This window comes from Anser anser, assembly GCF_964211835.1.
Source record: "Anser anser genome assembly, chromosome: 2".
Classification (NCBI taxonomy): Eukaryota; Metazoa; Chordata; class Aves; order Anseriformes; family Anatidae; genus Anser; species Anser anser.
Window position 1 is genome coordinate 85,293,706 of NC_139721.1, and position 72,089 is coordinate 85,365,794.

Genomic DNA, 72,089 nt, shown 5'->3' on the forward strand with positions numbered 1-72,089 from the left:
CTAAGAAAGTACTTTGATTATTAACTGTAACATGGTAGTATTGCAGTCTTCAGGCAATTCAACATTTAGAAAGACTATTTCCCATTGTATTTTCCTTCCGTATATATTCAGAAAAGTACTGTGCTGTTGAAGAATTTACATATAAGAGAGGCAATCCGTCTTCCTCGGGATGGACTGATAAAAGCATTTCGCTAATTTAATTAGAACTAATTTGGCTAAAACTGAATTGTTATAGTGACCACCAACATTTTTGATGACAAAGCATGATCTGCCTCCACATCTACTGAGCTAACGTTAAGTGTATTTTAATTGAAATAGACTGATTCACATCTTACCCTAAGTCTTTTACATAATGAAAGGATGAGTGTAAAGGAAACAATGCTGCCATTTGGAAGAAGTTTGTAGATCTTTTTTCCTTGCTTATCATATTGTTCCAGGCATGCAGAAGATCATTTACACTGTCCTCAGGAAAAAAAGGTAGAAAACGGGAGAGGTAGGGAATGGCTGTTTCTAGCCTGGCCCAATCTTATTCCTGATCCTCCAGATGGGGAGATGTATGGGAAAACCCAATGGTTTCCTCTCTGCCCATACACTTTTTCTCCAAAAAGGATGGGAGCTGCACTAGCTTATTCCAATTCCAGCATTCAGTTCAAATAAATCCAGGAGCCAGGAAGTGTTCTCAAGTCTTCTGCAGAAGTAACTGGTGTTTTTTGGGGCTGGAATGTTTTCCAAGTTACTGAAAAATCTTGGTCACATAGTTAGCTGTCTTTTTTTTTTTTTTCTCCATTGTGTAGATGTGAGCTACTGGGATAAACTTAGAACAATTCTTTTTTTATGCAACTGCTAATTGATTCTATTGTATATTCAGATGCTAAGGCTGTAGAAACTGGTATGAAACAAGCTAATTTTAAATGCAGTCATTTCTTGCACCTAGTGCACATACTTTAATCCCTTTTTAGGTACAATAAGAAGGACTAAAATCTCCTTTCTTACTATTGCTGAAAGCACAAAGACCTACAGCTGTTCATATTCAGGTACTTATTACGCATTAAAAAGCTCTTATGTTACACAGATATTTGAATATTTTACCTATTGACTTTAAATGAAAGAATGTACAATTTGAAATAGTTTCTAGAGTAATCCGTACCCAGATGCTTATATGGAGTTCAGTTTCAAAGTGATGCACACGTGGGAAAGTAATTTCTGTCTTAGAATCTCTTCGGTCACTCAGGTGCAAGTTTTATTGCTTAAATGAAGGTATTAAAATAATAATATTTTGTGTTCTTTGCCAAAAGTCATTTCTAAAATGCATCATAACAAACATCATTACATTTTTGTACATTCATACATAATGAAGTACCTTTGCAAGTTTCTGCGCCAGACTGATATATAGAGAGCTAAATTTCACCCTTGAGTAAGTGAATCAGAAGGGAGAGATGAACATAAGTGAGGTAAACAAAGAGTATGAATAGACTATTAAGAAAAAACATGAAATTGGGTTACTGAATCTAATTTTACAGAAAGTGAAGTTAGGTAGGCAAAATTCCAAGCACACGCCAGGAGCATTGCAAGTGTGGAGGTTATGAGGTGAAGGCACACGTGCATGCTGAAATGCTTATTTCTTGCCAGTGGGTGCAAGAAACAGAAGAGAACCATTTTCCATATCTTATGTTCAGGTGCTAGGCATTCCAGTGGTTGATTAGAATATGTAGGGCCTATATTTTTCTGCCCTGACATAGTCCTTGTTTTGCATATGTCCCGTCGTCAGTTGTGACAATACAAGACAAAAGAGTGGCAACATCTGTTTTTTCCCTAATAATAATTATTAATCCCCATGGGCAAATTTGCCAACCCTTGTAAGCTTTAAATCTTGTACTTCTTGGAAAACACAGTTTGATTAGAAGCTGCTGAAGAACCTTCTTAAAAAAATGTTTTCAGTGCCTAAGAGCTATAACATGGAAGTGTGACAATGTCCTTCTAACACTACAGTCGCCTCCCACCATTCGTTGAAGCGTGACAGGTGAAATTCTTAGCAAACTGAAGTTAATAGTAGTTTTGCCATTAACTTCAAAGGAGTCAAGATCTCATTTTTTTTTGTTTCTACCACCAGCTAAATGTTGCTTGTTGTCTTGCTGCTGAGATTCCATTGAATATTTTAGGCACAAGCAAACAACAAGCATGAATTCATTAGTGTTGTTCCTCTGACTCTTCATTTTAATCATCTGTTCCTGCATGTTTCATTGAATGCGATGAAATGTCTTTGATATTCCTATGGCAGTAACAACTTTGTGGGACATTAATGCTAGAATATAATACAATTCCTGGTACAGCAAATGTATATGTGAAAGACTTCTGTACTAGAATGATTTTGTTGGTAAGGTAAACAGTACATTTTAAATGTACTTAGAGTGACAGTCCCGTAATATATTACTTACAGTTTTGTAGTGAGTGTGTGAATGCTCACTACTGTGCAGAGGTTCAGTCATACTATGAAATAAACCTTGCTTTAAAGAGAGAAACATTTTTCAAAGACTTTTCAGCTAGATAAATAGAAAGTTATGTGAGCTGTCTCCAAACTAGGCTGCTTTCTTACTTCTTTATGGAAAGAGCCAGGAAAGACTTTAGTAATCAAATAGGAGTGTTTTGTTTAAGTGGCAGTTAAACAATTAACTCTTCCCTAAAGAAGTCTTTTCATCCTTCTTTGGGGAATGCTTTCCATAGCCAGTTGTGTACGACGTTTTAGGCCACTGCATGTTTATGTTTTTTTTTGGCTCTGGCTGCCAAAAATAATCCTTCAAAGGTGAATATTGAAATTTTGTTCTCCTCTGGCTACTGTACACAGAGATGAGCATCCTGCTAGTGACAAGGGGAGTTATCTACACAGGGGGGCAGAGAAAAGCTTTCTGAGACGGGAACTGCTCAGATATTTTTAGCTATAGCTGCATGAATACACCACAGGAGTAATTAAATTTTAGTACCAGCCTGCTCTGCCTTCACTGAACACGTAATTCCCAGCAACTGCAGAAGAAACAAATTTATTTAGATAAATAAGGGGGATATTTATTTGGATAAATACAAGGGGGAATGACTCCCCTTGCATCCTTTATGGCAGCGTTTATGCTGCTGTCAGAGATTAAGATGAAGTGTCTGTCCCTCCATGACATCTGTGTGTTCAGGCTTTATTGCAAGAAATGTGTGACTGTAGTAAGAAGGTAGACTTCTGCTGATCCACTGCTACACTCTTAAGATAAGCGTGCTGTGAAGGGACATCCAGGAGTTCAATACTTGCAATTCCCATGTGATTTAATAAATAACATCATCAGCCTTTAGGTCCAGTACAATGCACTATTAAGTAGTGGATGTAAGTGCAGTAAGCCTTTTGCTGGAATTCTGCAGAATTTAACACAATGTAAAGGAGATTGTCATTACTCCTCCTTAAGATTTACATAGAAATTTCACTGTTGCAGCTTTTGCATAATGAAAAATCTCACCCAGGCTTATTCAAAATATGTAGTATAGATGCCCAGAGAAGCAGGCCTTATATGTAATTATATAAAAATGATATAACATTTTATCTTGGATAGTATGACAAATTATTTTTTTATATCTAAGTTTACTGTGATTTTTGTAACTCATGAGTCACAGGTTTTTGATTTTTTTTTGTTTTTGAGAATCCATGTGTTTCTTTTCACAATCAAGATAGTGCCTGTGATTACAGTCTCAGCATGATGGTCTCTCTTCCATCCAGAATGAAAAAACCTGCTCTAGTAACCCTCATTCATTTATTAATCAATGTTCTTTTGTGATATGCCTTAGTTTAGTATGATTGAAAATGTGATAATATTAAATTATAAGATATTAAAAATCAAAGGTATAAAATGCTCTGCTAGCTGCCAATTACATAAAAAATCCATTGTAGACTTTATGAGAAAGTTGAAAAAAACAGAAGGAACATGACAACTGTTATGGGAGATTGCATGATGAAAGAAAAAAAGGAAAAAACACCTTTATGTAGCCTGTTTACCTTGGATCAAATTGTCTTCAAGGCTTTTTTTTTTTTTTGCCTTTTTTTTTTTCTGAAAATGGCTCTCAGTTGTAAATTGTAATTTCTTATTTTACAGTTGTAAAATGTAATTTCAGATAGTCTGGTGGCTAAGACAAAATCAAGAAGTGATTATTTGGAAACTACATACTTAAGAACCTAAATAGGTATAAAAATACATAAGTTTAAGATAGATATTAGATACTAAATATCCATGACTATTTAGATTTGCAGCTTTGGGTCTCAGTTTCAAAATTGGGTGGGCACGTGTTTTTCTGATGTTGTCATTACTGTACATTCACAGAAAGATGGAATGCTTTAAGAACAAATCCTTGACAAGATGCTAGGAATTACTAGGTGTTAAGCTTCCCATGGAAAGCTATTCAGACTCTTGGTGCCCTTTTCTTCATATCTATACATGTTTTTACACGCAGGCGAGAGGTCAACTATTGCCATTTTTGCTTCCCCTCTTCTTTGGCTGGGCAAAGCTGAGCATTATCTAAAATGTGCTTATTACATGTTCTGTTTAATTAGGCTCTGAGTTGGTTGACATACCTTTCTATATTCAGCCTTGTAGTATCTCAGTTTCTTTATTTGAGTCAGGACACTGTGCTCTATAAACACAGGTATAGAAAATAGCAAATTCTGATTGCTACATCTTCCAGCATTCTGCAAGCATTGTCCTTCATACCCTTATTCTTTAAGACTCTAGGCTGGTTCTTAAGCTTTCTATCTGTCAAAATTGTCAAAGTACTCTACTTTTTGTTTTATTTGTTTGTTATTCCCTGAGAAATCCTCTCTCCTGCATTTCTTTTCTTGCTTAGTCTAAAATACTTGGTCTCATTTCTGCTACACAGCTTCCCAGTTTGTTTACCAAGCCTTCATTACTGAAAATTTCTTACAGCTATTACAGGTTCTAGAACTTTTTGGTGGTGCTGTTGGAAATTAAGCCATCATCTGAAAGTCTTCCTCTTTGCTAACACTTGATACTGGCAGGTACAGATGCATTTCTGATTTCCAGGCTTCCAGAGAGCTTCAGCTCTAGTCAGGCTTTTAGCTGCCCATGTTCTTCTTACATGGAAGGTATTCTGCTAATTTGTTTTATTCCTGATATTTTCCCAGTATTTTCTTCAGAAAATACCACTGGAAGCCAAGAAATCTGCCATTACTGTTTTATGTAGTGCCCAGATTTTAACAGCACAAGATCAGCCGTTTCCTTTACCAGGAATTTCAAATAGCTCATGACAAATTCTGCCGTGTGCTAGGGAACTGTTGACATTAATATTCCCTTTTGTATCTTTCACGTTTTCCGCTTTTTCCTTAAAAGTCCAAAGAGTTATTCTTCCTCTGTCCTCACATAGCCATGTAGCTCCTAGTCTTCTACCGGGGAAGAAATCAAAGTTTTGTTCAACGTTCAGTCTTGGTCCTTGGTCCTTTTCCTTTTCCTTTTCCTTTTTCCTTTTTCCTTTTTCCTTTTTCCTTTTTCCTTTTCCTTTTCCTTTTCCTGTTCCTTTTCCTGTTCCTTTTCCTGTTCCTTTTCCTTTTCCCTTTTCCTTTTCCCTTTCCTTTTCCCTTTCCTTTTCCCTTTCCTTTTCCCTTTCCTTTTCCCTTTCCTTTTCCCTTTCCTTTTCCCTTTCCTTTTCCCTTTCCTTTTCCCTTTCCTTTTCCCTTTCCTTTTCCTTTTCCTTTTTTATTTTTTTTTCTTTCCTGGCCAAGCAGTAATACTCTGGTTTCAAAGCTGGGGGTCTCACTGCTGTTGTGGAAGTTGGAGTAGTTATATATCCGTAGCGCAGATTGTGCTTTTGTTTGCATATTTTGTGCCTAGGAGTCATATTAAGCGAATAGCTATTAAATAGTCAAAAAAATCCTGGAGCAGTGTTTGGTGAAAGAGCCTGCTGCTTTTTAAAAGAGGTTAAAAACCTAAGGGATATAGAGACCCTAATTAAAACCCAGGAGAATTTTGGAGTCAGGAAGACACAAAGCAGCAATAAAAGGCTACTGTGAAGTTCGTAGTCTTAAAGTCTAACATTAACCATATCATGCAGACGTGGAACATAAAATGGGAAATTTCAGTGTCTGATTTTAACAGCGCTTGATTCTCAGGAGAGAATTGAAGCAGAACTCACCAAGGCACCTAAGAAATCTTGTGTGACAGTGACTGTTCATTTTTGTTATTTCTACTAATAAATTTCGGCTTAAGCTTTGTAACTCTTCAGAGAACTTCAGTTAACTGCTTAAAAGAGATACTGAATCAATTTTTGAAACAGCTTTTTTAGTAACACAGTGTCAAGAATAAACACATAAATCAATAGCTCTGAAGCAGTATTCAAATACTCCAGGGTCCAGCTGGGGGGGGGGGGGGGGATAAAAAAAGGTAATGAGGAATTATTGATGGAGCAGATGCATATGCAGGATTCTTTTACAAGACCATGGCCCAGATTTGGATTTCCGGAGTGCTGCCTTTACCAATGTAACCCCAGGGGAGATTCAGAATGGTGAACATGGTGCCATGTGTAAGCCAGCTAACAAATATTTACCTTTCAACAATGTATGATCAGCTAATTGGATATGAGCACCATCATATTCACTTCGACACAGCCTTTAAGGAAGGATCCTGAAACTAGAATTCTCATTTCAGTGGAAAATGAAAGTAGGGATATCTGAAGCAAGCTGGCATGGCCTAGGTGCTCTCTTGTTTTCTCTGATTACTTAGTGAAATAATAGTGATATTTTAACCATGCAGTGGTGGTACTTGTATATGTTGTTTCTTACTCTAATGTATCCGTCAGACTATGTTATTGTAACATACAGCACAAGAGATTTTTAATCTGACTGAAAATGGACACTAGTCTTCACATTTATTCTCATGTTATTTAACATCTCTTTTATATGAGCTAAATTACGATACATGCATACTATTTCTCAAATAGAATAAATCTCCTGCCTTTCCAGTTGATTGTAACATGTTAATGATACTGTCATTCATTCAAAGTCTGCTTTTAAAATTGAATAGTGAGAGCCATAGTGAGATGCTAAAATGAATAGCTGAGCCTTTAGTTTACTTAAAGCACATGGCACAAGTGATGGCCAACAACTAGATCATCAGAAACTTTTTCTTGCTGCTTTATGTATCTGATTATTTTTTTCTACAGTTCTTGCAGAATTTTCTCTGCCTTGTACTTATTGCCTTAACTTCTGTCATCTCCCTCCTTTATACTCAGCCTTTTCACTGTAGCTTCGTGCACACATTTTTTATGCTGCTTTTCTTTTTATATTGTCCTTCTCACCTGCTTCCTTCCATTATATGTATATGTATATATTTAGTTCATGATGAAGTAATGTCATAAAATCACAAGAAAATAAGAAATACTCCTTAAAAGTGCATCTGATCAGGTAGCATGTCTCTCACAGGCTTTCCAGGGGGAAAAAAAAAAAAAAAAAAAGCATCAACAGGCTTCTTCAAACTATTCCGGAAGCTGATATTCTGAATTCACTGATAGCTTGGTCATTTAGACTCACATTAGTGATTGTTTTTTCCCTCTTGCCTCCTTTCTAATCTGTTGAATTGAGATGTTGAGTAGTTATGGGAAAATACTAATAAAGATGATAAATTTGGCTCTAAAGGTTTACTAGAGTGAAACTTCAAACAAAACAAAACAAAAAAAAAGAGAAAAAGAAAAAATTAGACACCTGTGTGTGAAAGCATTATGTGTAATGATCAATATCTAATTATAACATAATTATGCTTTTTAAATGAATGTAGATAGTTTAAACCTAAAAGACGATCATAGAAGTAGATGTGGAGATGTTTTTAACATGTCCCATTGTAGCCATTACTCTAATATTACTTTTCATGTAAATGTGACTGGCTTTGTGCCGCTGCTACTCATGATAGACATATCGTTGTAATATTATAGTAACAAATGTCAAATTGCAACCAGAGGTAGTATTTTAATCTATTTGCTATTGCATTTTCAAACTATTTCCCCCACTTCTGTGATCATTACACGTTTAACTTAATTTGGTGCACTGTCTACACTTTGCATCCAGTTATTTCAAGAGCAGTGAACTCTGGCCTGGTGACAATATGGCCAATTTGTGTTAAAGAGAGAAATATGTAACATAGGCTGCTGTCTCTATTCCATTATTTAGACTGTAAATACTGCATTATTGTTTACTTGTGACTAGTGATGCTGAACAATTTGCTTCATTGTTTGTGCCCCTGATCCAGTTCCTTAGAAGTGTGAATTCCCTCCTCTAGATTTAGCATAATTACAAGAGAGGTTATGGCTCACCATATAGGTAGGTGAAAACTGAAAGGTATCGGTTGTTGATTTTTTTTGTTTTATTTGTGGGAGTTGGGAGGAACACGGGCAAATGGACAGACAACTTGAATAATATCCTATAAACATAAAGGCAGTTATTCTGTAGTTTTATGTACCCGTGCATCCTTGGATTCCGGATTAAGAACAAAAAAATTGATTATCATTTTGCAGGAGGGATAGAATTGCCTTTGTCTGATCATACAGTCATAATAGGAATAATAATATCACATATATTTAAGTAACATTTATGTGAAAAAGCACAAAACACTGACTTCCTAACTGCAGGGTTCATTACAGTGGAGCTGACCTTTTTGCCCTGCTGGGATGGAGCTGTTTAAGCCCAACTGGTGCAGTAATCTTTTCAAGTGCTCTTTCGCCCTGCTGCCTGATTTACTGCTTGCAGGAGCAAGAAGCCCAAGAGAGAATCCATTTAAAATACACTGCAAAAATAAATAAAACAAATGGAGGAATGAACTCAAGCTTGTTTACTGCCAACCCCCCTCTGCTTGTGTACATCAATGAGTAATAGACAAAAATATTAATATTACTGCTATATTTTTATGGTTAAAGGTTTTGTGCTACAGGTAGATGACACTAAAAGCTCCACAGTGAAAAAGGGTTTATATAAGCAAAACATAATTTTCAAAGTATTGGAAAGCCCTTGGCCCTATTTTCATAATACTTTGATAAAACTTGCTCTTTGGTTAGCGTGTTGTTTTCCAAAGGCAAACATTCAGCTTCAGCAGTAGCCAAGAAGAAGAATCACAGTTGGCATGGATAGCTTAGCAGGGGCCAGAGATGGTGCTGTGCGCTGCCAGAGGCAAAAAAAAAAAAAAAAAAAAAAAAGCCCCTCTCCCCCCTTTCCTGCTAATTTCAAGTATTGTTTGTTAAAATAGTTAAGCATTCCTGGTATGCTGTAAAACTGTTGAATTCAGCAGTATATTTAACTCCTGCCTCTTGAAGAGATTAATTTCTTCATCCTAATTTGTCTATCTTTACAGAAATTAAATTAGAATGGAATTCTTAATGAATTGCTGCTACTGTTCTTTTTTCCATAAGACTCCGTGACACAGGGTTTGTGTAAAACTCTATTAACTCTGATGAAGCTGGAACAAAACACAGAAATACTGCTGCTTGGCAGTAGTGTCACAACAAACAGAATTTATCAGAGTCTCAATCACACATTCAGCATTGGAAGTATTTACTGCACGTGCACTAATATTCAAGGTTTTAAGTAGAGGCAGTGGTGCTAGAATATGGATCTGAACAACAAGTGCAGGAGATTACTCTTGCATGTTGTTTGGTTCATGATACTTCTGTTGTTGAGACAGAGAGATCATTGAGCAACAGCAAATGTTGTAGGAGTATTCTGAATACTGTTTGAGGGGTGTCATCATCTGTCTGCATGGAGAGAGAAAAGCAAGTTACACCAGGGGGATGGAGTCTGCGTGAAGTGAGCTTTCCTACTCACTGATAAAGTGGCCTGCAATTCTGCTGCTGATTTCTGCTGTTAGAGGTCTGGAAATAATATGGCAGCATTATGTGACACAGCAATAGCATTTTTATTTGTAGATACTATGTTTGTTAACAGGCTGATAGCTCTGGACAAGAATGCGATTTGAGCGCTTGAGGAGTCTGAGAAAACATACTGGATTTCATAGAGTTTGCTATTAGAGTGTTCATAAACTTCCAGAGTGTTTACATTCATATGAAAAACAGACTAATTTGAAAACTCATAATACTTTCTTGTATATTTTATGGATTTTTTTTTTACCATCAAAATTCTGATTCTGTAATCAGTGTATCAGTTAACCTACTTTATTAACACAGCCATAAAATTATTGTAGTATTTTTTCAAGGGGTGTGGAGAAAGCATAATTACACTCATGCAGTGTTCAGTTTAAGCTAAAAAGTGCAGGCAAATTCATTCCACAGACAGGTAGCCTCGGAGTCCCCACAACATGCCCTGCAAAAAAAAGTGGAGGGCAGGGTTACTTGAGATGATTTTGAACAGAGCCATTCTTGCACTGTGTTTCTCAGTGCTTGAAACAGCACTTAAAACTTAAGCTAAATGCTATGCAAAATCATGTTAATTCTAATAAAAGAGGCTAATGAGGCCTCTCAAAATCCAGAGCACTGTGCAAAGACAACAAAGTTAGGAAAAGAAATGTCAATCAACACACAGACCAGGTTTTTCCATTGTCCATGGTAGGCTAACCCTCATGAGATCAAATAAAGGACAGTTAAATTCTTTAAATATTATACATTAAATTAGAATGTAGGGTTAGAAAAGGTCGATACCAGCCAAGTAACCTATTGGACTCAATGATTGGAATAGAAGAGATCTATTGGACTGAAACCCATTACAGGTTAGTCCTGCATTTAGCCTGCAGCTTGAAAGAATGTAGCCTTAGAAAAAGGATTAATCTGAGAGCAGTTGTTGGATAAGGCATAGAAGAAAAGCAAAAGGTAAAGGTTTAGGTGTAGGTGACTCATCCAACATCTTTCACAGTGTACAGTCCATCAGCAGTATAGATTTTATTTTACCCAACTGTCCTGGTTCCAGTTAGGACAGAGTTAAGTAGCTCATAGTAGCTGGTAGGGTGCTATGTTTTGGATTAGGATGAGAAGAGCGCTGATAACATGCTGATGTTTTAATTGTTGCAGAGCAGTGCTTACACCAGGCCAAGGACTTTTCGGCTTCTTGCTCTGTCCTGCCAGCGAGCAGGCTGGGGGTGCAGCAGGAGCTGGGAGGGGACAGACCCAGGACAGCTGACCCAAACTGGCCAAAGGGGTATTCCATACCATCTGACGTCATGCTAAACAATATATAGGGGTGGCTGGCCGGGGTGGGGGGGCCGGCTGCTCGGGAATAGGCTGGGCATCGGTCAGCGGGTGGTGAGCAATTGCATTGTGCATCACTTGTTTTCTTACACATTATTATTGTTAATACTATTACCATTATCACTATTATTATTATTATTGTTATTATTATTTTCCTGTCTTAATAAACCGTCTTTATCTCAACTCACAGGCTTCACTTTCCCGTTTCTCTCCCCCCATCCCAGAGAGGGAGGGGGGAGGGTGAGCGAACGGCTGTGTGGTGTTTAGCTGCCAGCCGGGTTAAACCACAACACCAACCCTCCATTTGAGTGTGACACCATTCTCACTCTGTGTATAACTTATTTGGCCAATTAAGCATGCTGATTTGGTGAGTTACTGCCTTAATAAAATTGATTAAAAAGACTTAATGAAATACACACCTGGAAATATTTAATCTATCTGACATAGTTTATAAGTAATTAGGGCTAAATCAACACAGTTAGCTAAAAATACCCAGTAATAAAAAGCAGGCATGGGGATTTATCTTCCAATATGCAGCAGTGAAGCAGGCAAAGTGACCACCAAAACAATGTTGTTGATTTTGTGAAAATGCGCAGCAGAGCAGATGATGAAAAATTGCAGGTACATAAAGCTGTTGCTATGGTGTTCAATTCTTGCACCACTGTGTCTGGATTTAGTGCCTTAGACTGAATTACAAAATCATATATTCCAAATACTGCTTATCATTTCAACAGAGCCTAGTAATAAATGATAGGAAATGCGTTACCCATCAGAAATGCGTAAGAGTATACGAGCGAAGATTGAATTCAGGTTTCCTAAAATGCGCACTATTTTTTAACCTGTCGTTTGTCTCCCTAACATATACATCCAGTTCATAATTCTGAGGCATTAGGTGGTATCTGAAGACAAAATTTGGTAACTCAGAGCATTTAGGGGATAGTGAGAACATGAAGAAGGAAGGATATATAATACATCTGTAGATCTAATCAAAGTCCATGCTTTAAAGATGAGGAGAAAATAATGGAAACAATCAAAAATTGAAAGTTCAAATATCTGTACAACATTTCAGGCTGAGTATGGCATAGCCCTATATGCAATGTGATGCCCCAGAAGGCATTGCTACACCATCTTATTTTTTTTTTTCCCTCAGTATTGACATAGATGTTTTACACTTGTTTTTCCCTCAATTTCCTTTTTTCTGGAATCTTTTATGTTCTGGTCTCTTGATCTTCCTCCTTACACCTTTCACTGTGTACTTCAGACATGTCCTTTCCCTTCTTCCCTGTTTTTTGTTTTGTTTTGTTTTGTTTTTTGTTTTTTGTTTTTTTTCCATATGTCTTCTCTGGCCTTTTTCTCATGATAGGGTCTTGAACCCTTCATCATTTTAGGACAACAACAAAAAATCCAGTGCAAGTTTCATTAGCTTGTGCTTTAACATCATCATCCTGCACTCTAGCCTTCACAAATGCCATCTTGCCCTATTAGTATAACTTGAAAGCATCATTGTGGAGCTGATGTTTATATGCTGTCATCTAGGCTAGCTCACTTTTTCTCTTGATCCCCTCCACAGTGACATCCTGATCTCTGTTGCATCAAGCCTACATGATGTAGCTTTACACCAGCTCTCCAAGTTTCATGCAGCAGTTTCAGCAGACTCCTCATACTAGAAACCTTCCAAGGGGACTTCAGATGTGAAAACACAGAGAAGGTAAGCAGGCAGAAGTCCTTTCTTCTGTTCATGCACATGTGATTCTTCCATTAAAACTCAGACATATGTAGTAAGTTAGTAGCATGTAAAATACAGCTTCAGACCCCACTCCTGTTTTGGTCAGTGTGGAAAAGTTACATTAATCTTTGAGTAAAACGGGAATAATTTTATTTCTTCTGTCATTTATTTTTTATGGACTTTCTTCCTCTCTTGTACAGTGGTTATGATCAGGACATCAGACAAAAACAAGTTTCGTGCTAGGCACTGGAAATACAGATTTTGCCTAATGCATTTTGAAAATACCAAAATTTAAGAATTTAATCACAGATAACAAAAAGCTACTGAGATTTGAAATGACACTATCTAATTTGAAGATAAACTGATTTATCAGTGTGGGTTAAATTGAGATTTGGCAAATTTGTGCTCACAACTAGGGACTTTAAAGCAAAATAATGTAATATGATGTAATAACTCAATCAAGTTTAATACTGTGACAGATTTATGGAAAGCTTTTAGGAAGGTTTTGTATTCTATGCTATTTGTGTTTAATTGTACAATAATAATAGTAATAATGTTGAATTAATTATGCTCTGACTATCTGTACAGACCAAAGAAACTCCTCATACTTTATCCAGAAATATAAGGGTTGAGAGAAAAACAGCTCAGCCAGGACATAACAGTGCCTTTGCCTCAGAGGCAAACTCACTTATCGGTTTCCTCGTAAAGTACCAAACTGTTAGTGTTATAAAGAAACAACAGGGAAGTAAAAATAAGAAAACAAAGAGAATAAGAAATTTGAAAAATGAAGGGAAAACGTGATACATTACAGTGAACAGGAGATGAGAAAATATTCTTATGTATCAGCACATAGCCTTTTACTAAAGAAAATTAGGATGGCCATAGAATTTGGTCTAATTATACACAAAATATATAGATTAAGTGATTACTTTTACATGGCAATTTTGAGAATATAATAAAAAATATTCTAATGCAATTGCATTAAACAAAATATTGACAGGATGTTTTCGGAAGCATCTAGAGATTTGTTCAATTTGCAGAGTATATTGAGGTTTCAGTTTGCTAAGAGCAACACTCAGGCTTCCCAACTTTTCATGGCATTTATTTCACCTAGTGCAGTAATGTGTAATATCTCAGCAAAACAGAGTTAATTTTTGCCACTTAGGTTTGTAATTCAGCAGCCTGTGAGTGCTGGCAGTGCTTCATTTTACACACTGAGAAGGTAGGAGAACTCCCTGGAGAGCACCTCTTACATTCAAGATGCTGACATGTTGCACTTTCTCATCTAGCTTCAGATTTCAAGTGAGGAACAGTTCAAACAAGGTTGTTCTGTGTGATGGTAGCAATATGAGGTGTTCGGCACTGATTCCAAACTGTGGATCTGAGGAAGAAGCTCTTCATGGAGTTGCACTTGAAGCTTCAGAGAAATGCTCATGCCAGGCCCCATCAGGAAGGGGACTGTGCCAGTTCAGAAATGAGTTGTGATTGTGATCTGAGAGGCTGCCACTTCACAATGCTGCAAGTACCTGCCTAAGAAATTAAACTTTCACAAGTCAGTGAAAAGTGGTGCAGGAGTCAACTTTGTGGTACTCATTGATGGTACTCATTTATGTAAATACTGCTGTGCTGTACGAGGTCAGAAATTACTTGGAAGCGATACAGCGACTTTATTTGTCACTCATGAACTCAAAAGCTCAACTGAAGGAGGCAGTCAACTTAAATTCTTCTGCTGAGCTTTCTTCAAGGCAAGTGTTTGTGTAACAGCAGTGCATGTTTGCCATAATCGTTGTGCCGTGCAGCTGGAGTGATCTGAGGTTTAGTGACCGTCCAAGATGTGAATTTATTCTTCTCATTTTAGGACCTAATCTTCACTGTTCTGACCTATAGAAACATAACATGAAATTAAAGCACCTTACAGAACAGATTTTGTTTGCAAGGCTAGCACTGACAGAATTGACAGCTGGAGGCGTGCTACAGTAGCAGCTACCTACACAACTACTTAGATGTCAGTGACTAATGCCATCCATGTTGCCATTGCAGGTTTTTCCCACCAAATGCCTGCAGGTGAGAGTTTTCCTCAAGAGAAACCAAAGAAATTCAACTGCCTTTTGCTGCTTTCAGAGCCCTGAGTGGGTTCTCCCCCTCCTAGCTCTCCAGGGATTGGGCTGCCTGGGCTCAGGGCCTTAGTGCAGTTCTCTGGCCTTGAGGCTCCTCAGCGGGGGCCTCCCCGCCAATGCTTGGGAGCCCCCTTGAAGCCCCAGCCCTGTCCCAGTCATGGGCCTCATTCCCCCAATCCACCACCCCAACCATACATCCTGCTGTGCCAAAAAAAAAAAAAATTGCATTGCTACACTAAGAAAATTTATAGCGGTATATTGTTAAAAAATACAATGCTATGCTGAGTTTTTCAACCCTGAAACTAAGTGGGAAGAGATTGCCTACTGAAGGCATATTAAACACAGATGTAATCTGTAGCTCAGGAAATTTGTTGATTTTTTGGAAGCTGGAAAAGTATGCTGAGAAAAAATCATTACTGTGTTTGACCTGTTATTATACCTTTTTCTAAGCATCCAGTTTTTAAACCACTACATATGTTATGGGGTGAATCTTACTGTTTAACCCAGTGTTGGTATTTCTGCATTTACAGTAGTAAAGGTGGGAGTCCTGGTACACTGCTGATACTGTGAAAGTGGGCAGATCCTCTATGAAGATGAATTCCTAAATTACTAAAATTTCTGCAGATACTATGTGCTTTTTTGGCCTATTCTTTTGATATTCTAAGCTTGGTCATTCTGTCCTTCTCCTTTATTTTTCCAGTGTCTAGTCTAGCAGACCATGTCTCAGACTTTCCTTGTTTTCATGATGACTTTTCATACTCTCCTTATGAATGGCCATCATGTGGCAGTGCAACAGAAATACAGGATACTGAAGAATAAACACATAGATGTCTTGTCTAAAATAGTAAGCAGTGAAGCCTGCTGACATAAAAAACTTTTATTGGGTCAGTATTTCTTTATTTCACGTTTAAGATACTGAATCAGTAAGGTAAGAATTTTACCCTCTCAGTGGGACATCTGTGTTAGCCAGATGTTGGTCTACCACCAGAGTTTAGATTCTTCTCCCAAAACAATATTCTCCGTCATACATGGAAGCATAAGCACAATTTGAGGTGATTCTCTATTTTGTTAATCCATTTTGACATGACATATTCTAGAGCTCTTTGGCTTAGGCATGTTTGGTGTCACAGAAGTAGGCTGTTGAAGAATGGACTTTTGCTGATGGAAAAAAATTGCATACTGCACAACACCTTCCACTATGTGTGAGGTAGGTGAGAAATGAGTATGCAGAAAAGCTGGATAGTAAGAAAATAATCAAAATTTGAGATCTACTAAAACAAGCTTTTAAAACATCTTCATGGCAAAGAGATCTGCCCTAAAATAAAAACAGTGAAGGAAGGAAGGAAGGAAGGAAGAAAGAAAGGAAGGAAGAAAGATAGAAAGAAAGAAAGAAAACTGAATTCTCTTACCGTGAATGGTGTTTCAAAGCGTGGAAACATAACAATAAGGCTTCTTTTTTAAAAAATATGTGAACCTGGGCTAAAAGCCACATTAAAACTGATCATAAATTTGTATAGGGAACATACTCTAAGCACCACATGGCTTCACATTCTACATCTTATTTTCAGGACCAATATCAGCATATTCTAATGTGCCTGTATCAAATTACAGTGAATGAGATTTAGACTTCTTCCTCATCAAACACCCGTGGAGGACTGCCAAGGACTCAATAAGCAATCTACTTGGTTAGCACTCTGGCTACATCTGCATGTGATACAATTTATTTGAACTTGTTAGTCCCTAGTGTCAGTAACTGCATGTCAAGCATTGCAAGGACAGGTAAAGGTAATAAATCAGTGTGAGCCCTTTTGGTAGATTCTTTTTTTGAAAGGTAAGTTAGGCGTGTCATTTTTTTTCATGGCTTTGATTCATGGTGCTGAAATGCATTGATTGATTAGGAAACTAGGAGAATGGTAAGGAATAATGAATTTTCTGGAAGACTTTTTGTATTTCTAAGACCTTCCTGGGTGCTGGACAAAACTTGCAGCCCATATTTAACCCAGTGCCTGAAACCTGTGTTGTGTTTTAGAGAGATATAACCATGGTAAAACTCTCTGAATCTTGACTGAAGCATGTTTAGTACTAATTAGATCTTCAGAGGTGGAATGTAAGCAGAGATCTAAACGGTGTGCAGAGATATCATTGATCATTCTGCGGAGACTGCATTCAGTTTCACCAGAACAGAGAGCTATTCATATGCCAGCAGGCTTGTGTGCATATATATGTGAACATCTCAGAAAGTAAGGAACTGCAAGGTCACCTCTGTTTAGTTACTGTCTGCTCCCTTGCTCTAAGTAATGCAAAATTTTTTGTTATGCATTGCTAGCTTGTTTTCCTATTTACCTATGCTATTGTGTGTGTTTGTTTACTTTTTTGTTTTTCAATTTCCCCTGCAGGCATTTTCCTTTGCCTCTAGGTGTTTCCTGGATAAGACTGTTCTATCACACTGGTGGCACATCTGATCTCTAGAGTGGACTATTCAACCACATCTTCTACATCCACAAGTATTTGTATTTAGAAGTGTCAGTCATTTTCTACATTTTGATGAGTGAACTCAGAAGCTGAGGATACTTTGCTTCTCTCTCACTTTTCTTCCTTACGTTAAAAAAATGAATGTAGCCATACGAACCATTTCCACTTTAATTAGGCAGTCCACATGGATCTTCTCATTAAACACGTGATACTTGCAGTGTTCAGTGAGAATCTGCTGCAACAAAAAGTTGTGAACACACTTTTCTTTCTTCTTAGATCATTTTATGCATGTTTATTCGTCAGGGTGCTGGTAGCCCTCTGTGACCACTGCCCCAAACAGGGAGCAGGAGATCTGACCATTATGGCCAGGTCCAACTAAGAGTCCAGATCATAAGTTCGTATCACAGTGATGAGGCAGGTTTGAGTGAAAGTGGGAAGTCACTCTGTAAATCTTAGGATTAGATCCAGTGACCATCAAGCAATCCATGGGTCTGAGGCTGGGCCAGCACGTCAGCCCACAAGTGAGGTTCAGGATCAGGCTTAGTGCAGGGAACCCATGTCAGACACAGCCCAGAAATATATTTTGGTGAGGAAAGCTGTCCTGCTTGTTTTTAATTTAGAACTACTCAGTAAACTAATTTTAATTTTTATGCTTTATTCTGTTCTCTTTCCTATCATGAGAACATGATTAAAATGAGAAGTATGCAGTTTCTCTCCCATATTTATGTTTTCTTTAGAAAAGACCTGAAAATAAGGAAAGCAAACAAACAAAACCCCCCTTTTTTATCATAATCATGAAGATTTTCATTAAAACTTGTAAATGCCATTATTTGAAGTTTTCATTTTCTGAGAACATATTTTTCTCATGGAAAAGGCAAAATTACACCTCTTCTTCCAAACCAAATGAAAAATATAACAAAACAATCTCTATCTTTGTTCACTTTATTCATGGAAGCCATTCCTTAATTCTCAGTTTTGCCTACTGTGGTGAGTTGTTTGCACCAAACATGCAATCTGAATTGCACCAATCATAAATCTGAAATGCAATCTGTTGCAGGGTCCTATGAAGAAGGTCTAGGAATCCTTTTTAGTACAAATGTTTCTTAAACAGGCAATTTTCAGGTATAATCTAAATGATCCTATGCTTGTCCACTCATGTAATGCATCCTCCATAAGCACAGTTGTACTAAGTATAAAGGTTCATCTAGTCCATTAATCTGTTGTCAGTGTTCCTTATTAGCAGACACTTTGTGAAAAGTACTCTGTGGTATCCTGTCCTAGCCTCCAGCACTCTGAAGCTCAAGGACAAGTAAAACCAGAGGCAATATTTGTATTTAATGATATTTGCTAGATTATTTCTGAGTGCTCCTAATCATTCATTTTGAAAACTAGTTCCCTGTTCCTGAATCTTTGTTGTCCTCTTTTTAAGCCTTTAACAAATGATGACAAGAAACCTTAACCCATCAGAGGTGTATAATTTCCAGTTTAGCAACATTTAACTGTTGTCATTTTTAAAAATTTAACTACTGTATTCTTTTTACCACTTTCCCTTGTTTTTTTTCCTGTATAAATTTATAAGCAGCAGAAAGGCCATTATGCTTGCTGAATGCTAGCAAAAATCATTTATATATATTAAACTTAATTAACAGTAATAAAACAGCATTTGAGCAACAATCATGGTGAAACTATGCCTGCTAAATTAAGAACATAGGATTGCATGTTAAGGGAAAATAGCCCAGTAGTGAATAACTTGAAACTTACTCTAAAATTTCTAAGTGCATATATTTGAGTTTGTAACTACGGGTGCTAGAATTGCATCTGCCCTGGAAAACAAAAGCTAAATTAATGTATTGTAATATACAATATATGCTTTCATTATGGATTTAGTGAATCCATCATCCTCTTTCCATCTATTTCTATCCTTTATCTAGGTCTCAAAAGCTCTTAAATGCACGGGTTATGCTTTTACCTGAAGGTACAGCTCAAAAGTCAGCTTTCACAAAAGGCCAAATTGGTAACGTTTATTTTTCAGCAAGGGATTATCAAATATATTTATGTATTTATGTATTAGCTGAAGCTAACAGGGTTATCCAAGAGACACAGCAGTTTGTGCAGCAGATCACACCTGCTATAGCTGACCTTAATTTGAGCAAGAGTGTTGGCCTAGACGCTCTCCAGATGCCCCTATCAACCTCAACTATGTTATGATTTTATGACCATAATACCATGATATGATATTATGATTTCTATGGTTTAGAACCGATGTAGTGATTTTCCATCTGCAGTGAACTTTCTGGGCTACTTACTCTCTGAATCTATGCTGGCAATTACATAAAAAGTCTGAGCCTGTGAAAATCCACATTCTTCTGCTCCATTTATGTTTTGCAACAGCAAAAGTTGGCAGAAGCTGCCCAAGAAACCTTCCTCCACCTCCAGCTGACCAGAAGCCAGCATTAGCTTTTTGGCATGGTATCATCAGAATATGTGATTTATGTCCGTAATTGTATTTTTTACATTAGTTTATCAGAAAGAAAGTTAGAAACATGGAAGTCAGCCAGGACCATTCCATCGTGCTTTATGGTTTTGCAAACTGAATTTCTGAATGACAGTCCTGTTAAAAATTCTTATTGTCCAGTGCCGACTTGTTTTCACCTTCAGAGTTATCTGGATTAATAATGAGTAACTGCAGTTGGAATTTATTTCCTTTAGTGTTCTTTTGTTACAGCTATAGACAACTGGATTATCCTGGATGGGAGAGGGAGAGAAAGCATATGAATGCAGTCAGTATGAGGTCTTTGCAATACTGAGATGTCAGTGAAAGTCTGTGGAGGATCTGTGTAGGTATTTGTGTATATATATGAGTATAACATCTTCAGCTGGCTAGCATCTTAGCTATTGGTATTTCTTTAATCTGCTTGGGTACTTCTTATATCAAAAGAAATTTCTGCACAGCAGTGATACAGTGATTCTTTCTAAAGGAAAATGGTTTTCATATAGAAAGCAGTCTTGGAAGCGTATAGCAACTTTCTGCTTTTGAGCTACAACTTTGAAGATATTGAATCTCTTCCAGTAATAAACATATATATATATAATATATATAATAAAATTATCCTAGGAAATCTGGCTAAAATGTCAGTGTGGGGACCACTACTTTACCAAGAACAAGGATTTGTTAACATTAGCCATTTCCTCATCGACTTCTTCACATGGTAGTTGTTGTTGTAGTATATGAGTATTTTCAGTCTTTCAGTACCACAGATTTGATACGTCATGCTTAACATATCATCCAACACTTGAAGTTCTTTGATTTTTGTGAAGTTCATCTTAAGATAAATAATGTTTGTACATCTAGGACCAGGTGTAACTGTCAACTCTTAAATATTTCTTTGAACATTTCTGCTTATTTCCTGCACATTTTTAATTGAAAATATGACACAAATAATATGGGTTTATGGTCCTGCATGGCTGTATATTCTAGCAGGAGAAGCCAGCTGGGAAACAAACTGGACAGATTTAAAAGATGCAACGATCACTGTTGTGTATACATTAACATGATTTTTATTCTGTTACAGTTATTACCCTTTTCTGACAATGACATTGTCTTCTTCTAAATGAGTGAAAAATATATGCCAAAAGGGGAGACAAATGCAGAGTGCTTCTCTTGCTAAAGTTAAAGAGCACTTTCCATAATTGAGAACAGGAAAAGATTAAGATTAATTTCAAACAATTTTATGCGTTGGCACTAATTATGTTGCACTGTGATTTTGTAAGGGTAGGTTATAAGATCACCATGACAACTAACTTTTCTGTGTCAATCTGAAGCTGTTTGAGTATCTTTTTTCTTTTTTCTAGCACGCCAAACAATGACAGTTAAAATACTGCAGTATGGAAACAAAAGAATATATCTGACAAAGGCAGAATATAAAATGTCACTTTGTAGATTATAGTGATCAGCATCTGAATCCACATCTGTCCTAGAAAGCAGGCTGGGCTGATATTTAGTCAACTGTGCTCCATTTTCCTACTACTTGCACTCCTAAGTACCATTTTGTATTGTAAAATGAAATACAAATATGTTGAAAGAGGAAACTTTAATTTGAAAATAATAATTAGAGGCACAGCAATGTCAGGTTTATAGTTTTAAGTCCATAAACACAGTCTCCTGATCCTCAAACACATATTTCTGTTATTTCAACTTTTGCCTAAAACACTATCTTTTGTTAGCACAAAAGAGAAAAAAAGAAAAAAGAAAGAAAGAAAGAAAGAAAAAGATAGTCAATTATAAAGATACAGCAATAAAAAGACACTTGGAAACTCCATAACTCCAACTGCTGAGTTATGCTATTTTATTTTTCATTCCATTAATGCAATTGAAGTCAGCCTTTATAGATAAATTCTGTACTAAGGTATATGCTATATTTAGGTCAATGGAGATATTGTGCATAAACCTAATGATAAATCCTTTCCCCCTACAGTTCCTTGGGCTCTCCTATGAAAGTACTAAAACAGCTGTACATACTCCAGGGGAAAAACAGTTTTACTGTGCTTACCCTAATATAAATTATTTTTTAAAAAATGCTGGATTAAAACATTATAAATGGAGGAGAACCAGAATCCTGAAACCCTTTATGTAGTGGCTCAGGTTATATAAGGGTCAGAGTTCCCAAACCTATTTTTTTTCTGTCTTCTATTTCCCTTTTCTTGGCAATGGTGGACTCTGCATTGCTTGGAATAGAAAGTACTGAATTTTTATAACAGTTGTGGCAGGATATGTGGGATAACAGCTCCTTGTATGATGCAACATGATCCAGTTTGACCTACCAAAGCTGTCATGTTAGTGTAAATTGAAAGAAATAGCACACTGAGGTTAAAGGCAGCTACAAAAACATAATCGACCATGAAATGTGTGCACTTCATATCTCCAGTGGATTGAGGAGGAAAAAGAATCCCTTGAATCTGCCAGAACACTTCTATTATTAGACTGAAGGGATAAAAATGGCTTAATGGAGAAAGGGGACCTATTCCAATATTTAGCTCCAGTTGAAAGCAATTGTTTTCAAATGAATGAGCTGATTATGTTAGGGGCCTCTACCACTTTTATTCTCTGCAGTCAAGAATTAACTTCCATGGCCATCGCTTCACTTTCAAAACAGAACGTCCTTGGTATCAAGGTCCTTGGAAGTATTACAGAAATTGTATTTTTAGGGAGGGAGATTGTTCTTGAAAAAATTCTCTATTGTAGTAGTTGTGAAAGACTACTTAACTTCACGCAGCTTGCAAGTTTTATTTTTCCCTACAGTAATTATCTTGAATATTTTTTCCTATTTAACTATTTATATGCCAGCATCCTGAAAACCCTAAAAAGGAAAACTAGTGTTTTAATTTGTGGAAAAATTACCATCTAGCAGCAATATCCATTTGTATTTTTGTTTAAGAGTGATGGTGTTAAGCAAAATTGATTGAAGAAAATGTTCCAGGGCTGTGATACAAATTCGTATAGGCCACAGCTGTATCTCTGTCAGTACCTCTATGCAGAATTGTCATCATTATGAAGCTATATTGCTTTTTATATAAAAAAATGCTTTTTTTATGTTGCCTTTTAGAGAAGCTTTATCTTCTTTACTTCTTTTTGCCTCAGAGTAACTGAACTCATCTTTATGTTGTGTATCTATAGCATTCTTCAAAGCTTCTGATAACATAGATTCTATACCTGTGTTCGAGTATACACCAGTGCTTACTTATCATTAGAAAAAAACTTTACAAATAATCATGTTGAAGGAGTAGGAAGGATTTACAATGCCACTGGAGATGGGACAAGAACAATTTATTTCCTTACTTTGAAGTATCTGATGCTTATAAATTATCATCATGCCTTCTAGAGAAGTGACTCCACGTCTTTCAGTCTTTCCTCACAAGCAAAAGTCCCTGCATCTGTGATCACTAAATGCTATACCCTACCATTTCACTGTAGACAATTTCTGAAAAAGTGGCCATAGAAAGGTCTAACTCTTTTGCCTGGTATTTCAGATATCTCTACTTTCTCTTTTCCATCCTTTTTAATACTTACTGTATGTTGGTAATCAGCCAACTTCCAGTTTTCTCCAAAAGTTCTATTTGTTGCTCTTGGGTCCTACAGGTAAACAGAGCATTTCAGTCCCTGGGAGAAAGCATCACATTTATTCAAAGAATGCATTCATGGCTGCAGCTTAAAAAAATTTTTAGGCATAGCAAAATGCCAGGACAAGTTATTAAGAGAAATAATCTGTTTGATCTTTGTTTGTGTGATTCAAGTTTCCCAGGTGACACCCCATAAAAGTAGAGAAACCAAAGAAGCACAAGGGCAATTTTTTAACTTGTAAAGAAGTCATCTTTTTTCATTCTGTGAACACTTGCTTCCTCAGAAGATGTGTCTAAACAAGCGTGTAAAGAAAACACTTGCCAGCACCTAAGGAGTTTCTAGGGAGTTAGTGGTTAAAAGGTCCTTCGTCTATCCCCAGATGTGGCTGGATCTGCTGTTCTTCATGTTACAATTGCTGCAGAATCTGGTAAGGAAGTCCCAGTTCCTGTTGTACCCTTCAGGACTGGGTTCAGCTCTGAAAGGTCGGCTCTACACCTTCAATAAGAGAAAAGGTCAAAAGGACATATGATGTGGTTGAAGACATGGATCATGACTGATCCTTGCAGCTACAGCTACAGCTGCTCTGAGCTGTTGCCTTAGAGAGCATAGGGACACAGGCGTGGAAGTAGGAACATTTGGAGAAAACTCAGAAGAGAATAGAAAGGAATAAAACCCTCCCTGAATTTATACTGGAAGGTATCGTATGTTAATGGAGCCTCACTCACCTGGCATACTCAAATCTCACTGAAATGTGTCATAGCCCACTAAAACTATGTTAATCTCAGCTGGCTCTCCCTGCCAGTCCTTTCTCCATAGCTATTTTGATGTCACTGAAAGGATAAAGGTGAAATTGTAGGTATGGCAAAATTTCAATTTTGTCCACACTTTTTAGAAGTGTTGAGCCAGCTCTGTTTATTCAGTAGTGTTGTAAAACCATCCAAGTAAGTATGACAGATATCTGATTACAGTTGGCTTTCTCATATGCTGCCCTCTTGTTAAAAGCTACATAATTTCATACTCTCTTCAGTCCTCTAGTTTTTGAGATATGTACAGAATTTTCTTGACTCCCTCAACTTTCTATAGCAACCCATATTAGGCGGCCTAGGACCAGACACCTGAATTAGAAAACATGTAAATCTTATGACATTTGACATATATTGCCAAATATATGTCAAATACAGAAATGCCATACCACAGAGTGACATTGAGGTCTTAATGCCTTAATTAGGGAGTCAATTCCAAGCTGCATACTTGTTATGAAAAAAAAAAACACATCTGAAGTTAACCTTTAAATAGGGTACTAATCTATACTTTAATGACAATTGCAACAATTTACTTGCTTTTTATCCCCAAAGAAGTAATCTATTCCACTGCAATTCCATTGAAAAGTCTTCAGTTTCCCAGATTTTAATCACCTTTGCTACATTTTTGTGGTGACTATGAGGTGAATAATTTATCATGCTCTAAACAGAGGGGAAGAAATGATCCTTCACAATTGGAGTTAGAAGGTGACTTTAAAATCTTAAGGGATTGACAAATATATTAAGACTAGTGAATTTAAAAAATTAATTAGAGAGGTATAGTGGCTTCACTTGTTATATGTGTACTTTAGGTTAACCCTGAAGCAGGTTTCATTAGTACTTGCTCATTCCTATGCATTTATGTTTTTAAGATTTTCTTCCTTAAAATGGCTCTGCTCTTTCCTCATTTAGGTAGAGGAAAGACTAAACACACTCAGATAAAACAAATACAAAGACATTAGTGAAAGGGCACATTTTTGGAGCAGGCAATTAGAATAGTCTGGACTATTTAAATTCTAGCCAATTTATTTTTCTTACATATTTAATCCATTAGAACAAGGTAAAAAAGTCAAGAGGACTCACTCAAGATCTTTTAAGATCATTTTCTTTGCAGAGACTTTTCATTATCTTACATTTTTTGCTTATCTTTTTTGTGTAAATACTGCTTCTGACAAATAATAATAGTAATTCCAGTTTAGAATAAATCCACAACATTAAATGACCTTAAATCTTCTATTGTGGAATACATACATATTTATATCTGTCCTGGTTCCAGTTAGGACAGAGTTAAGTAGCTCATAGTAGCTGGTAGGGTGCTATGTTTTGGATTAGGATGAGAAGAGCGCTGATAACATGCTGATGTTTTAATTGTTGCAGAGCAGTGCTTACACCAGGCCAAGGACTTTTCGGCTTCTTGCTCTGTCCTGCCAGCGAGCAGGCTGGGGGTGCAGCAGGAGCTGGGAGGGGACAGACCCAGGACAGCTGACCCAAACTGGCCAAAGGGGTATTCCATACCATCTGACGTCATGCTAAACAATATATAGGGGTGGCTGGCCGGGGTGGGGGGGCCGGCTGCTCGGGAATAGGCTGGGCATCGGTCAGCGGGTGGTGAGCAATTGCATTGTGCATCACTTGTTTTCTTACACATTATTATTGTTAATACTATTACCATTATCACTATTATTATTATTATTGTTATTATTATTTTCCTGTCTTAATAAACTGTCTTTATCTCAACTCACAGGCTTCACTTTCCCGTTTCTCTCCCCCCATCCCAGAGAGGGAGGGGGGAGGGTGAGCGAACGGCTGTGTGGTGTTGAGCTGCCGGCCGGGTTAAACCACAACAGTCTTTTTGGCGCCCAACGTGGGGCCCGAAGGGTTGAGATATCGACAAATCTGACCAGAGTGTGTTAAACTAAAATTGGTATAAGTATTGGACCTGCTTAATAGTTGCTAGTCACGATGTTGATTGCCTTAATCTCCAGTCTGCTGTACCTGTATTCCAAATTGAGTTTTATGGTGCGTTACTTTCTGTATGTGCTCCCTGTTGCACTGTTTATCCTTTCCGGGCCCTGGTTTAAGATTGTTATGGTACTGTGCGGTGTAACAATGGCTTATGAAATGATGAAATATCTGGTCACGACTTTAACCTGGTATTTGTACTCAGCACTGACGTCGACTCTATACTTTGGAACCCATATCTCGGAAACTATTAGCAATTACACCTATTGCCTGTTTTCGTTAGGGAGCCAATCTGTGAAGGGGACAGGGGAAGACATGTTTCCCTACCTGTTCACTCTCCCTTTCTCCTTCACCACCACCCTCTTATCCCCCGAGTTAGTTACGGTGGTTCTCCGAGATGTTGAATATCCTTGGGATACTCAGACCAGCCTGCTCTTGTTGTTATGTCTCCTGAATGCGCTTCAGATTTTGTGGAGGGTTAAACAACTACTTAGGAATCTCATCCGGAGATCTGTCTTGAGGCGGGATAGTTGCGAGTGGCAGGGAGTGTGGGAGGATATGGGCAGGTTTCTAGAGCAGTGGTCACCTCCAGTGTTTTGGACATTCACCCCTGAACAACTGCAAAATCCTAAAAAGCTGGCAGAATGCTTGAAAAAAAGGTGTCATGACTCTGGCAGTTCCAAAGTGACACAAATCACTGTAGCGTGCTGGGGTCTGGCTTGTGCCTATCGAGCTGCAATTGATGCTATTAGCAACCTAGCTCCAGCTCCTGCAGCTACTCCAGCTCCAGCTCCTGCAGCCGCTCCAGTTCCAGCTCCTGCAGCTACTCCAGCTGCAGCTCCTGCAGCCGCTCCAGTTCCAGCTCCTGCAGCTACTCCAGCTGCAGCTCCTGCAGCCGCTCCAGCTCCTGCAGCCGCTCCAGTTCCAGCTCCTGCAGCTACTCCAGCTCCAGCTCCTGCAGCCGCTCCAGTTCCAGCTCCTGCAGCTACTCCAGCTCCAGCTCCTGCAGCCGTTCCAGTTCCAGCTCCTGCAGCCGCTCCAGCTCCAGCTCCTGCAGCTACTCCAGCTCCAGCTCCTGCAGCCGCTCCAGCTCCTGCAGCTGCTCCAGCTCCAGCTCCTGCAGCCGTTCCGGCTCCTGCAGCCGCTCCAGCTCCTGCAGCCGCTCCAGCTCCAGCCCCTGCAGCCGCTCCAGCTCCTGCAGCTGCCCCAGCTCGTGCAGCTGCTCCCACTCCTGTGGCTGGGTCAGAGAAACGAGCTGTAGCAGTGCAAGTTGACCCCGCAGAGGGTATCCCAACCCCTGTGGCAGACCCTGTGTCTGGGTCAGAGAAACGAGCTGTAGCAGTGCAAGTTGACCCCGCAGAGTGTATTCCAAGCCCTGTGGCAGACCCTGTGTCTGGGTCAGAGAAACGAGCTGTAGCAGTGCAAGTTGACCCCGCAGAGGGTATTCCAACCCCTGTGGCAGACCCTGTGGCTGGGTCAGAGAAACGAGCTGTAGCAGTGCAAGTTGCCCCTGTAGACAAGGTGAAAAAATGGTATAGAGGCTCAGGTCGTTTAAAACGCAGACAGTCTTCTGCTAAGTCTGGGCGAAGTGAAGACGAGGCTGGGCCATCAAAGGTGCAGGAGACTGAAGATGAGGATGAGGATGGCGAAAAATCAACAGTAACTACCCGGACTCCATACCAGCCATCAAAGGTGCAGGAGACTGAAGATGAGGATGAGGATGTCGGAAAATCAACAGTAATTACCCGGACTCTATACCAGCGTGAGCTACGAGATGTGCGAAAAGATTTTGGTCGCTGTATAGGCGAGCAGCTTGTCACCTGGCTGCTCCGGTGCTGGGACACGGGAGCCAATTATGTGGAATTGGAGGGCAAGGAAGCCAGGCGGCTGGGATCCCTTGCTAGGGACGCATGCATTGACAAAGCAATTGGAGATGGAGCACAATCTCGCAGCCTCTGGAGGCGTCTCCTGTCAGCTGTGAAGGAAAGGTATCTCTTCAAGGAAGAACTTGTATGTTTACCAAGCAAATGGACCACCATGGAGAAGGGAATTCAGTACCTGAGGGAATTGGCCGTACGGGAAGTAATTTATAAGGACCTAGATGACGCACAAACATCCACAGATCCAGATGCAGTCCAGTGTACACCACCCATGTGGCGGAAGTTTGTACGGAGTGCCCCATCATCATATGCCAACTCATTGGCAATACTAGCCTGGAAAACGGAGGAGAATCCCACAGTGAATGAAGTGACTAAAATACTCCGGCAGTACGAAGGAAATCTCTCCTCTTCCCTAAAGGCCTGTGTCTCAGCTGTGGAGAAACTCTCTGAAGAGGTCCACCAACTTAAAGAGAATTTATCTTCCCCTCCACCTGAACGAACCAGTGTCCACCAGCTAAAAGAGAATGCTTTAGAGAAACTTTCTGAAAAGATCCACCAACTTGAAGAAAGATTATCTTCCCCTTCACCTGAACGAACCAGTGTCCACCAGCTAAAAGAGAATGCTTTGGAGAAACTTTCTGAAAAGATCCACCAACTTGAAGAAAGATTATCTTCCCCTTCACCTGAACGAACCAGTGTCCACCAGCTAAAAGAGAATGCTTTGGAGAAACTTTCTGAAAAGATCCACCAACTTGAAGAAAGATTATCTTCCCCTTCACCTGAACGAACTAGTGTCCACCAGCTAAAAGAGAATACCTTGGAGAAACTTTCTGAAGAGATCCACCAACTTAAAGAGAGTTTATTTTCCTCCCCACCTGTACAAACCAGTGTCTCAGCTAATTAGGGGTAAACGTTCATCTATGCAAGGAAGACAATATGGTGGGCACACACACCGCGCCACCCTGTGGTTTTACCTACGTGACCATGGAGAGGACATGAGAAAATGGGATGGAAAATCTACTGCGACCCTAGAGGCACGGGTACGTGAATTGCAAAGGAAAACAATTGGGAAAAAGGAGTTCTCTGAAAGGTTTGCTGCTCCAACTTCCAGCAGGCAGTCCTTTAAACACAGAAATGAAGATTCTGACCAGGACTAGAGGGGCCCTGCCTCCAGCCAGGGGGAGGAAAGGGACAATCGAGTTTATTGGACTGTGTGGATTCGATGGCCTGGCACGTCAGACGCACAGAAGTATAAGGCTTTGGTAGACACCGGTGCACAATGTACTCTAATGCCATCAAGCTATAAAGGGCCAGAGCCCATCTGTATTTATGGTGTGACGGGGGGATCCCAGCAGTTAACTGTATTGGAGGCTGAAGTGAGTCTAACCGGTAATGAGTGGCAAAAGCACCGTATTGTGACTGGCCCAGATGCTCCGTGCATCCTTGGCATAGACTATCTTAGAAGAGGATATTTCAAGGACCCAAAAGGGTTCCGCTGGGCTTTTGGCATAGCTGCTTTGGAGACCGAGGACATTAAACAGTTGTCTACCTTGCCTGGTCTCTCAGAGGACCCTTCTGTTGTGGGGTTGCTGAGGGTTGAAGAACAGCAAGTGCCGATCGCTACCACAACTGTGCACCGGCGGCAATATCGCACCAACCGAGACTCCCTGAGTCCCATCCATAAGCTAATTCGTCAACTGGAGAGCCAAGGAGTGATCAGCAAGACTCATTCACCTTTTAATAGTCCCATATGGCCAGTGCGAAAGTCTAATGGTGAGTGGAGACTAACAGTGGACTATCGTGGCCTGAACGAAGTCACGCCACCACTGAGTGCTGCAGTGCCGGACATGCTAGAACTCCAGTATGAACTGGAATCAAAGGCAGCCAAGTGGTATGCCACAATTGATATCGCTAATGCATTTTTCTCCATCCCTCTAGCAGCACAGTGCAGGCCACAGTTTGCTTTCACTTGGAGGGGAGTCCAATATACTTGGAATCGGCTGCCCCAGGGGTGGAAACACAGCCCTACCATTTGCCATGGACTGATCCAGTCTGCGCTGGAGCAGGGGGAAGCTCCTGAACACCTGCAGTACATCGATGACATCATTGTGTGGGGTGACACTGCAGAAGAAGTTTTCGAGAAAGGGAAGAAAATAGTCCAAATCCTTCTGAAGGCCGGTTTTGCCATAAAACAGAATAAAGTTAAAGGACCTGCACGAGAGATCCAGTTTTTAGGAATAAAATGGCAAGATGGACGCCGTCAAATCCCAATGGATGTGATCAACAAAATAACAGCTATGTCTCCACCAACTAGCAAAAAAGAAACACAAACTTTCCTAGGTGTCGTGGGGTTTTGGAGAATGCATATTCCAAATTACAGTCTGATTGTAAACCCGCTCTACCAAGTAACCCGTAAGAAGAATGCTTTTGAATGGGGCCCTGAGCAACGACAAGCCTTTGAACAAATTAAGCAGGAAATAGTTCATGCAGTAGCCCTCGGGCCAGTCCGAACAGGACCAGATGTAAAGAATGTGCTCTACACCGCAGCCGGAGAGAATGGTCCCACCTGGAGCCTCTGGCAGAAAGAACCTGGGGAAACTCGAGGTCGACCCCTGGGGTTTTGGAGTCGGGGATACAGAGGATCTGAAGCCCGCTATACTCCAACTGAAAAGGAGATATTGGCAGCATATGAAGGAGTTCGATCTGCTTCGGAAGTGGTCGGTACTGAAGCGCAGCTCCTCCTGGCACCCCGACTGCCGGTACTAGGCTGGATGTTCAAAGGAAGGGTCCCCTCTACGCATCATGCAACTGATGCTACATGGAGCAAGTGGGTTGCACTGATTACTCAGCGGGCTCGAATAGGAAACCCCAGTCGCCCAGGAATCTTGGAGGTGATTATGGACTGGCCAGAAGGCAAATACTTTGGGATATCACCAGAGGAGGAGGTGGTTCGTGCTGAAGAAGCCCCCCTGTACAACAAGCTACCAGAAAATGAGAAGAAATATGCCTTGTTCACTGACGGGTCCTGTCGTATTGTGGGAAAGCATCGGAGATGGAAAGCTGCTGTATGGAGTCCTACACGACGAGTTGCAGAAGCTGCTGAGGGAGAAGGTGAATCGAGTCAGTTTGCAGAAGTAAAAGCCATTCAGCTGGCTTTAGATGTTGCTGAACGAGAAAAGTGGCCAGTTCTCTATCTCTATACTGATTCATGGATGGTAGCAAATGCCCTGTGGGGGTGGTTACAGCAATGGAAGCAGAACAACTGGCAGCGCAGGGGCAAGCCCATCTGGGCTGCGGCATTGTGGCAAGATATTGCTGCCCGGGTAGAGAACCTGGTTGTAAAGGTACGCCATGTAGATGCTCATGTGCCCAAGAATCGGGCTACTGAAGAACACCAAAACAACCAGCAGGTGGATCAGGCTGCTAAGATTGAAGTGGCTCAGGTGGACCTGGACTGGCAACATAAAGGTGAATTATTTATAGCCCGATGGGCCCATGACACCTCAGGCCATCAAGGTAGAGATGCAACCTACAGATGGGCTCGTGATCGAGGGGTGGACCTGACCATGGACACTATAGCACAGGTTATTCATGACTGTGAAACATGTGCTGCAATCAAGCAAGCCAAACGGTCAAAACCTCTTTGGTATGGAGGACGATGGCTGAAATATAAATATGGAGAGGCCTGGCAGATTGATTACATCACACTCCCTCAAACCCGCAACGGCAAGCGCCACGTACTTACAATGGTGGAAGCAACCACCGGATGGCTGGAAACATATCCTGTGCCCCATGCCACCGCCCGGAACACTATCCTGGGCCTTGAAAAGCAAGTCTTATGGCGACATGGCACCCCAGAGAGAATTGAGTCAGACAACGGGACTCATTTCCGAAACAACCTTATAGACACTTGGGCCAAAGAACATGGTATTGAGTGGGTGTATCACATCCCCTATCATGCACCAGCCTCTGGAAAAGTTGAACGATACAATGGACTGTTGAAGACTACACTGAAAGCAATGGGTGCTGGGACATTCAAAAATTGGGATACACATTTGGCAAAGGCCACCTGGTTAGTCAATACCAGGGGATCTGCCAACCGAGCTGGACCTGCCCAATCAAACCTGTTACGCACTGTAGAAGGGGATAAAGTTCCTGTAGTGCACGTAAGAAACATGCTGGGTAAAACAGTCTGGGCTACTCCTGCCTCAGGAAAAGGCAAACCCATTCGTGGAATTGCTTTTGCTCAGGGACCTGGATGCACTTGGTGGGTAATGCAAAAGAATGGGGAGGTCCGGTGTGTACCTCAAGGGGATTTGATACTGGGTGAGAATAGCCCATGAGTTGAATTGTAGTATGTTAATTATTATATAATAATGTATGTCATCACTACCATGATTGCTATATATCATAGATGAAAATGGTGATTAATTAGAATGTATTGGACAGAGTGTAACCTGAGCATGACATAAATGGTATGGAATAAGGGGTGGATATCTGTCCTGGTTCCAGTTAGGACAGAGTTAAGTAGCTCATAGTAGCTGGTAGGGTGCTATGTTTTGGATTAGGATGAGAAGAGCGCTGATAACATGCTGATGTTTTAATTGTTGCAGAGCAGTGTTTACACCAGGCCAAGGACTTTTCGGCTTCTTGCTCTGTCCTGCCAGCGAGCAGGCTGGGGGTGCAGCAGGAGCTGGGAGGGGACAGACCCAGGACAGCTGACCCAAACTGGCCAAAGGGGTATTCCATACCATCTGACGTCATGCTAAACAATATATAGGGGTGGCTGGCCGGGGTGGGGGGGCCGGCTGCTCGGGAATAGGCTGGGCATCGGTCAGCGGGTGGTGAGCAATTGCATTGTGCATCACTTGTTTTCTTACACATTATTATTGTTAATACTATTACCATTATCACTATTATTATTATTATTGTTATTATTATTTTCCTGTCTTAATAAACTGTCTTTATCTCAACTCACAGGCTTCACTTTCCCGTTTCTCTCCCCCCATCCCAGAGAGGGAGGGGGGAGGGTGAGCGAACGGCTGTGTGGTGTTTAGCTGCCAGCCGGGTTAAACCACAACAGTATTATATTTGAAAGAAATAATTTAAGATTATTCCTCTCAAATCTTGTTTCTTTGGTATTGTTTATAAGAGTTTATAAGATGGTAAATATTAAGTGGCTTTAAAAGACATTGTTTATATACAGAAGCTGTGCCCTTGCAGATACTTCTGTGCTCTGATGACTTTATTCTCTGAACAAACGTACAACATAGAGTTGATGTTCAGAATTCTTTTAGTACAGCAAGCTGCGGAAATGGACTTCTTTATCCTAAATTTTTAGCTGAAATCAGATAAGATTTGCTATTAAAATTACTTTAGAGTAGCACCCTATATATCACCAATGCATATTTTTCTGTCTTACAGAGGGAATCACCTTTAATTTTATTTTCTGAAATGAAATACAGTATTTATATCTTTGTACCGCTCGAGAGAGACATGTACTGGATTTCATTTCTCTACTGGACCTTTTTGAAGATGATACAAACATTCCCAGTGACTTCAGCTCGGTTTAAATTTTCATACAAAGTCTGATCCAGTTTTTCCACAGCTGAGAAAGTCCTGTTGAAACCTGTCATAGCAACTTTGCTACAGGAAGCCTATGGTAAGATGTCCATGTTCTGTGGAACCTTAATTAAATCCCATAAGGGTCCACAGGTTCATGTGCTCATATACTTTAGAGAAGCTCTGTGATCCAACAAAGTATCATTGCCCCTTTTTTGCTTTTAAATAATTTTGAAGCGAAAAGAACATGGGGTTCTAAATCACTTTATAAAGTCTCGTAATAGTTCATCATAATGGCCTCAAATGTTTTCTCACATGATAAAACCAGTCAAAAAGAGGAAGGAAATAAAGTTACACCAGTATATGTCAAGTGTTTAAATGTTCTATATTTATGCGGTTTTAAGACTAAGAAAGGCTACACAAGCACAAAATTAATCAGAAGCTCTGAGCAATTGAGATCAACAAACAAGTCATAAATTTGTCAGAAGCTCAACTGACTTGCCAGAATAAAAACAATGCAATGCGTGTTATAAAACTTGAAACAGATTACCTGCCATGTGAATGTTGTAATGATTACTTTGTCTTCTGAAACTGTCTTCATCAGCAAGTGTGATGAATGTTTGAGTCAGCACATTAAAGCATCCAGAGTCTTGTCAGCATTTCAGTATTCTCCTTGTGGGATCTCAATGGGCATAATGCAGTGGTTTCTTTCCCCAACCCCTTTTCTTGAATGTGAAGGAAAGGAGATGGATAAAAGAAAATATTATTTGGAAGCATCTGGAATAAATTAGGAGCAATCAAGGTAGGTTGGAGGTTGGGTGCACCTGGAGTTATTTCAAGGCTGTGAAAGATTTTGAGGATTGAGCAGCTGGAGCTTTATATATTGAATATATATCCTATCCTATCCTAACTTATATATTTGGGTTAGGTTTTGAATTTTCTTTATTCGGTAACTGGATAGATTAAATTCTGTTATCTGTGAAATGAAAACTTTGATACAACCAGAGGAAAACAGAGGCAGTAAGCAGTATGTTACTCAGGTAAATCATTTTTCCTTAATTAGTCAAGGGGTTCTGACCTGCCCAGGGCATACAATTATTGCAGTAGAAGAGACTGTTTTTAATATACCAGTTGTACTTTCCAACTAAAACTAGTGGGCTTAGTTATAAGTTAGTATTTTGATTTCCAGAATTTATTGGGAGCATATACCAGTTCTGTGCTACTTTATAGTAAGGAACATCCTACATAGTGTTCTGGTCAGTGGCAATAGATATAATGATTTCATTATCACTGAGGTCAACAGCAATTGACTTGTTTACTAATATACTACATGTTTAGTACAAGTTTACTAATGCCCAGCTATCAGACAATCCATGAATTAACAAAATATTGCATGCTCATTATTAGCATAGGTTTACTTAATAGCATGACTAACAACGTGCCTGGAAACCTCTGTAACTCATAAAAGCACGCTACTTCCATGCACATTAATGTACGCTTCAGGAATGGCACTGAAAATTTTTCATTTTAATCTTCACAAAACAGGGAAGAATACATGCTCCCCAAGACACTAGGAAGCAGACAAAATATTTTGAGAGGCTGAAAGTATTTTGGCATCAGTAACTCAGGTAAACAGTATTTTATCAGTTCAAAGGCAGAGAGTGCATTTTTCTTTTTTATTTCCCAATAAAATAAATGCTGAATTTAATATGAAGGTACCATAGTGACAAGGTAAAGATGCTTACAGCAAAATTTGATTGTAACACAGGCTGTGATTCAAACCTGATCTGTGATCACTTTGGTGAAATTCACTGATGTTAGAAGTCTGCACAGGGTCTGAAGTTGAAGGTGCACATATTGGCCTTGAGTATTTTACAATACAAACCATGCCCACAGCACCATGTAGGAGTGCAAATAACTTTTATAGATACGCAACATTTCTTTATACCTGCTTTCTTAGAATATAATCTTAGAAGAACAGTATTTTATTTATTACTTAAGGGCTTTATTTCGGCTTTCTTTTTTCTTCTTTATTGTTTGAACATAGTTCAAAACAGAGGAAATTAAAGTGATTAAGAAGTTGTTTCATAGAATAGTTTGGGTTCTGAGGGACCTTAAAGATCATCTAGTTCCACGCACTTTACTCTGCTAGATCAGGTTGCCCAAAGCCCCATCCAGCCTGACCTTGAGCACTTCCAAGAAGGGAGCATCCACAGCTTCTCTGGGCATCCAAATCTGGTGCCTAACCACCCTCATAGTGAAGAATTTCTTCTGAATATCTAATCTAGATCTATCCATTTTTAGTTTAAAACTGTTACCCCTTTTCCTGTCACTGCACTCCCTGATCCCTCCCCATCTTTCCTGTAGGCCCCCTTTAGGTACTGGAAGGTTGCTGTTAGGTCTCCTCAGAGCCTTCTCTTCTCCAGGCTAAATAACCCCAACTCCCTCAGCCTGTCTTCACAGGAGAGGTGCTTCAGCCCTCTCATCGTCTTCATGGCCCTCCTCTGGACGCACTCTAGCAGATTCCTGTCTTTCTTATGCTGCAGGCCCCAAAGCTCAATGCAGTGTTCCAGGGGGGCTCTCATGAAAGCAGAGCAGAGGGGGAGAGTCACCTCCCTCACCCTGCTGGCCACTCTTCTTTTGATGCAGCCTAGGGTATGGTTGGCTTTCTGGGCTGCAAGCACACATTGCTGGTTCATGTCAAGCCTCTCAGCAACCACCACCCCCAGGTCCTTCTCCTCAGGTCTGCTCTCAATCCATTCTCCGTTCAACCTTCATTTGTGCTTGGGATTGCCCCAGCCCAGGTGCAGGACCTTGCACATGGCCTTGCACGTGGAATAAGGTTGACATGGACCCACCTCTTAAGCCTGTGCAGGTCCCTCTGGATGGTATCTCTTCCCTTCAATGTGTCAATTACACCACACAGCTTGGTGTCATTGGCAAACTTGTTGGTGCATTCAGTCTCACTGTCCACATTGCCAACAAAGATGTTAAATAGTGCTAGTCCCAATACCAACCCCTGAGGAGTGCCACTTGTCACTGGTCTCTACTGGGACATCAAGCTGTTGACCACAGCTCTTTGAGTGCAAACATGCAGCCATTTCCTTATCCACCTGATGGTCCGTCCATCAAATCCACGTGTCTTCAACTAAAAGACAAGGATGTAGTGCAGGGCAATGTCAAATGCTTTGCACAAGTCTAGATAGATGATGTCAGTTGCTCTTCCCGTATCCATCAGTGCTGTAACCCTGTCATAGAAGGCCAAAAAATTCTTCAGGCATGATTTGCCCTTACTGAAGCCATGAATCACTTCATTGTGCCTTAGCATAGCTTCCAAGAGGATCTGCTCCAAGATATTGCTAGGCACAGAGGTGAGACTGGCTGGCCTGTAGTTCCCCAGGTCTTCCTTTTTTCCCGTTTTAAAAATGGGTGTTATATTTCCCCTCTTCCAGTCAGTGGGAACTTCACCAGACTGCCATGACTTCTCAAATATGATAGACAGTGGCTTAGCAACTTCATCCTCCAGTTCCTTCGGGACCCTCAGGTGCATCTTATCAGTTCCCATGGGCTTGTGCACCTTTAAGTTGCTTAGATGGTCTCAAACCTGATCTCCTACAGTGGGTGGTTCTTCATTCTCCCAGTCCGTGCCCTTGCCTTCTGGGAATTGGTTTGTGTGATTAGAGCACTTGCTGGTGAAGACTCAGAAAAAAATGGTATTGAGTACATTTCTAAACCTTAACGTTAGCTTTTTCTTTCATGCTTTAGATTTTAACTGCCTGAACTTTAATTAGAACTTTAATTATAAAGAAGACTTATTATACTCTTCCTTGATTTTTTCATTTATTTTTTTTAAACTTGATAAAGGCTTGCTTTGGCAATAAACCTGCTCATTCTGCTAAAGGGGAAAATATGGCTATTTCACTTAAAAGGAAGCAAGAGTAATTTTTCAGTAATGTGTGACTAGAACTAGTATTGCAGCTCTATTTGGATATGATGGTGTATTTCCATACAGAGTCCTCAGATGAACTGAGGAAGATGATAACAATTATGTGATGTAAATTGTAAATAAAATAAGTGAGTTATGAGATTTTTTCTTTAAATTTGTTATGTTTTTGTGGTTGATGATGTAGTTGATGAAATAATAATGAATATTGCAATTTAGTGTTGCACATCACTGCCAGAACTTAACAGCACGAATCCTTGTCCTTAGGGCACCAAAACGTTAATTACATAACTGGATGTGTTACTTAAGGAATTACTCAAGGAATTTAAAACATACCTTTTTTTTTTTTCTTTTTAGGTTAGGTATTTACATAGTTGTTGAAAGGAGTTTATCTAACTACTTTGATTTTAGTTAGGGTACCTACTGCCTCTTAGCTATTTCTTGTATCTGTATTTACAAAATTAGAGGAGCTAAAAGAATGGAGTAATGATAGATCACAATGCAGCCCACTATCCCCCCCACTCCCAACAAACAAACAAACAAACAAGAAATGCACCATAGACACCCCACAGACCCCACAGTCCTTTTGTGCCTGTATGTTTATTCTTTTGTCTGTGGAAGTGAAGGTATATTTTTCTTGGATTGGTTTATGTGAAAACATACACATACAGCATAGAGTAAAGCCTTAGCAGAGAACAAGGTAAGCATTACTTGTTTTTGTTTTCACATAACAGCATCTCATTTATTTATTACTTTGTCTTTTTCACACTCTCACTAATTATAAAAGTGCCTGTAAAACAATCTTGAAATCCTTCAAGTCAGGAAACAGTCTCAAAACAAAATTTAATTTCAAAGCAGATACATAATTGATCTACCCATCTGACAGTTTCTTGAAGATATTGAAAACAATTGCAAATTATCTTGAAGGCAACTGATTCTCTACTCCATAATCTCTACTCCATATGTATGTTCATATTCTTACACGAAGTTTTGTTTTAAACTGCAGAGAATGTGCAGAGTTTTCCCCCAGCTGCCAAATAACAGACAAATGGATTTGACAGGGTGTAGCACATGAATTTTAGTAGAATATTCAATATTGCACTTGCACTTGCTTAAGGCAGTCCCTACTTCATAACAGTGGTTAGAATTGAAAACACAATGGCTTAAGTTCTCTTGACAGAGATTCTTTAGTAACTTGGTCATCCTGGAAAAACTTCTTAGCCATCTTAATTTTAGCCATTTCCCAGTAGCTGATATTCAGGAGACCTCAAGCATCATGACTTCCTGCCTCCACACAAAACTTGCTTTTATCATGTCCTTTGCTCATTTTACCCAAGGGTATCCAATAAAAACATACATGTGAAGTCATGATGCACTTTTCCCTTTCTTCCAGACATCAAATGTGAACCAAACCATGGGAATTATTCCGGCCTCATCCTCCAGTAAGAATTGGAGCATTTCAATACAGATGGTGCTTCAAAATACAGAGGCTGTGGATGTATTCTTCCTACATTAAGGGACATACCGACAGGTGCTTTTAAGCCTTAAGTAGCTGAAGACATCTTAGAATATTTGGTTGGTGTCTGATTTGTGATAAAACATCCAGTATGCAAAATGAGAGAGATCAGTGACTTACTAATGTTAGCTAATTAAATCTTGTAACAAATTGTCCTTTATATTGATGTGTTTACTATTATAACCTTTCATATTCTTAATGTTCTCTCTGCCTTCTTTGGTGAGATCTATAAAATAGATGCAGCTTAATTACAGTTTCTACTTCTTTGAACCAGCCAGAGTTTCTCCTTGTTTATTTCCTACACAATTTAGTTACCAATCTAGACTTTAATGTAATTCTGTTTCTTATTAGGCTGTAATCTGAATGGTTAGAATTTATGAGGTAGCAGAATAAAAATTCTAGAAGTAGCACAGCATCTAGTCTGCTTTAACTAGTTTACCATTGTGGATTTATAGGACATTGTATTATGGCAACAGGAGAGTTTTCAGGGCCATGGCAGATTGAGTGCAAGAGCCAGACTTGCTTGAAATGAAAATATGCCGCCTGAGAAATACCCTTTCTAAAACAGTGTAAAATTTAGTTAGGACATTTTTATTGCACAGGAACTGTGAACACTAATAAGTCAGGATTTATGTATTTGATATAATTGCCTATTAAAATAAGCACAAGACATTGTTTAGTGTAAGTAACAAAAAATGGTTCTCTATCCTAAGAGAATTTCTGCTAACAATTTCCTGTGGACTGAACAGATAGAGGCTATCTTATCAAAAACAATTTCATGTGGAGCCACTGTATTTTTGGCTACAGAATTTCATATGATATTACTCTTTATCTTCCTGTGGAAAAACGTGTATGCAATTAGGTGATTAAAACAAATAATAGCAAAAAAAAAAAAAAAAAGGAAAGAAACAAACAAACAACCCGGATATAACTAGTGTGGATATGAACAGAGAAGAGCAGAAAGAGGAATTTTTAGAACATAGCTCATTTTACTAAAGGAGAAGAAATGAGAAATGGCATGCCATGGTATTCATTGTCTCAGTTCCTCCATTTCACCCAATCATTCTTTACAACAGCTTTGGAAATACGATAGTTAAAAACAAGCTAAACCTTCCATTAGGAATTATATGCTATTGACTTTTCCTTCCACTGCCATAATTGTGCAAATGACAGCAAACAAAACCCAAGCTAAACACCATCCAGTGGCAAGTGATCATTACTTCTAGTTTCCGTTCAGTTGCATGTGAAAAGTCTGGTGCCTGGTTTCCCAGGCGCTGCCTGACGATTGCTGACATGATAGAGAGTTTTGAAACATGGAGCTAGGCACTGATCTATGAACCCCCTTTTCAGCATATGGGAGTAAAGTGATTTTTAGTCTGACAGAGTCAGATCTATTGGCTACCATACTATTCTTTGTACTGTACTAGAATATATTATATGATGAATTTTGAATACTCTGAAAATTAAAAAAAGTAGTCTACAAAGAGTGGCTAGCTTCTCTCAAGCTACATGGGTGCAATTGAAAGGGAGATGACAACATGTAGGTTATAAAAGCTGGATACAAACAAGGAGAAAATCAAAATTCCCAGACACAAGTATGTTAGCATTTATAGTAAAAGTAATGAATTTCAGTGAATGAATATTCCAAAATATACATTTGCTGGACATTTTTAATAACTGTACTGGGGCTGGATGGGATGAAGTTAACTTTGTTCATAGCAGCCCATATGATCTTGGGGTTTGCATTTGTGGCTAAGACTGTTCATAACACACCACTGTTTTGGCTATTGCTGAACAATGCCTGCACAGCATCAAGATTTCTCTTTTTCCCTCTCCGCACCCCCAGTGAATAGGCCTGGGGTGGGCAAGAGTCTGGAAGGGGACACACCAAAACAAGTGAACTGAATTGACCAAAGGGGTATTCCATAACATACGACACTGTGCTCACTAATAAAAACTGAGGCAGAGGAAGGAAAAACCTGGGGGTTTGGCTTCTGAAGTGTCCGTTCGTTGTTTGAAGAATAGCTGAGCATGAGTCTGCTTGTGGGAGGTGGTGAATAAATTCCTTTGCATTGTTTTTTTTTCTTCTTTTTCACCTATTAAACTTTTTTTTTTTTTTGTCTTTACCTACCAGTTTTCCTATTTTTAGTCTTCCAATTTTCTTTCCCATACAGCGGGGCAGTGGTGGTGGGAGCAAGTATGTGTATATGCTTGGCTGTTGGCCATGGTTGGTCAACCCACGACAATAACAAAGTAACTCGGGAAAAAAAAAAAAAAAACAAAAAAACAAAACACAATATGGCCATTTATAATTTGTCAATCTCTGCAAGTATTTTTGGGCACACTGAACATAATTTCCTATCAGGGAGTACAGAAGACAGATCCAGCACACTGGAACAGGTTTCTTAATTTCAGTGTGAAGATTCATTTGAATCATCCACTATCTGCTGTCAATGGGAAAGTCAAGATATCCCCCAAAAAATCCCAGGTTAGAAAGCCCGTGTACTGAGCGAGGTTCTGACAGAAAAATGTAAGCACCAGATCCTGTCTTGTTGCTTCTGTTTCCCAATGTTCAACATGAACCACCTTTCCCAGGATGGATGACAAGCACTGAAAAGAATGGGGCATGCAGCTGCAATGGCAGTGGTGGTATCCTTTGGTATATCCATTTGCAGTTACAGCACTGAGGAAATGGAAGATCTGAGATGAGGAGATTTAGGTGAACAAAGAATTTCTGTCAGAACATGAAGACAATTATTCATTTTAGACACTTCAGAGAGTTAGGAAATTATGGAGAATAGGTCTTCTGGATTGCTGTCTAGGAATTTGATCTGTGACATAATAGGGTCTGGACCTGTCTAATGCCTTTTTCTCCACTGTTAGGCAATAAGGTGAATGGACTAACACTTTTCAGACTTTAAGGTACATCAGTCTACCAGATTCTCAGAATATACCCTAATAAAAAGAGTTGTTTATTTGTAGATTTAGATGCTCTGAAGAATTGTCAGAGTAATTCAGTTCATTTTGTGAATGCAGTTATTATATATAGTTGTGATGTGAGCATCAAAGTTATCATTGCACTGGGTTGTTCCTTTGCTGCCATGTGTCATCCCAATGAACAATGATAGAAACTTCTTCGCAGGCACTGAACAGGCCAGCTGTGAGACAGATCCAATTTTCAGGCTGTGCATATTATCATTAGTGTGGTCTTGAGATTAATTTAAGCTTTTAGCAGGACTTCACATATGAGGCTTGACACAGCATTCATTAACTCAGATGTTGACTTACATCCACCCATGTTAGCTTAGCTTACCTATATAGACAAGTGCTTAAAATGTTTAGTTAAAAACTTGTGAAACAACATAGAAGTTTTCTATGGGTTGTTAAGAAGATCTTTAGTGTAGTTTGAAAAATCACAGCAAGCAGAAATAAAAATAGCAAACTCATGACTGATGACAGAATAGATTAAACCTTGTACCAATGACTTTCACAATGATGTCCAAAATGTCGCATGCAAAAGAACTTCTTCACGGTGAGGGTGACAGAGCACTGGCACAGGCTGCCTAGGGAGGTTGTGGAGTCTCCCTCTCTGGAGGTATTCAAGGCACGTCTGGACGCCTACCTGGGCAGCCTGTTCTAAGGAGCCGGCTTTGGCAGGGAGGTTGGACCCGATGATCTTTCGAGGTCCCTTCCAACCCCTTTGATTCTGTGATTCTGTGATTCTGTGAAAATGTCTGCAAGGAATAAGATTATGGGAGAAAGTGTGATCGAGGTCAATGCAGGTAAACTACATGAGATGTTGGTAGTAAGGATTCAAGAAGCTCATACCTGATTTTACATCATTTGTGTTAGATCCATGTTTACCACTCATGCTTGGAATGTTTGCAGATCCATCTAAATGAGACAGTGCAGTATAAAAGTCTAAGTTTACATCTACCATAATAAACTTTCCTTATCACTTGTATACTAGGTAACTCAAGTCCACATATACAACAACATCTGTATGAAAATTATTTGGGGATCTTGATGAAAACTGTAGCTTGTGAAAGCAGCAATTTAAAGAAATGAATTATTGCAAATGGTCTGGAATTGTTTCCTACCATTTTCATTTGAAATTCTTAGCTTTCATTTGGAATCAAATCCATATTTTTGTATTTTTGAGTTACAAGAACAGCTGTTCTTCTTTGGGAGCATGCCCAATGTCAGTGTCCACAGTAATGCATTTGGGAGTATTAGCAGGGAATTACCAGCAGCCAGGCTCAGCTCTAAAAAGACTGGAGTAAGTTCAAAATAAGTGTCTTCAGTGTGCAGTGTAAACCCTCTCAATGCCAAGGTCAGGGAAGACAAAACTGAAACAATAAAATAGAGGATTAGTGGCAGATGCTAAGGCTGCCCAAAATTGAGATCTGTGACAGACTTCCATGATGCAATTCACTGCAGCAGACCCAAAATTTAAGCTAATAAAATAACTTATTTTTATGCAACAGCAAAAGACCACCTAAGAAGTCTGTTTTTATTGTGAAAAGAACTTTTCCCATGTTCTTTTAATCAGTTATAATGAAAAACAGGTACCAGTGCCATGGTGTGAAGCTACAGGCAAAAATCTGATGATCAACGTCTATTTTACTAACTTGTGGAGAGGAGAAAGACAAACAGTAATCCCAGAGAGTCTGTTATTTCCATGCTAGTCACAGTGTGAAATAGAGTTTCAAAATACTTCCAATTTGGATGGAAGAAAGAGATGATAGCTATAAAAATAAAAAAAAAAAGGTAACTATTAAGAACAAAACCAGTCATGCTACTCTACCATACATTCATACTGCAAAAGAGAAGAAAATTATTGGCTTTAAGAAGTAAAATAATTTTAAAAAATAGAAAAAAAAAAGTAACTTGTTAAGATTCTTCTTTATTCACGTCAGTATTATAATTAAAGCTAGGCGTGTAAACTCAGCTTCTCATTGAGGAGACAGCTTATATCAAGGGCAATCATATTAGGCTGTGTCTTTCTTTTAAATGTACTGTTCCATTAACTAAAATAGCACATTCAAGGTGAGAAGAGAAAACAAAGTCAAGTCTATTTTTAATTCTGATGTGAAAAATAGCCTATGGTTTCAGAATGCAAAGAAATAGGAGTTTATAATCCAAATTTTACTCTGGAGACAAAGAAGTGGCTTATATGTGTGGATGTATATATATATATTCAGACTCTGTACATCATTAAAGTAAAAATATGTTTTCCTGGCATAGGTAGAAAATAAATGTAATATTTGTTTTAAAATTCTAAATGACTGAAAAGAAGGAAACCAAATAACTTTGTGGAGGAAGACTTTGTGTTGTTTTTCTTCTAAACTGTAATCCTCAATAATCAGGTAACTGTTCTTGTAAAGAAAAGGGTAGAAGGTACAAGGAGACTGCACATCGTATCTACATAGGGTTTGTGAGGTACAGATACTTCTGTTTATAGTCTAGCTGTTTCAAAGCTCTCCAGGGCACAGATTAAAATTTCCTGTGTAGCATACAAAGCTTATAAAACCAAGTGTGGCACAGGCAAAAATAATGACTTACTTAAATACAACGATTTTCAAACAAATTGTATTTGGTTTTGTTTTCTGGCCTCAGATGTTTTAGGGCACATTTGAGTAACATTTCTTCTTCCTTTCTTCAAATCTGTGAGAGCTGGGAACTTCTAAAATGAAGCACAGATTTTCTTCTAATTACAGGGCTGGGGGAACTGGAGCTTAAAGTTCATACAACATGGGAATTACATTAAAATTAGGATCTGGCAGTTTAAATGTTTGGCCCATAGGCTTGCAAGTAGTAAAGATGGAATGCTAGCATCCCTGCAAGGTCAGACCCATAGAGAAATCCACTGAAGACATCAAATCTATCTTATTCCACATACATTCATTTCATCTGAATATAAACTCTACATGCTCTGTTTTGCTTAATTTTCTCATATTTACTTTTCCTGGTGTTTTTTATCTTTTCTGAAAGTTTACAGCAAGTTTTCTTACTCCTAAATTAGAGATTTCTCTGTAGAGGCAGTTCTCTTGCATTTATATGGTCAGAAAGGCCACTGCTTGTGGAGTGTCATGACATGGAAGCACTGGCAAGGCTCCATACAGTGTTGATTGCTGACTGAGCCTGAATTTTACTGGATGCAATCTGCTATGTGTGCAGATGCATGTCAAGTATGTCTGCAGTCCTCTATTAGCCTCTGTATTGTCTCACACCACAGACAGTTGGACTTTTTTGTTGGTATGAGAGCTGTTAATTGTATTTGGTGATCAATTGTCAGCAATGTTTAAAGGCCTTACAGAAAACTGCAGATTGAGAATCCAATGTCTACAAAGCCTTCCACTAATATGCCATAAGGATTGAGAAATATCATTAGCATATAAAGAAGTCTTTCCCATATGATACCTGATCAGACTATACTCATCTAGTTAGTGAGATCTGGAGGTAGTGAGGTTCCAAATGAAGGTGGCCACATCATTCTGAGTGTAATTGTCACTTATCTATACTGAAGTAGCAAACACATTCTGGTGTAAGATCCATAAGACATCTAGGAAAACACCCCATTAATATAAAATTCTAAGATCACTTGGCTATCCCAAGCCTGCAGCATAGTATCGATCCCCTCTCAACCATCATTTTACAGCTCAGAAAATGCGGTGATGAATAAATCAGGTAAAAGAAAAAAATAAAATATTGCAACTGGAAATAGCGACCTTCTGTGACTACTGTTCTCACCAAAAGTACAGCAGGTAACATTAGGAAAGCCAACTGATGACCATTTGCCAAAAACCCTTTGCAAACCACTGTGTATTTTGATGCCCTGCATTGTTGGTCGGGTATGGCAGCTGGATAATTGCTTGAAAATGGTATATGCCATCTTCAGGAAACATGGCTTGTAGTGCAGAAGGAGAAGGGATGTTAAGTTCTAGCATAAGCCACTGCATAAGGAACTGCAGTGGTCTCAGATCTAATCTCTGTTGCTAAGGTCTTCCATGGTATACGTATAGCAAGCCCAATCTGTAGGAAACATGAACAAATTCAGATGAGAATTCTTTCTTGAATTCTTTTCTTACTGTAGCTGCTATTTTTCTATGAAACTGCTTTATTCAGCTTCTGGTAATGAACTTTTTATGTTGTTTAAATGCTGAGATGGTCTCCGGAGGCCATCATGATGAGAAATACAGACTTCTATATTTACCGAAGAATTTTAGGACTAAAAGTCCTCATATTTGTAGGAAGTAGATTCAGAGCAGTTTGTCACAGCAGGTAGTATTCCACTTCTTTATTTCAGTCTGATGATGAGCTGTGAATTTCTTTATGATCAGTTGGATTACAGCTAAGTAATCAGTTGTTGCTGTTAAATGTACCGATAAATTGACACCTTGACCTTGCAACTTAGCTAACTTTTTTGTAGTACCAACTTTGAGGCCAATCTGAATTATCTATGAATGTATTTCCTTTTTTTGTCTGTACTGTCAGAGGCCCCAAAGGCACACCCTTTTACAAGGCTTATCACTATATCGGCCTGTAAGATACAGGTGTAGCATCGTTGTAAACACTTTATTCTTCCTTATGAATGAATATATTTTAGATACTTAAAATATCTTATACAGCCTTTGGAAATTACTGGTTTCTCTCTCTTATTGCATGTACCTTTATATTGTAATCGTCCATACTGATAGTCATAGGACAAGGTTACATTAATTATTTCTAACCCCCTTAATTGCCATTGGGAAAAATGATGTAGAAATAAACTTGCTGCTGTTATGGAAAGATATATTACTGGTTACAAAAATATACTAAACTGATTAAATACAAACCTAATAGTAAAAAATAAGCCAGGAAAGAAAACATCCGTTTTAGCTGGGTTTATATAAATTAAACCCAAAGACAAATGTATTTAAATAGAGCTATTTTGAGAAATAATATTCTATTACAAATTATTACACTCAAAATTATGCTCAGAGCAAAAAGCATGAAATCTTATGCATGAAACTGAGATTTTATTATTAGCCTAACCAAAATGTAGCATAAGTTGTCATTTGTCCAGTTAACAGATACAGGTTTAGTTATGTGAGAAAAATCTCAATAATTTTTTCAGACAGGATGAAAAGCTATGGATGTGAAGCTATTTTATTCATGATTGCAATAGTGGGTGTCCTGCAAGCAGGAGCGCACAGTAAAAGTATATCATAACCTTATATTCCCTATTACACGATACTAGATTCCTCCCCTGTTTCTTAATTGGCTGAGTACTACAGGTTCACAAACTACTCAATGCTTATTACTACACCATATACGTACAATTTTATTTGACCAACCATTAATTTCTCCTTTTCCTTTTTTTTCCTTCTCTTATGATTAGAGGGCCTGTGATTTTTTGTTTTTACTGTTTTCGCACTGCTTGTCCTGTTTTTCTTAGCTATCCTCCTTATTTTGGGACAGTGGGACCTTCCCCTTATCTGCTTAACATACTCCCCACTGCTATGCCACTGTCATGCCTGCACAATCACTTTTGAATACGTAAGGTTAGTGGAATTTTCCACTGCAAAAACACATTCTGCTGCAAAAACACAACTTTGTTTCTCACAATTCTCCTCGCTTCTTTTCTTACTCCTATTGTTGTTTTTGCACCTCTTCACATCCCCAGTTCTTGAGTTTTTCTGACATTAGGGCACAATATTTTTCTTTTGATGTCATGGGGCATGACAGATACACAATGCCATCATTATTATAATATCAATAAATAGTTGCTTGAACCAATTTCGCTCAGGTAACCAAGAAGTTGTTTTCTTCCAAATGTTTCTAAATCCCCAAGAAGTGTCATCTTGAGCCACTTTATGTAGGATCTTGTTTTTTTTTTCCAAATATTTTTGAGATCAGTCTCAGTTTGTCCTGTCTGATCTACATACATACAGCAACTAGCATTAATTACAGTGCACACTCCTCCTTGTGAGGCTAGTAATAAATCTAATAGCATTCAATTCTGGAGTATTATTTTTGACAAACTTGTTACCTCCTCTTGTAGTGCCTGGACTGTATCCAGTGTTATTTTCTAGTTCTTCAATTTTAGCTGAGATATTTACAATAGCTTTTTCTAATTCACTTACCCCTAACCAAGGTAAAAACCACCTTGCAAAACTGTAAAATGCCCTGTTTCTTTTTACTACAGGGTTATCTGGAGCCCTCTTTATTCTATGTGGGGTCTCAAGGGGGCTTTGGCTCTGTGGGTCTTCAATAAAAGTTGCATTTAGAATTATTGCCCCCACGGTGCAAGTTCCCTTCCATCACAGGGGCAACACCTTTCTGGTTTTATTGCCACGTATTTAATACCACCTCTTTCCATTCAGGACAGTCCATCTGGTTACAGGATTCCCATGTTGTATCTGGTTTGCATTATGTATATTAGCATTCCCGTAGCCACCATATTTGGTACAGTATGGATAATTCTCTACTTCATGGATAATATTTCCACGCCCAGGGTCAGTACTATTGCCCCCTGAGTTTTATATCGATGTTGCTTAAAAGGCACGTTTGATAACATGTTATATTGTAGCCAGGATTATGTGTAGGGAGCTCAACTTCAAAGTCTATTCCCTCCTGGGACTAAGTATGATCCGTCGTTTTTAGAAATCTAGAGAATCCAGACACAGTTGCTGCGGATAACAGAATAGCAAGCAGAGACAAGGCCTTTTCAGTGTTTCTAGGCAACTGGGAGCAAATCCAACAATTATTTTGAGATAAAACTTGAGAGAAGTTCTGGATTAATTGGAAATGCTGATTTTCTCCCCATCCTATCAATAATCCATTGAGAACAGATATTACTAAGATAAGCTTAAAATACATCATCTCTCTCTATACATGCCCCTATAATAATTTAAAAATAATAATTAATAAAAACAATAAAAATCACTAACTAATAAGGATTCTTCTGGTGGGGATCAAATGCCCCCCTTCCCCCTCTTTTTCTCCCACTTCCAGGTAGTGTTCCCTGGAAACACTCTAATGCTGTGTAATTCAATCCCTTTTACCCATTAATTCATTTTGAATTCTTCTAAGGAGAAGTTAAAGGTTTACAATAGTTAGTTTTAACAGTTTTAACCTTAAAAGTCTTTGTTAAGACAGTCTCTTGGGTTTCAGGGTTAACTGATGCTTTTACCCGGGTATAATGAGCCCACCATTTCTCAGCTATTCTTAGTGTCGTCTCAGTAGTCAGGAGCACTTGGAACAGTCCGTCCCACTCAGGCTGCAGCTTCGATTCTCTCCATGTCTGTATCATAACCCAATCTCCTGCTTGGAATGGATGGATCAGGACTTCCAAGGGTAGGGACGGAGAGATGACAAAGAGGACAACAGCCCGAGTATGTAGTTTTTAAGAAAAGCATCTTTTATCTTGAATTGAGGTAATTTCTCTCTGCCCAGGTATGGCAATCCAAATAATATTTCATATGGTGATAATCCCACATATTTTCTTGATGCTGTTAGAATTTGTAGAAGCGCTAAATGTAAACAATTTGTCCAGGGGAGTCGAGTCTCCAGAACTAAATTCACTGTTTTTTTTATTATCTGATTCATTCACTCTACTCTTCCCGAAGAGGAAGCATGCCAAGGAGCATGAAATTCCCTTTCAATTCCTAGAGTCCATATTAGCCCTTGCAATATTTGTGATGTAAAGTGACTTCCTTGGTCAGAGTCAGTATTTTCAATAATTCCATACCTGGGAATTATTTGTTCTAGAATTACCTTAGCTACTGAGTTTGCAGTAGCAGACACTGAAGGGAAAGTTTCCACCCACTCTGACAAATGATCGACCAAAACTATCAAGTATTTAAATCTATCTACTCTAAGGAGTTCTGTAAAATCCACCTGTACATTTTGGAAGGGTTGAATTCCTGGTTCTTGTCCCCCTTTGGGCTGACTGCGGATAGTTTTCCTATTTGCCTTTTGGCATACTACTCAACTCCTGCATACTTGTTTAAAGAGTATATATATTCCTACATATACATATTTCCATAGCACAGCGTCACACATTGCTTAAATTCCCCAGTGACTCCCTTGATGTAAAACAGTTGCCCAAATAAATTCTGTGGCCCTGTAAACCCCTGAGGTAAAACTGTCCATCTGTATTGTTGCTTCCACCCCATTTCAGGGTCTTTGCAGTCAAAGGTGAATATATCTTTGTCTCGGGATCTGAGAGCACTCCGTTAATAACACCATTATTCCGGTCTAACAATTTACTATTTGAATGCCCAATTTCATCATCAAATCCCTTCCCAACAAGTTAGTCCCTGCCTCAGGTACATACAATAATTGCCCAGTGATCATTTTAACCCTGGTCTCAGCTAGGTGTCCCCAAAAAGTAGCACTGTTATCCCAGTCCCTTCAAACCCTCTCTCTCCCCACCCCACCCCCACCTCCCCACCCCCCTTAAGGTTTCATTAGTTAATTTAAGCCCTTATACTTTATGGGCCAGCAGTGACCTAGCTGCCCTGGTGTATTTGGTTCACATGGCAAGGTTCTGGTAGCGGGGGGAAGCCTGCAGTGGTGGCCTCTGTGAGAAGAATCCAGCAGCTGCCCTGTGGCAGATAAGGGACAGTTTCAGCCGGCTTCAAAGGGGCCCACCACTGCCCAGAGCGGAGCCATGAGCAACACAGTTTATACCTCTGTGAGAGCACATCCACGAAAATGAAAAAAAAACAAAACAACAACAACAACAACAAAAAAAAACACAACAAAAAAAAACCTGCTGCACAACACCAGCTGGGAGAGTGAGGAGTGAGAAACCTCCCTGCAGACACCAAGGTCAGCGAAGAAGGGGGGGAAGCAGGCGCTCCAGCTGCTGGAGCCAAAGCCACCCACGGCCCGTGGAGAGGACACTGGTGGAGCAGATTGTCTCCCCTGCAGCCCATGGTATACCATGGCAGAGCAGATCTCCACAGTGGGGCCCATGGAGAGCAGCCCATGCAGGACCAGGTGATGGGGGGGGGATCCCTCCCAGCTCCTGCTGCACCCCCAGCCTCGTCGCTGGCAGGGCAGCACAAGAAGCTGACAAGTCCTTGGCTCTGGTTATGCACTGCTCTGGCACAACTAAACCATTGGGGTGTTATCAGCATTATTCTCATCCAAAATCCAAAACACAGGACCACACCAGCCACTGTGAAGAAAATTACCAATATCCCAGCCAAAACCAGGACAAGATTCCACTTCTTCAGGAGGGCTGGTGGATGGCACAGCAGAGCTCCCACAGCCAGAAGGGGAGATGATCCCGCACTCAGTCCCCAAAGTGCCAAATAGGAGAGGAGAGCATTTTTACCAGGAGGTGGTGTTGGTGTTTTTTTTTCTTGCTTATTGCCCCGTCTTGGGAAGAGCTCCTCATGAAGCATCTCAAAGGGACCCCAACACTGAATTCCAGCACTCCTTCCTGGCAGACCTGAAGCCTTTTCCTTCTCCAGAGGAACTGCTGCCCCTCTCGCTTCTTTGCTCAGTCTGCTGGTATGCTTTGGGCACTGCCACGGAGGCTCTGGCTGCATCTTCAAGCACCCTCTCTTTAGCCTTCTCATCCCCAGACTGAGACACCTCCCAGCATCCCCCCTCCCCAGGCCCATGGTGGCCCTCTGAGGGACTCCTCCTGTGACACCAGTACAGCAGCCAGGTCCCCTCCTCCCCTCTCCCTTGGGGCTCCATGAAGAAGAGATGCCACTTCTTCAAGAGGGACGGGGCTTGGGAAAGAAGGGATCACACAAGCCTCGACAATCAACAAATGATTTATTTATGTCTGCAATGTCTTGCAGGCAAGCCCACAAGACATCTATAGCGGTGGTTCTGCCCAAGTAAATGGTGGGCGCAGAGGCTACGCTGTGCGTAGGGAGCTGGCCGGGCACTCCTGCGATGAGCTTGCCGTTCTCACATGGTGGACGTCAAAAACACGCCAGGGTAGCTCCACGCCTGCCCTGTCTGCAGTGGATCCACCTCCATGTGTTCTTCCTCCTCTGCTGCTGGATCCAGCGTTGTTCCTCATCTCGTGGTGGATCCACTTAAATGGGCTTTTCCCTGTTGTTTGGTAGTCTGTGCCCCCAGTCATTCACATGACGATTGGCATGCCATGGTCCCACACCATTCTTTGGCCAAAGGACACGTCGTGGCCTCGTGCTGCTCGCTCCTGGCTTCACAGCCGTGCTCTGCGTGCCGCTGGTGATACTAATGCTGGCCATTGCTCTTGTGACGGAGCAGGTCTTCCTCTTCTCATTCTGCTTTGTCTTCCCATGACACAGCCTTCTCATCTTCTTGCATGTTGACAGCTGAGCCAGTCTCCTCATCACCACCCTCCAAGATGGGCAGCCACCCGTCTTCCTGCTCTGCTTCCTGTTGCTTCCACGCATGCTTGGCATTAGAAAGCCTCGAAGCCTAGCAAGTGGTGGGCCAGCTGCGAGGCTCCTGTTTTCATAGGGCCCAGAGGAAAGGCAGGGTTGTGGTGGCGGCTGCTGTGACATAAGCAGGTCGCTGTGATGGCCGTTGTAATGGTGGCCCACACCTGTAGCCAAACACAGCTGTGTTGCCATGGCAAGGAGCTTCAGCCTTATGGCCTCCCCCCTCCAGGCCCTGAGGAGGGCCCTCCAACAGACTCCCTCTGTTGCACTGGCCCAGAGGAGGGGGAAGTTGCAAGAGAAGTTTAAAGGCAAAGAATTGTGCCCTACTGAGAGGCACGTTGGTAGTATGCTAATCAGGAACTCCAAAAGCAGACACTGCTTCGGAAGCCGTCATGGTGGAACCGGGAAGGCAGCTCAACCCCACAGAGCTGTTCACTCCCTGCACTGCCCTCCACCCCCCCACAGTGGGATAGGGGAGAGAATTGGGAAAAAAAAAGAAGGTAAAAACTCATGGGTTGAGATAAAGACAGTTTGATAGGACAGAAAAGGAAGGGAGAAGAAGAGGAAGAAGAACAAAAAAGGGGAAATACAAAGCAAGTGATGCCCAAGGCAATGGTTCACCTCCTGCTGACTGACGCCCAGCCAGACCCCAAGCAGCGGCCCCACCTCCCTGGCCAACTCCCCCTGTATTTATTGTTCAGCACAATGCCATATGCTCTGGAATATCACAGAATCACAGAATGTTAGGGAAAGGGACCTTGAAAGATCATCTAGTCCAATCCCCCTGCCAGAGCAGGAACACCTAAATCATGTCACACAGGAACGCGTCCAGGCAGTTTTGGAATGTCTCCAGAGAAGGAGACTCCACAACCTCCCTGGGCAGCCTGTTCCAGTGCTCTGTCAACCTCACCATAAGAAAGTTTTGTCTTATATTTAAGCAGAACCTCCTATGTTCCAGCTTGTACCCATTGCCCCTTGTCCCATCATTGGATGTCATCGAGAAGAGCCTGGCTCCATCCTCCTGACACTCACCCTTTACATATTTATAAACATTCATAAGGTCACCCCTCAGTCTCCTCTTCTCCAAGCTAAGGAGACCCAGCTCCCTCAGCCTTTCCTCATAAGGGAGATGCTCCACTCCCTTAATCTTCCTCATGGCTCTGCGCTGGACTCTCTCAAGCAGTTCCCTGTCCTTCTTGAACTGAGGGGCCCAGAATGGGATGCAATATTCTAGAAGTGGTCTCACCAGGGCAGAGTAGAGGGGGAGGAGAACCTCTCTCGACCTACTAAGCACATCCCTTCTGATATACCCCAGGATGCCATTGGCCTTCTTGGCCACAAGGGCACAGTGCTGGCTCATGGACATCCGGCTGTCCACCAGGACCCCCAGGTCCCTCTCCCCTTCACTACTCTCCAGCAGGGCAGTTCCCAACTTATACTGGTGTCTGGGGTTGTTCTTGCCCAGATGCTGGACTCTATGTTTGCTCTTGTTTTATTTCATTAAGTTTCTCCCCTCCCAGTTCTCCAACCCGTCGAGGTCCCGCTGGATGGCAGCACAGCCTTCAGGCATGTCAGCCACTCCTCCCAGTTTAGTGTCATCAGCAAACTTGCTGATGGTGCACTCCATTCCCTCATCCAAGTCATCGATGAAAATATTGAACAACACTGGTCCCAGTACCGGCCCTTGAGGGACTTCACTAGATACAGGACTCCAACACGACTCCGTCCCATTAACCACAACCCTCTGGCTTCTTCCCTTCGGCCAGTTTACAGTCCACCTCACTACCCGATTGTCCAGACCACACTTCCTCAGTTTAGCCATGAAGATGCTGTGGGAGACGGTGTCAAAGGCTTTACTGAAATCAAGATACACAATGCCCACTGTCTTTCCCTCATCTATCCACCTGGTTATATCCTCACAAAAGGCTATCAGGTTGTTCAAGCACGACTTCCCCTTGGTGAAGCCATGTTGACTGCCCCTAATGACCCTCTCATCCTTGCTATGACTTGAGACGACGCCAAGGATAAGTTGTTCCATCACCTTACCAGGGATGGGTGAGGCTGACTTGTCTATAGTTAACCAGGTCCTCCTTCTTGCCCTTTTTGAAGGCCGGAGTGATGTTTGCTTTCCTCCAGTGCTCAGGCACCTCTGCCAGTGCCTGGGAGAGAACCTCTCTCGAGCTACTAAACAGTGCTGGCTCATGGTCATCCCAGATGTGCTGCCAGTCAGGGTCCCAAGCTGGAGCAACCCACTCCCAACAGATGGAACCCGCAGCACAGCCCCACAGTGGGAGCAGGTCCCATAGAGCCACAGCCCATGGAGAAACCCACGCAGGACCAGCCCAGGAAGGTCGGCACCCAATGGGCTGGACCCTATACCAGAACAGGAGTGACTGTGAAGGAGCGGTGGGAACGAAGCACCACAGACAGACTGCAGCCCCCACTGCCGGCCCCCCCATGCCACTTAGGGCAGGGAAGAGGTGGAAGAGAGGGGATGGGGTAAGATGCCCCCAGCTTGTTTCTTTGTTTCTCACCACTCCAGCCCATCACCAATATGTAATAAATTTTATTAATCTTCCTATGTTAAGTCTGTTTTGCCCACGATGATAATTGTAGAGTAATCCCCATGTCCTTATCTCAATCCTTGAGCCCTTTTTCATTTTTCAGGGGCTTTCAGTGGGACTAGCTTTCTGAGAAGCCCCTTCCCTTCTCCTCCACTTCCCCCCTTTTTTTCTTTTCTTCTCTCTTCTCTCTTTTTTTTTTTTTTTTTTTTTTTTTAATTTAAATGTTTGCTACCACAGCCTGCCTCTCTGAGCCAGAACTAACTTAAGGTGTGTCAGGTGCTGAGTGGTGCCTTAATTGATTGTAATTGATTATGTTGGCATCAGATTGCTGCTGGATCCTGATCTCGGTAGCTGTCTCCTGCTGTGATGACATGGGCTGGCCCTGGTTTACAGCTTTGCTGTGTCATAGGACCTGTTGGCCGCAACCAGCGTTGCCCAAACTCTCCAGATCCATTTGGACTGCTCTCTGCTGTTGGCAGCGGGATCCCCTGAGCTTCAGTGAAAGGCACCCGTCGCTGAACTGCTCAGCAAATGAGGTAAAACCTGCTGTGGCCACCACAACCACAGCTAAGGTGCTGAGTTTTTTTGTTTTGAAGTTGGTATAAGACCTGTTGCATTTTAGTAGAGATAACAGAATTGTATTTATTAGCATTTGTGGTCTGGTACAGCTGTTAAATTTGTTAACAGTAAGAAAAACTTGAGTGAGGTACTGTAGGATAGCCCTAGCTGAGAGTGGGTCTGTTGTGCCTTGATGCTGCCTTGCTGGAGCTTCCCAGAGGAGAGGTAGGGCACCTAGTCTTAACTGTAGCCTGCGAGAAGAATGCTGCTATTTCTTGTGTTTGTAGCCAATGTCTTTAGTGATGAAGAGAATTAATTTTCCTTTTGTTCTAGACTTTGTTCTGTTGGAGATGGAGGTGTTTAACAGCATGTCCACTGGCTCTTGCCTTAAAATGCATCTGGAAGCTCTTCAGTGCTGTGGTGGTTTGTGTGTTTGCTTATTTATTTTCTTTCACATACTGTTACGGTAGGGGTCTGAAAAACAAGGTTTTGTCCTGAAATTAGTGTTCTTTGGTAGCAAAAATAATTACTAATGCCAACTTCTTTTCTTCCTTGGGTTGTGTTATGGAACTTAGCCTAGTAAGTTTGTCTTAGTGTTAATGTAGGCTGTTTTTTTTTTCCCAACATTTGAAAAACAAGCTGTGTAAGCTCTTGACTTGGGGAGTAGTGAAACAGGATTTAATGAAATGTGTTGAGATGTTCTTTGCTTGGTGTTTAGTTATGGTTGCTGAGACACTGCTTCCAAAAACAATACTTCAGGGATGTCCCAAAAAATGGCATGCTGGAGGAGCGACAGCAAAATAATTTGTCAAAGATGTATGAAAATCTGTTATATTGATGTCATACATACACAACAGCATCATATGTACTTAACAAACCGAGAGAGGAGGTAAGTACAATAACTGCTGTTAATATAAAACTGACTTAAATCGTGTATCATCAACTAAGATGGTAGGTGGCACCAGTACCTCTGATGTTCCCGTGAAGCTTTAATAACAGTCCGAGTCTGAATCCCCCTTTAGCAGCTTCTTTGTGCTGCAAATGGTTGTGTTGGTGGTTCTGAAGTTGCCCTAAACTGCAGGGCTTTTAGCTTTATAGGCTGTACTAATTAGAGCCATAGAACTGCTGTTCATTCTTCATGGCATGGCTTTGTTTCTTATCTCTGGACGTTTACAGGTTGTTTTTGAAAACAAATGTTAATCTTAGTGTTTTCCAGCAGCTATATGAAGAGATAATGAAGAAGCTAACAGAATTGAATGAATTATTTAAACAGTTATACTGGTTCTGCATGCATATTTACTTCATTCAATGTTATGTGGTGTTATCAGTGTTAAGCTTTACCAAGACATAGTAATTATCAGTAAGAGGAAATGTTTTTAACTAGGGATTGATGTCAGAGTGTTTGGATTAAGCACATGCGATATTGATATGAAATAACTTTTTCTAATGAGCTTTTTCTGAAATCAGTTTATCTGCAGAAAAGTTAAAATTGTTAATAATGATCAGCTTTTTAAAGCAGAATAGTCATTAATTTGTGCAAATTAAGTTCTAAAATCAAAAGCAAATTCTCTCTTTCAGAGTTGGAGCATGAAACTGTCTTATGCAGTTGATAGCAGTGTTTTTTTGTTTTTTTTTTTAAAAAAAAGCAACTTCCATTTGTAAAACAAAAATTGAGAGTGGCTGGTCTCTCATCATACTCTTTCAAATTCTTTAGCAATCCAGTAACATGGAGATACTGGCTCTGAAGAGAGCTATAAATAATTTGAGCAATTCACTTTGCAGGAGGAACAACTTTATGTACTGCTTTTTAAAAGTCTGTCTTCTATCATACTTCATAAGCACAGGTGAAAAAATCTGAAGAGCAAGCAGGTGATAGCGTGATACGGTTGCTGACTGTCAAGTGTAGGAACTCATGGGAACTGTGCTCTGTAGTGATGCAGTTTCTTTGATCAACTGTTTTAACTACTCAGTTTCAAGATTACAATGAATATCTTGCATGCATTGTTTTTTGGAATACGTTTTAAATTGTATTTAATGAGGATGTACAACTGGACTTGTTATCTAACTACTAGTATGCTGATTCAAAACTGGTACTAATTTTGAAGTAGAGCTTTGATGTCTCCATTCAAAAGGGAGTGTTTAAGATTGCATGATAGCTGCTTTTCTGTCATGCTTGACAACACAGAGGACCTAGATCTCAATTCCTACACTTTTGTATTGCTGCCTGAAAAGCTTTCAGGTTATTAAAGTGTCCTTTACTAAGTATCTTTGGAGGGGGAGAAATTCTGCAATAAGCAGTTACAAAACAACTTTACCTGGAGAAGATTTCTCTCCTGAACCCTAATATTTTATTCACCTATCCTAACTTTTTTCCCCTATTGAATGGTTTTCATTAGACCTACTACTTATAAGCAGAAACTATCTTTCATTTAGCATGTAACCTGCAGTTGCCTTTTGAAGTGTCAGGATTTTTCTTTACAGGTGTGGTGGTTTTACTCTGGTGGGCAGCCGAGCTCCACCACAACTGCTCTCTCACTCCCCCTCCTCAAAGGGAGAGGGGGAGAAAATACAATGAAAAGGGCTCAAGGGTTGAGATAAGGACAAGGAGATTGCACAGTAATTATCGTGACAGGCAAAACAGACTCAGCATAGGGAGATAATAGGCAATAAATCTTACTACTAACAAGCTAGAGAAGTGAGAAACAAAGGAAAGAAACCAAAAGCACCTTTGCCCCACATCCACCTTCTTCCACCTCCTCCTCCTGAGCGGCGCAGGGAATGGGGGTTATGGTCAGTCTATAGCGTTTCTTCGCTGCCGCTCCTTCTCGGTCACTCTCATCCCCTGTGCTGTGGGGTCCATCCCACAGGATGCAGTCCTTGCTGAACTGATCCGGCGTGGGCTTCCCACAGGCAGCAGCTCTTCAAGAACTGCTCCAGATATGGGTCCGTGCCACGGGGTCCATCCCTCAGGAGCAAACTGCTCCGGCACAGGTCCCCCACGGGCAGCAGCTCCTGCCAGGTCACCTGCTCCTGCGTGGGCTCCTCTCCACGGGCTACAGGTCTAGCCCGGAATCTGCTCCGGCAGGGGTCTTCCATGGGCCACAGCCTCTGTCAGTGCAGGTCCACCTGCTCCACCGTGGTCTCCTCCACAGGCTGCAGCGTGGAACCCTGCTCCACCATGGTACTCCATGGGCTGCAGGGGGACAGCCTGCTTCACCATGGTCCTCACCACAGGCCTCAGGGGACTTCTGCTCCGGCGCCTGGAGCACCTCTCCTCTTCCTTCTTCACTGACCTTGGCACCTGCAAGGCTGTTCCTCACTCCTCTCACTCTCCCAGCTGCTGTGTGTGTCACAGTGTTTTTTATCCCCTGTCTTAAATATGCTCTCACAGAGGCGCAAAACAACATCACTTATTGGCTCAGCTCTGGCCAGCAGCAGGGCCCTTACCTAACATGGGGCAGCTTCTAGATTCTTCTCGCAGAAGCCACCCCTATGGCCCCCTGCTACCAAAACCTTGCCATGTAAACCCACTACAACAGGTTATCTCAAATTCCCCGAAAAGGTAAGTTTTGCAATAGCTGGATTGTACTGACAAGCCTCTCAATTACTGGTTGTAAGATGGTTTGGTAGCCCCTGGCTGTGCTTAAAGCATGTGAAAGGTAGTGAATTAAGATTTACTTAAAACCTGTTTGCTTTAAATACAGCAGTGTATGTAAGTCTTAGCATACCACATCAGAAGCAGAAATAAAATTCCTGCACGTAGGAGCAGTTGCCAGTTACAGTCCCTTTACTAAAATGATGAATATATTGCTCTTTATAGCTAATATTCCTGAATTTAAGATCCCTAAGTTCTTGAACAAATGAACACTTCAGAGTAGAGTACTAACGCATGTAGAACACCATACCCGGACTGCCCCTGGGGAATTGCTACTGTGATTGTGTTTGTAGCTTGGAAGATGATGACAAAAACCATGGTAAGAAACACAGAAAAGAAGAAATTGTTCATAGTGTTATTCCAGTGCATGTGATGAGAGATGGTTGCATGAAGAGTGAGAAGTGTTGCAGAAGTATTAAAGCATTTAATTCTATCTAATGTAATTGGTTGCTAGTGAAAGAAAGTGGAAGGAGAGTATCTGAGGTGAATTACCTATCTTGCTGTGTGTATTTTGCTTCAGATTTAATGCTAATAGATAGGCAGGGTAACATCATTTTCAGAAAATGAGCACGCTGGCTTCTTCAAAAGTACCTTTTAATCAGTTACCAACAGCTTTCTCCTCCACTTTATGAGACAGGGAAACTAGGTTCTGTGTTACTCAGAATGCTGCAGGGCTTTGAATGACCTGAGAGGCTTGGTGTGGGTAACAGCTGCTTTCCTCTGCCAAAAGCCAGGGAGAGGATCTTGCCCAGGTCTAGAATCAGGCAGTACTGTGCTGCAGGAAACAATGCTGTTTTAATTATTAGCTCAAGGTTAATGTGGCTTCATAAATGTCTTGGTGTAGATTCCAGGTGTTTGTAACTTCCTTCAAGAAAAACTCCCGAGATGAGCTTCAGCTGTTTGTACTTTCCCAAAACAACTATTGAGAATTTAATATGGAATTCCTAGGATTTTTTTCTGCATATGAAGCACTGAAACTACATGGAGTGAAGACCAATTTAAATGTAAATGTGACACAGATACTGTGGTGATAAGTGCAGAAGCTCTGAGAATACGTTTATATGTGTTGACTACACATACCGTAGGAATGTAGTTTTTTGAATAATAAGTAATTCAAATATTAAATGGGACTTTACCATCCACCTTCAAATTTGGGTGTCAGAGCTGTGGACTGTTGTTAACCACTTGGAAATAGTACTGGAGGAAAGTCTGCCTTGAATATTTTGGTGTAGTGTTAGTCAGTTCTGCATTTAATTGGTTAAGTCACAGCTGATATATGTTGCATATATTTATATGCACTTTGTGAGAAGTTTGTAGTACCCACAAATCACTACAGAGTGATGCGCAAAGGGCTGCTTTCTGTAACTGTCTCTTCTTGAACCAATGCCCCCTCCAAATGATACCATTGCTAGTTAGTGCTCAGCATCCCAGCTGCTGGGTTGGACCTGGTTCCCTGTTTCTCTAAGGGTGGGGCATCCCAGCTCAGGGATGGGAGGAAGCTGTCAAACCAGCAAGCAGTTGATGGTCCTTTTCTCAGAACAAGGAGGAAGATCCTCTTTCCATGGCTTTGTGATCGGTGTTGTTTGCTTTGTGTAGTAAGTGATGAGCCTGTATTTCATATTCCTTCCTGTACTTCTGAAGAGTCTTTCAAAAACAGGTAACATCTACAGCAGCTCCCATCTGTTTTGCTTATTTTAATGTGTCCTTCTAACAGACTCCTCTCTCTCAATATTCTTCCCTAAACATTACTGTGTGTTTGCATTCCCAGAATGTTTTTCAGGTGTGATATTATAATCTTGTAGTATCTTTGTAATGAGAATAATTATAAATACAACCATACATCAGTTCTACTTACGTTAAAGTATTATTGAGTATATACTATCCATTTAAAATATTAATCATAGGCATATACTGTGTAACTAGGATATGCATCATTGAAAACATTTATAAGTTACAAAGAATTAGCTTGACATTTTATCAATTTAATATCAGGAAAGGCTAAACTCAAACATCTTAACATGCTATTTGAAAAATCTGGACAGTTAATGGTGATAAGACTGAGGTGATAGGCTCATTTTAGGCTGCAAGCTAATTAGAGAGGTCCTAATGATTTGATAAAGCTGTCTTGTGGAAAATCAATCTCTAGCTTTTTTTTTTTTTGAACTCTACAAATAGTTCTCATTAAGTGCTGGTAGCATGTCTGAAGTTAAATAGCAGGATCCATGGACTACACTCAGACCAGCTATTATGAAAAGGAATTTTTCACCAGATGCTAAAGTTGTTGGGTAACTTGAAACGAGGGGAAAATAATGCTCAGTTATATCCTCAAGAACCTTGCATATATGCAGTACTCTTAAGGGGGAGAACACTGAACACTAGTTAGACAATAATTATGGATGCTTTGTTGATTTTTACTTTGCTAATGATTTATCGTTGGTCTTCTTTTGTGGTTTGAATTGAGATTCAGTTCCTATTTTTTGTTCTCTTGATACCTGTTTGAGATAAATAGTTGTGTAGGACAGGATTCTCTACTGCTTTCTGATATGCGTTTGCTTTTTGGCTAGTTCCAGGAGCAAAATATAATGATAGACTTTGCCAAAAGTGTAAACTCAAAATTACTCTGGGATGCACTAAATGCTTCTCTTCTGTGCATACACAAAAGGAACACAACATTCTAAATGGCTCATTTAGTTCTTTCTGTGTGAAGTTTCAGTTTCTGGCTGTGTTTTTCTAGAAATTTGAATACTACCAAATGAAGGAAAGAGATGCTGTCAATACTTCTCTTCCTACTGTACGGTTAAATGGATTGAGAAGAACAGGAGAGACTGGCTTAAAATGTATTTTAACTTTTAAGGTATAAAATTAAATTTTCCTTTCTTCAGGGCAGTTCCTTTACCTTTCCTTTGAACCAATGAGACATCACTTAATTCTCCGTGTACTGGAGAATATCCTAAACCTAAGCTGAAATGTTCCGTGTTGGAAAAAAATATTGAAGGAAATACACAAAATAGAAAAGCCTTACAGTTTATTTTATTATTTTTTTTACCATCCCCCAGCTGTTGAGTTACCTAGTGCCATAGATACCCCTGCTGGATGATGAGCCTGAGGTCAAATGCTTGAGGTGAGCAGAAAAGAGGATAAAACCCTTTGCTTTTTCAGAGCTGTATTATCTTTACAAAGGGATGTATGTGTAGGGGTGCTAATGTTTCTACTGTGACTTGGCTATGACAGTTTAATACTCTTTATAAATTTTCCTTGCTTTTACTGAAAAAAGTTCATTATTGTTCTTGTGGGCTGAATAAAATAACTGCGCACAAACACAATTTTTTAGTTACAGCTTGTTTATTTTTTCCTCTGTGCTTTTTTTCTTTGGCCACTGAACTGAAAAACAAACAAAAAAACAATTCTGGCTATGATGTTATATTACTAACAGCTCTGTTTTTACTTGTCCTCTGACAAATGTAGGTTCTTAGCTTGAGATATTTCAGGTAGGTTTGCAAACAAAGGACAAATCCATACTGTAAAGTCTCAAGTATTTTCTGCACAGATTAATATATACAGTGCAGTCATAGAACAGGGGATGTATGTTCAGTGTTTGGTAGTGTCCATAAATGTCAGCTCACTAGTGCCTGGCTTCCAGGATGCTCTGTTAAACCAAAGATGCTTCCCTTTTCTTGCATTTTTGCCTGCTTTTTTTTTAAGTATGCTGCTATTTGTCAACCAAAATTAGACTTAATTGGGAAGACAGTGGATAAAGAGGCAATAACCTTCTTATTGGTATTGCCCGATGTGACAAACACCTCTAATTTCATATGGTGTGCTACTGTGAAGCTGCTGCAGAGCTTCCTGCTTACCAAACTCAGATCGGGGCTGATTGTGTAGCTAAGTCTTAGCATCGCTGGCAAATGAAACAACTTCTCCAAGAAGACAAATGAAAGGGACTTTTAGCAGTCTGATCTGACAGCTCTTGCCACAGTATGTGAATGGATCAGAGTCTCTCTTCAGAATAGACAGGATCGATTTTCAATTGGGGCTTTATTTTATATTGGTGTCATAGTATGCGAACATATAATCGATCGACGTAATGCTGTTACCACGCAGTACAGATACAAAAATAAAAAGGTGCTGGCAGTTCATATAGGAGTGTCTGTGTTTCAGAGCTTCATTCTGTACTGCATGAGGAGATACTCTAGCTAGCTGCAGCTAAGCCAGTGTCTTTGTGCACAATGCTGTACAATGCATAGAAACTGAGGTACAGGAAACAGTATAGCTCTGTAGCACTGTTCTGTGACTGGGATATTTAGCCCCATTTAAAATACATGTATGTATATAGATGAAGCTGTATTCTTCTGGAAATTGATTTCATTTGAAAAATCTTTCTAAATTGCAGAGTGCAGTCAGGGTAGGTAACCTGCACTCTGAAATAGCATGCCCCATGATGTTTCAATGCTTTGATAGCAACATTATTTATCCTTTAAATCATGAGATCATTCATCCCTAAAACCTAACCAAGCTTGTTTTAAAACACATCAAACCGTTGTATCTTGTTCACTAGTTCTGATCACAGTTAATATCTATTCATTTATCTTAAATATGCTCTTACAACAAAATGCTCACAGTTGTTGCTTTAAATGATCAAACGTTTATTTTGCTTTAAAGTATTACGTTTACTTCAGCTATTGAGATTTTTTCAAGGAAAGTAAATGAAGTCTTTAGTGTTAAGAATTTAAGTGCCAATACACAATAGGAAATACAAAGCAGCTTGAGATCGTTAAAGTACTAGGTCTGTCTTTAAATTTGTTGACCTTTGATGCAAATCAAAGGAAAGGGAAAACAGAAAGGATCAGAAACTCTAAGAAGATGCATGCAAAATACTGAGGCAAAACCCGAGGAGTTAAAGGAATAACTTTCAAAAGGTGTGAAATGCAGTCAAATCTTTTCTAAAGCCATCACAAGGAGGAAAGCTGACAAAGTTCGTATGGCTAATTAAGTCCGCTTCTTATGCCTTCATCAAAGAGGGTAAGACCACAGTAAAGGAGTTCATGGGAGGGGTTGCATTGCTGTTCATCATTGAGGAACTTGAGGAGTTTCCACACTGAAATCCTGTTTTTAATGTCAGGGAACACGTTAAATGGAAGAGTTAGTAGAAGGGTTTATGGAACAGATAGAGAACATAAACAGGAAATTGGCGAATATCCTCTATTACTCCAAGGAGTTCTAAAGCAACTCAGGGGGAAAAAAATGTTTACTGCAGTTCAGCTATCTCCAACTTAAAGCTACAACGGTATGAGGGGCCAGGAAGAGGCTAATATGGCACTTTTTTAAAAAAAAAAAAAAATTCACCAGAGATCTGGGTGACTACAGGCTAGTGATTATGCTATCGGTGCATGGCTAATTGATGGAAGCTATTTGTAAAAAGTCAAACTAATAAACACAGATGAATAAAATAGAGTGGATGTGATTTTATGAAGGGAAACTTCTTGCCTCGGGGGCCTAAAAGATTAGGTAGGAAAGCTGTGGAAGCTCATGGACATCTCCTTTGTAGTTTGAATCATAAACTTCTGTAAACTACGAAGTGTTTCAGGGAATTACCATTAAATGTGCACTGTTCTCATTCTTTCCTAGCTGTTCCCTGTTGGACATCATGAGAGAGTGGGGAGAAAATGGATATAAACACTTCATCTGATTTGTTACAGTTTTGTTCTTTATGATGAATTCTGATGATTGGAAAGGGGTATTCTGTTGAGGTAGACTTCTTAATTTGGTCAGAACAGATGTCTTTTTCTGGCTAGTATTCTGGCTTCTTGTGCCTATATTGTAGCCCGTGCACAAGGTAAATATTTCCTAAAATGAGAAAACAGATGTTGATGTACAGATGGCATACAGAACAAATGTCTGAAACTCACTGCCAATACAAGAATCTGATTTTAATATGGCAAAGAAGTTTGACTTCTAAGATAGTAGGAAGCATGATAGGTCAGAAATCACTTCTCTGTGGGCCTTCAGGAATGTGTTTTTCTGTGCTGTGGGCTCTTTTTTCCAAATAAACTGATTGTATATTAATTATAATACTAATGCTCTTTCATCAGCAAAACTGAAGAGTTGTGCAAACACAGCTATGGAAATAGATTACAGAAATTAGCTAATAGTTTGATACTGTGTTATACAAATATCCTCCTCCACAGTAGCTTATTTCTTAGGAAACTAAGTAGCAATTGCAGCTACATAATGCTGGCTTTACTTAAATGGGTCTGCAAAGATGAGTACATGGTAAACATTTACTGTGATTTGTGAAAACATAACTTGTAGCTCCTGAACTGCATTTGAATACTGTGTTGTAAGTCATTTGTAAAGTTTTATCTTATAAGCATATGCCTTTTATCTTTTAAATCTAATCGGCTTAATTCTAAGCAAACTTCCTAAAATACTACTACCTGTTGTTCCCTTTTGAGGGAAAGGGACCATCCTGATAGCAACATTTCTATGCATTCCAGCTGTAGTCAGATTTACTTCTGGCTGTCCTTAGCTGCGTGTGTGTAAAATGGGCATTTGACTGTATGAGAAATCATTACTAAACTATAAATTCATTGTTGACAGTGTGCAGAAACTAAGGCAGAGATAGAATTCAAGTAATGAAATTCTGTCTGTGGAGTTCAGTCTAAAACTGCTATCTAATCTTTGTGCCCGGAAAGTCCTAACATGAGCACTGGCAGAATACATTGGATTTATATTGAAATCTTTTCTATGTGCTCCCTTTCTTACACTTTGCATTTCAAACTGATCTGATTGAATAGTTCATCTGGAATGATGGTGAAGAGACACCATGACTTTGCTATTCTTAGTGTTTGAGAAGAAGGGATTTTTACACGGGCATCGAGGCAGAGTCAGCAGCCAGCAGTTACAGCTATTCAACTGTTCTGTACAGCACCAGGTAATAAGGTACAAGGCACCCAGTACATTGGAAATGAAACCTAATTCACCTTGGCTAGTTCAAAGCAGCAAGGCCAATTTCTTGTTTGGCTTAATGGTGAATATCAAAGAAATGCTCTTAGTGCCATGCAATGCTTATTAAATGCTACATGGAACAATTGTACTGGTTACTGATCAGTTCCCAAAAGCCTTTTCAGAAAGACTCATCTCTAGAGTCCTTTGACCTCCATAATTTGTGACCTTACTGTCAGTTATCATGGCACTTGTTCTGTTAGCTTGTGCCCTATTTATCAGGCATTCCAGATCACTTTGGATTAGTGATCTGTCCTTTTCATTATTTTCCTTATTTCTCATGTCATTCATAAATGTTATTAGTGATTAATGTGTATTTCCTTTCAGGTCTTTGACAAAATGTTAAGCAATAATGGGATTAGAAATGATCTCCGAAATCCTGCTAGAAACACACTCTGACTATTATTCCTCCCTACAGGAAGCTCAAGGAAATATTTATCAGCTTTTTAATCTACTTGCATGTTGCGACTTTTTTGTGAGTCCTTTTAATTGAAATATTACGCAACAATGTCAGTTGCTAAGCAGTGCACCAAGTAAATAACAGGAAATAGCTTGATATATTTTGATCAGAAGTAATGTTGCTGTTATCTCCTCTTGACTGGCATTAATTACACTTTAATCCTTTAATTCTTCAGCACTTGTATTAATTATTTTAATAGCCTTGTATCAGCCATTCAGTATTTTACCCAGGATCAATATCTGGCTGTCAAGTTGATACTATGCAGACTTCCTCATTTACTTACGCATAGGCAAAATTTTAGCTCTCTTCCACAGGGTTTAGAACTTGGCTAGTTTGTAAAATGTTACTGAACCTCAGTGCTCCTGCCCCAGCCTCCATCTGGAAACAGGTGTCCTGGATGCAAGCTACCTGGGAGCAATTTCACAACATGAGGGTTGCGGTTGCATCTTCATCCTTTGGTGCTACAATATCACATCTTACAAACTTGAAAAGCATAATTCATTTTCTGATCATTCTGTGAAATGCAGCTATCATCTTTATCAAAAAATGCACTTAAATTATGCTTATTTCTTTTGTTTCTAACTTACTAAAAAAATGCAAGACAAACCCCTGCATCGTATTTATTATCTTTAGCTTTGATAACCATTTAATTCTAGTGTTCTCTGCTTCCTTTACAGATTTTTTTTCCCTGCTGTTTTATAACTTGTTTCATATTCACTGCGCTCACACATTACATATGTGTTCTAGGAATTTATTAGAGTGCTTTTTCTCCCATGAGCAACATATTGACTTTCTTGTTAAATCAGTGAAACATTGCTCATTCATAGGACTGCGATTTCTAGAGCATCTAGCCAAGGAATGTTAAGTAACTTGCAATTACTATTGTTTCATTAATGTTTTCCAATTAATTTGACCCATTTGTCTCTAAATTCAAAAACATAGTTTGTTTTCAGTCCATTTGGAAAAATTCTGCATGTTTTTAGAAAAGTGAAAGTGTTTGGTTAAAAAAATGTTAACTTATTTTCATTATTTTTTCCTTGTGTACAAACAACAGTGAATGTTTCTCCAGTAGATTCTGCAGAATGAATCCTGGCTTTCTGATTTTCTAATTTCAAACAAACCCTTCAGTATATATAAAATTGGAGTCATCCACAGAAGGAAATCTTTTGGTTTAAGGAAAGACTACTATTTGGCTTCTAAACCTTTGAAGAAAAATCTAAAGTTCTACTTCAGTTGTAAATGGTTAAGTGTATGAAGTTACCTAATGTGTGCTGTGACCCCAGCTCCTTCCTCCTTACTTGGGATTCAGGGAAACAGTCTTTGGGAGGATTTGTGTGGTTGGATTAGGATTAAAATGGAAGCTGACGACCTGGTATTTTGTTAGCATTGGATCCTCTATTGCACCTACACATCAGTTCTTGAGTGAAAGATGTTAGCATGTAGCCATAATAATACTCTTTCAGAAGCTTCAATGGAATGAGCTGTTCCTGGAGAGCATCTGTAACTGGAGCATCATCACTGCAGGAAGCTGAAGTAAAGTAAAAGCTCCCAAGTAGCAGGCAGTGCCTGTCACAGCTGGCATGCACAGCAATTGCAGCAGAAAACTGCACGGCACAGCATTTTCTTCAGAATAAAAAATGTGCCTATATTCTAAGAGAACCTGCAAGGCAATATATAACAGCATCATATGCAATGTAATGACTTAGTCATGTGAAACTATTAATCATACTCCTTTCAGCACTTGCTCTTCTATTAATCCATTCCTGCCAGAACCTTAACATTACAAATTCCTCAGATGTTTCATACACATACCACTGTTTAAATTAACCTTAGATTTCCTCAAGTCTCTTTTCCCTTCAAACTGTCTATTCTTCCGAGGAGTGAAAGACAGCAAGATTTCCACAAGAGGTTAGTTAAGCTAATTGTTGTGGGGGTCAGTTCTAGCATTATAAACCCAGAACATATTTCATGTTCAGCAGTGTGTGACTATAAAAGTTAAGCTTTGCAAATCTGTTACTAACTTCAAGAAGTGGAGGAAAGCAAGGTTTCATTTTACAGTAAAATGGGTACAGCACAGAAGCTGTGATGGAGGAGGTGATCCTCAAATATAAGCCAGCTTTCCTGGGCCCCTCTTCTGCCCCTCTTTGTGCCATGGTAGTCTACCAAGCAGTTCCCTGAAGAGGCCTGCTCTCCCAAAGTTCAGGATAGCGAGCTTGCTGTGCATCCTCCTTGCTGCCCTCAGGATCCTGAACTTCACCATTTCATGGTCACTGCAGCCAAGGCTGCCATTGAGCTTCATATTTTCCACCAGCCCCTCCTTGTTGGTGAGAATGAGGTTCAGTATAGTACATTTCCCTATTGGCTTCCCTATCACTTGGAGAAGGATTATAGTAATAGTTTACAGAATCATAGGATAGGGTCACTCAGGCTGGAAGGGACTCCAGGAGGTCTCTTGTCCAACTGCCTGGTCAAAGCAGGGTTGGTTTCCCAGGGTGGGCAGGTCTTTATCCAGTTTGGTCTTGAAAACATCTGAGGACAGAGATTGTACAGCCCCTCTGGGCACCCTGTTCTGCTGCTCACCTTTCCTTAGATGATTTTTTTTTTCCTTATATCCAATCAGAACCTCCTCAGTTTCCTTTAATCACTGTGAGCCTCTATATAGAGCCTGCCTCTTTCTTTCCTGTAACTGCCATGTAGTTATGGGCAGAGTGCTTAGGTTCCCCCAATGTATTCTCTTCTCCAGGTTGAACAAGCCCTGGTCCCTGTCACCTTCTGCACCCAGGGCAAGCGTTCCAGGCCCGAGTTAGCTTGGAGACCCTCCACTGAGCTCCAGTTTATTGATGCTCTTCTTGTACTTGAGGGCCTAAGATTGGATGCAGTATCTGGATGAAATTTAATTGCTGAGCAGAGGTGGACAGCACCAGCCTCTGTCCTTGCACTGGTGCTTCCTGCCCAGGGTCAGCTTTGTCCTTGCTGAGTTTCAGGGGTTTCCTGTTGGTGTGCTCCTCCAGCCTGTCTAGGTACCTCTGGATGACAGTCTTAGCTCCAAGTGTATTGACTGGTTCACACCAATTTGTCATCTGCAAATATGACCAGCATGCCCTCTGTCACCTCCTCCACATCTACCAGGTCATAAAGTTATCAAACAGGACCAGTCCTAGGGTAGATCCTGTAGAGTATTTACCACTTGTATATTACTTATTCACCACTACCCTCTGAACCCAATAATCAAGGTTTTTACCCATCTGCTTATTCAGTTATTGAGACTGTCCTAATCCGATGATCAGAACAATTCTTTTCTTATGTGAAAATGTTGATGAAGGGGGGCAAGTGGAACAGATGCGTGGAAAACCAGGGAGGAGGGCGTTTAGATAGGAAAAAGAACAAAAAAACACATTAATACTGTTCTTCTTTCCTTGTTATCTTCTGGAGAAATCAGGAATGTGGAAACAGAGTGAAGAACTGAAACAGTTTACAGTACTTTCATTATAGTGGATATTTTACCTACAGGCATCACCTGAGGCAAAAGACCTTGATGCGTCTTAAGATACTAAATACTGTCATGGCACTTTACTCAGCTGGAAGTATAGCTGCTAATCATCGTGGGATCCATTTTTAGCTAATAGGCACAAGGAGGCATAGAACACTTTGCCCTATTTTAGACATCTGTTCTATGATGAAAATACTTATGACCTAGATACAATAGGCCATAGTAATCTCTATTGTTTATATAAGGAATTTAGGGTAACTAGCTTAAATACAGCAGTCTGCTTCATGGTCAGATTTTTTTTTTTTTTTTTGGTTTGAGGCACTCCATTAAGTTCTGCAGCTGATGGTGAGGTCCTCTGTTGGAGGAAGATTTAGGCTTACACAACTGCCTCCAACCAACGTGGTTCAAACTTTGGCTTGACTCCAAATGCAAATTTAAGTTTTTGGTTTTGTACATAACATACCACTGCTGTCAAACTACCAATCTGTCAGTAAAAGCTTTTGATGTCATATGCTTTGAGTGGGTTAAAAATAGGAGAGACAGCTACCACAAACTGACAGACCATATAACAGCAATAAGAACAGACTGTCATGCTCAGGCACTCAGCAGTGATAAAATACTGTAAACAGTGGAAAATACAGGTTTTCAATGTCTGCTTATTCCACATTTGTCTCTTACTCATGCCTTGAAAAACATAGCTGTTTGTTACAGAAACATTCCAGGGTTTTGTATTATATATATATATATATATATATATATATAAAAAATATAATATATATATGTATATATATATTATATATTATTTTGTATTATATTTCAAGGGAAAACAAATCCCCACGGCAAGTGACTTTTTTGATTACAGTGTCTTATGACCAGTAATTATAAATAGTGGGATATAATGCTAATGAGACCTAACTATGCTTTAAGAAAATGCCAATGTGATCATATCAACAGTGTATTTCTATAGAAAGCCATAGCTTATATAGCAGCATTCTAACTGTTCATTGGGTAGAGTCTCATTTGAAAATACTCAGAAGAAACAATGTAGCTAATTATTTGTTCACTTAATTCATTAAGTAAATTCAAAGTTGATTTGACTTGATGCACAATTGATTTATCTAAATAGCTGCCTAAAAACTAGAAATAGTAAAACGCATAGTAAGTACTCTGCAGTAGTTCTGGTAGACTCATTCATCTCCAAGGTTGTCTCAATTTTTAGTTGATTCCCTAAATACTCTTGCATTCCCTTTGCTAATGACTTTAATGACTAAAAGGATAGGATATATAATATATTGCAACTTCCCTTACTACTGTAAAACCATACTTGCATTTGGTGGTTACACTGGAGGTAGGGGAATTCTTTGTGGATCTGGTATTACTGTTGAAATTCTTGTGTGGGGGTAACCCCTTATTTTATTTTCACTTTTTTTTTGTTCTGTAAAACTTTTCAGCAAAGCACCTAGAAAAGCAGTAGGCATGACTGATATGTAGTGATGATTATTGTCAATTCTTTGTGCTTTATGGTTTACTCTTCATTTCTGTTATTTATTTTATTATTCAAGAATAAAAATCATGCTAAAGATGTTTTGTAATTAACAGTGACTTTTTTTTAAGAGATCAATTTAGGAAGTCAGAAGTTCCTGCTTCTGCATCAACCCAGACCTTAAA

At 39.9% G+C, this 72,089-nt stretch overlaps 3 long non-coding RNA genes across 5 annotated transcripts; 2 read left to right on the forward strand and 1 right to left on the reverse strand.

Annotated features, from left to right (window-relative positions):
* Window positions 1-9,209: 9,209 nt before the first annotated feature.
* LOC310894601 lies at window positions 9,210-34,537 on the reverse strand. Of its 2 annotated transcripts, none has more exons than XR_014580041.1 (3): window positions 34,399-34,537; window positions 23,594-24,139; window positions 9,210-10,333 (listed from the first exon to the last, which is right to left on the reverse strand). It is a non-coding gene; the product is annotated as an uncharacterized lncRNA (long non-coding RNA). The 2 variants fall into 2 exon arrangements; XR_014580042.1 differs by lacking the exon at window positions 9,210-10,333 and adding an exon at window positions 20,062-20,271.
* LOC310894595 lies at window positions 11,705-19,961 on the forward strand. Of its 2 annotated transcripts, XR_014580031.1 has the most exons (4): window positions 11,705-11,832; window positions 12,782-12,919; window positions 14,227-15,001; window positions 17,451-19,961. It is a non-coding gene; the product is annotated as an uncharacterized lncRNA (long non-coding RNA). The 2 variants fall into 2 exon arrangements; XR_014580032.1 differs by lacking the exon at window positions 14,227-15,001.
* A 244-nt stretch (window positions 34,538-34,781) lies between the features above and the next one.
* LOC310894602 lies at window positions 34,782-40,679 on the forward strand. The gene is made up of 3 exons (XR_014580043.1): window positions 34,782-34,888; window positions 35,394-35,476; window positions 39,185-40,679. It is a non-coding gene; the product is annotated as an uncharacterized lncRNA (long non-coding RNA).
* Window positions 40,680-72,089: the final 31,410 nt, after the last annotated feature.